The sequence below is a fragment of the Lampetra fluviatilis genome, chromosome 51 (genome assembly GCF_964198595.1).
Source record: "Lampetra fluviatilis chromosome 51, kcLamFluv1.1, whole genome shotgun sequence".
In the NCBI taxonomy this organism is placed as follows: domain Eukaryota; kingdom Metazoa; phylum Chordata; class Hyperoartia; order Petromyzontiformes; family Petromyzontidae; genus Lampetra; species Lampetra fluviatilis.
Window position 1 is genome coordinate 4,626,720 of NC_136325.1, and position 72,089 is coordinate 4,698,808.

The following is a 72,089-nucleotide window of genomic DNA, read 5'->3' on the forward strand; positions in this document are numbered from 1 at the left end:
TAGCCAAAAGCCGCTGTGAGGATGACTTTAGTTCGCATGATGTGTCATGCTCCTTGATGAGATCAGCAAGGTTTTGTGGTTAATCTGTGGCAAGCACTTTATGTGTAATGAGCGCGACCTCATAATGTATTCGTTCGGCAACCGGAGGCCAATGCAGCTCAGAGAGCACTGGAAGGACGTATGTGTAATAATAAACTGCATCGTTTAACATACGCGCAAGCGGAACTGTCTGCTGTCCATCAGAAGGGGGCTGGAGTAGATCCTGCACCACCACATTTCCCTTTGGCGCAGTGTTCTTCATTGCAAGGCCCGCAGGCCAATGGCGACCCACGGTGGCCTTTAGTGCGGCCCTCCCGACAACACACGGCACGTGACAAAACACTCCATCGTGCTGCTGCTGCTGCTGCTGTCAACCCCCCAATGGTTTCAAATGTGTGACGGCCCCCTCACACTGATGATGCCTTATTGGCGAACTTGCGCCCCCCCCCCCCCCTCTGAAAATTAGTGACGAGCATTGCCCTGGCGAATCCAAGTTCACTCTCCTTCGCAGCGTAGCGCTGTTTGTGTTGGCGCCCTCTCCGCACCACCACCACCAGACCCACAGCGCTAATGCCCCATCCCACCGCACACCATCCTAGCAGTGCCCACTATCCCGACACGCCGCAAGACATGCGCGGGGTGGCTGGGGGTGGTTGGCGTGGTTGGTGTGGGGGGTCCTTGACGTTATCTCGTGGCCGGGGTCTAGATGTAGTTGGAGAGTGGAACCCCCTACCCCCCACCCCGGCCTCGTGCCGCCGCCGAGCAATGAAAGCGACCGTAATATAGCGGGATGGGACGTGGCAGAGGGGGCCCGCGGGCTAATGGCATCTGACGACGGTGATTCACGGGCACGGCTCCTGAGTGACCGTAGCAACGTCAGCGCCGAGTCGAGGAGTTAAACGCGGGGAGGGGCGAAGGCTGAGGGGCACCGCGGACAAGCGATAAATCATCATTATCGCTCGCGTGGCAAGTACTGAACCTGCGGGGTTTTTAGCCCAAGGGAGGGGGGGGTCGCCGTGCGGCCTTCTTGGCCCCCCAGGGCAAGGTGCACATAGCCCTGGCAAGCATTGAAGAGGGGGCGGGGGGCGGGGGGGCTGGGGGGACAATCTGGCAATTTAATAATTGCTGCCATGTGGTATTCTGCACATTTGGCCAAAACACTGATATTATTATTAACAGTAATAAGAACAATGTATCACTGTCAGATTGTTAAGCATATCATGTCCCAATGGGATTAATTATCTCTTTTGCAAGGTTGAGGTGGATAACTGGTTGCTCAGGGACACATTTTTGTATACTGTATTTAGGAATTGGGCTGACTTCAGCATGCTATAGTCTAATTATCGTCATTAATAAACATCATAACCCGTATATATTTTAGGCTAGTTCTTAATTGCTATTCGAGGCATCCTGGATCAACTATACCTATTCAAATGTATTTTAGAAATACCTCAATTTAATGATTCTAGTCTATCTTACATTAGACCTAGAGAGAAACACAGCATGGAATCGTACTTACGGATGTAGGGATTCCTTCTGCATTGGGGCATGGTCTTGCTATGGCGAGCAAGATCAGTATGGACTTTAGTGGCTTTACTGGATAGTATCACCCATACAAATTCAGATCCTAGGTGAGGTGTGAGAAGATAAAAAAAGCATGTTCTCCATTCACCAATGTGCACTGATCAACGTGGTGAAGTATGGTCGAAGAACAACGGTCCCCGTGACCGACACACCTAAATCATTGGCACCTTGGCCCAAGCAGCACCCCCCCTCAACCCCCCAGATCCATCGGCCGCGGTGTCAGCTGGGTAAAGTGGAGGTGCAGTGGGGGAGCGACGAGTCACTGGATACTCGTTGGGTCTTTCGGTAAAGTCACGTAGATTAAAAAATAATTTTAAAAAACACGCCGTTTCGATCGCAACACAAGCAATCGTCTTCAGGTGAAACAAATACAGCTTGCTCGTGTTGCGATCGAAACGTCGTGATTTTATTTTATTATTTTTATTTCTATCTACGTGACTTTACCGAAAGACCCAAAGGGTATGAATTCCTGCAGTCACGAAAGCTTTAAGTTAAGATTGACTGGACATCTCCTCTCCCTGCAAGGGATAGAACGTCCGAGTCGCAAGCCAAAAGGGAAGGAGAGGGAGTGCGAGGCCATATGGTGCCCCGTTCATGCAGAATCCCCGGCATGAATAGGTGGGGGGGGAGGGGGGAAACGGGCAGAAGGTCTCGGCTCTTGGATATGACACCGCCCTTCGTGAACACTTGGAAACCGCAGCTCCTGATAGAAAACAAGACTGACATACTTGGACATCGCGCTTATGTTATTTTATTTCTGGTTAGGTTTGGTTAGATTATTCCTTTCCCTACCACCCACCTTCCCACTTTCTGCAATTTTCTTCCCCTCTCTCTTAAGTTCACTGCTCCCCGATCGTTACCCCCTACCGTGGAACGCGCAGCGAGCCCGGACATCATCGTTCGACTGCTGAGTTTGAGAGTGGATTTCGTCGAGGTTGCTACACACGGCATCTGTTATTACCCCCCCCCCCATCCTGTTGGAAATTGACATTGTATTGTGGGTAACTTTTACGACGGTATTGTTTTGTTTGTTTTAAAAAGAAAATCGCTGGATAGAGAGAGAATGCCCTCTGGGTTTCGGCATTGCTACTTGTAACGTATGGGCTCTGTTTGGTCAATGAAGCATTATTGAACTGGAGACAAAACTGGGAGGAATACATTGAGATGCAGTTGAACTCCGTGTGGCGAGGGGGAAGGGAAAGCACTCATCCATAGATTAGCAGCCTTGTCGATCACAGAGGAAGAGTTGACAGTAATTGTGGAGTGAGAGTCATCATCTTTCTTTGAATGCAACACGGAGTTCTAAGAGTGCTGCAGAAAGAGCCGACACGTTAACATCAAGGCTCTCAATGCACAGCAAGGTACGGTAATTCAATACGTAAACAACAATAAATAATAATTTACATCTGTGAAGCGCATTTCATCCAAGGATCCCAATGTTCCGTGTATGGAAAGCAGGGAATGAGACAGAGCCAGCAGTAAAACGATCAAACCCACGGGGAAAATGCCATTTTAAAGGGGTGAGTTTTCAGGAGAGATATGAATAGCTCAAGAGATGCTGATTCTTATTATCAGAGGCAAACGCGTTCCATAGTCTTGGAGCTGCACTGGCAAAAGCCCAATCACCCCAGGATTCGAGCCTTGACGTCGGAATACTAAGAAGAATGAGATCAAAAGATCTTAAGGACCTCATTGGTGGTGTATATAAGTGGATCAGTTCCTGTAAGTAATGTGGGGCTAACCCATCGACAGCCTTGTAAGTCAATAGCAGGAAACTTACAGTCAATTCGATATTTGATTGGTAGCCCAATATAAGCCATGCAGATGTGTACTCGAAGGATCGTATGACGTAGCTATTTAAGGGTGAGACCCTGTGTTTTTTGGGTTACTTCATTGCTGGTGGTAGGGGCCTCCAATCACGGAAGCCGACGGGAGTCACTCTCGAGGAGGTATTTTATATTAATCTACCACGCCGGCCAGGCATCTTAGAAGTGGTGGACGTTCCAAACACCTCACCCTACCACATGCAATCTGCCGATCAACTTACTTCGGTGTACTCGTTGGTGGCGAGATGTTACCTCTCTTGCCTGGTATGCAGGAGGTCGTGGGTTCAATCCCAACCCTGATGCCTGTACATTCGGAGTGTGCATGTTCTCCCAGTGGTCGTCTGGGATTTTCTCTGGGACCGACCTTGTTTTCCTCCACATTTAGAAACATCGTTTTAGAGTTTTTGGCTGCTATAAGTCTCCACGTGATAAGCCCCTTCGTTGAGCTATAATTTGTGGCCAGGTCGCTTGTGAAAACGAGCTGTCTAGCTCAGTGGGACCTTAGCTTTTAAAATAAAAGTTCTTAATTGTATTTTAGTTGACTGCTGGTAGGACAGAGGCAGGGGGTTTAAGACATTTGAATGAAGGAAGTAACCAACTGCTAAATGGCAATCGGTGACGTTGATGCAGATACACAATGAAGAGACGGGAGGGCGCTTGGTAAATTTGCTGGACGAACAAGACCATCAAACGTCGATTGAGTCCGCAGCCAGCAGAGACCACGTGTAGCGACCGATAATAAAGGGGAAACAATAATGCTCAGGGCTGCATGCAGATAAGAGAGAGAGTGGGGGCTGAGAGGAACACATGTCGCAGAGCAGAGAGAATAGAGAACAGCACCAACATAAAAACAGGAGGTGGAAAAAGAAGGTTTGAGAGACCCGCTGCTAACAACGAGAGGGGGAGAGGAGAAAGAGTTAATGAACAGAAGTACCTCCGATTAGCACGGTTGGCTACATACGGTGCGAACTAAGTTCAACATGCGTGCGTGCATATAGGATGAGGAGAGGGCTGGGACAGAGTTGGAGGAAGGACACAAAAAGACAGTAACCGAGGGACAGAATGAGAGGATGTGGGCTTTGCATGTATGTTGAACTTCTTTTGCACCGTACGCAGCCAACCGTACTAATTGGAGGTGCTGGGGAAGAACAACAAATGAAACACAAAAGCAGTCCTATAGAAATGATTTGTGAATCTAGATTTTTAAGTGCACGGCTCCAGTGGCTTCCTAATTTCGGAACGAAGAGCGTTCCAGACGGCCGCACAAGCGTGTCTGCACGAGGGACAGGGAAAGTGTGGTGCGAGTGGTGTGGAGCAGGACGGAGTGGGACAAAGAAACATATGCATAATGTTTGGGCGTTGTGGTTATTTGGTGTCATTATATTCGAGTGTTAAAGTCGAAATAAACGTCAACCCGTTCCACAACGACAAGCACCTGGCATGGTTATTATGCATGCAAGCCAAGAACCATAACACACACTTGAATGTTCAAGCTAGGGACATATCCATTCCGTACATAATGTAATTTATTTGGCGCTGTAAGTTGTTTGATGTATTGTCTTCCACGTGCACCCAAGCCGAGCATTAAAATTAATGAATAACACTCACTAAGCCTGACAATCAGGATTATCATCGCGGCAAACCGTTCTGATGTCCACATTATTCCAGGCAAAATAATACGTCTGTCGCTACTTCTATCAAAGTCATGATGAATTTTTTCGATTTAAAGCTTTCGTGACTGCAGGGATTCATCTTCTTGGTTCCTTCGGTAAAGTCACGTAGAAGGGAAGTAATAAAATAATAAAAATAAAACATAATAAAATGAAATAATTCTCACGACGTTTCGGCTACACCTGAAGACGGCTGCTTGCGTTGTAGCCGAAACGTCGTGAGAATTATTTCATTTTATTATGTTTTATTTTTATTATTTTATTACTTCCCTTCTACGTGACTTTACCGAAAGAACCAAGAAAAAGTCATGATGGTTTGCAGACATCATTAACCACCGCCCTAAACTCTAAGCATATGTCGTCGAGACTAATGGGCCTTTCAAGAGTCATCAAGACGCCGTGACAAGATATGAGGTCTGGGTGGTGGTGGCTTTAAAACTTCTGAACCGCGCAATTTGGCAGAGAACAAAAATAACGGGGACGCATTTAATCGGACAATTACTCGAGCAGATTGGTAATGCATTTTTCAGTGAGACCTATTGACTGGCTAACTGCCTGCAGACAAGAGGCAGCACATGGGCTGAAAAGTAATGCGGCACCAGGGAGAGAGTTGTTTTAGGAGCTGAACGTGCAGCGCCATTTGACAGCTGCATTTTAAAAGGACAAATGAGCGAGGCGCTGGATTGCTTTTTTTTCTTCACACTCTCAGCCCTGGCCCAGCGCTCCCCGCCACGAAAAGAGCCGCCACCGGCCCAGGCTCGGAAGAAGACCGCCAATCACACAGCCACTTACCGGTGTCTACTGGGCTCTCGCATGCGGTTGAGTAGTTTGCTTGCCACGGTGGAGGGGGTTGGGGGAAAGGAGGTGTGCCTCGGCGTTGGTGCCGAGGTCGAGGTAGGTCGAGAGAGAGTGTTCCGCCGCTTTCGTTAAAAAGGCGAAGAAAAAAATGCGGCTGTTAGGCCGTGGGGCTTTCGTTACAATTACGTGCACATATCCTTGATCACTTCTAAGATTACCTGTGTTCGCTCTCGGTTGAATATACAAGGTGTTTGAAAAATTCTAACCCAATTTCAAAGCAGTATATTTCACGATGGCTACATGTTACAATTACACAAAAAGTTACACACGGTGTAATGAGTTATCAAGTTTTACTAACAATTTAATGAAAGCTCTATGAGCCCTCCACCTGATGTACGGACAACATCGAGACGATAGTTGAATTCGTCCCAAACGCCTCTCAAAGTGTATTCTTCCACTGAAGTCACCGCTGCCGTGATTCTGTGTCTGAGGTCATCCAGATTAGTCGCTAATGGTGGCAGGTCTTTGACGTTCCCCCTACAAGAAAAAGTCGCAGGGTGTGATGTCTGGGGATCTTGGGGGCCAAGAGTGTAGCGCCAAGTTTTGGGGTCACGTGCGACCTCTCTAACGTTGAGGCAGTGTGTCTTGCGAATGACTGAGGCTAGGGGCTCTTTGTGCGCTGGGAGAGGCATATAGCGGTAATCATTTGAAACTCTACGCAATTCCCTTTCAAGTGGTAAGAGTTTCATTCATGGGCGGTTCGTGGTTGCAGAGATATCGTAATTTTAAATCGGGTCCATCTTTATCAATAATCCTGTCGAGTGTAAAGTACAGCATTCAGACTTGACAGCATATTAATTACTGTGATTAAAACTCTGTTGGTCTCTAAACATATAAAACACATTCCCCAGACTAATATAAGGCAGAATAGTTACAAAACAAACTTTGTGCTGGTTTTGCTCTTCAGGGGTTTCATCGACAGTCAGGCCTGTAAAACAAACAAACGGAGTCCCCGTGACATGGCCACGTGCCTCATAGGGCATAGAGGTCAGAGCGTTGAGCTGGCACCACCGAGAGAGATCCCGTGCTCCAAACCCAGGCCTGCGATTAAACCCAAGTTCTCAAGTGTAGCGAGCTGATGGTCTCATAGGTGTGTTACCAACCGCTGCACAAAACAGCAACAACAACATCACGTAAAATTGGAATTAAATAAATAAAATCAACAGGACCGGATTTCCTTTACACTTGTGCTGCTTTCACGTTAAACCGTATTCTTTTTCAAGGCACAATTCCACTTTGGACTCACAACATTGGCACCATTTCTATGAACATGCTTTGTGGCCCAATCATCGAAAAATGATCAATTCTACAAATATCTCTGGCTAGACTAAAAAAAAGAGAAGACATTAAATAAAGTAGCAAGCGATATGAGGATCAGTGCTGGGTCCCAGTTTCCCAACTTGTGCAGACCAGTGTAGGTAAGTATGGTCAAATTACCTCCACGACCAGTACGGGGAAACATTTATGCAACATTGCATTGACAAAGGGCTGTACCGTCAATATCAAATGATTAGTTATTGCTACTACAGTGCAGGGTGGTAGTGGTGTATGGTTAGCAGCGCACTAGACTTAATAACTGATTCTCATATGTTTCGATTTAAAGCTTTCGTGACTGCAGGGATTCATCTTCTTGGTTCTTTCGGTAAAGTCACGTAGAAGGGAAGTAATAAAATAATAAAAATAAAACATAATATTTTTATTATTTTATTACTTCCCTTCTACGTGACTTTACCGAAAGAACCAAGAAGATGATTCTCATATGCACAAATGAATGCATTTAGTGAGAAAACAATCCATTTTTCTAAAATCAATCAGCCTCTATTGTACGTGCCAACATTGCCCAGAATAAAGTAGACATCTGGGGCCGTCCATAAATGAGGTCACGCGATTTTGGACGATTTTTTACCCCCTCCCCCCTTCGTCACATGGCGTCACAAAAAGTCAGACCCCCCCTCAAATATAACGACACAAAGCTTTGCCCCCCCCCCCCCAAAAAATATCAAACATGCTTCAAATCGCTTTAAACTATTGTCATTGTAGTGTGTATTTAATGTGCCGCTACACTCTGATGTTGTAGGAGAAAACATTTATTAAAAAAGTCTATTTAGTTAAGTAGAACGTGTTGTCTATATTTATTTAAAGTTGCGCAGTTTGATGTCACGTCACATTTCTCACCCCCCCCCCCCTCGTCACACATCGTCACAAATGTCTGACCCCCCTCCCCTCCCCTAGGTGCGTGACGTCATTTATGGACGGCTCTTAAATGCACATTATAATGGCATGGGAACGGTACCGGTGGTATACAGGTGGTCGTGGATTCCATCCCGACCCTGTCACCTATATATTTTGAGTTTGCATGTTCTCCCTCGGGTCGCGTAGACATTTCTCCGCGTCCTCCACTTTCTCAATTCACATTTAGAAACACGCGTTTCGAAATACAATATTTGGCTGCTATAAATGTCCACGTGATAAGCCACTTCGTTGAGCTATAATTTGTGGCCAGGTCGCTTCTGAAAAAAGCGATATAGCTCAGCAGGTTCGTTTATTTTTTCTTATAGTAAACAGCAACAGGAATGAAAAAAGAAACCCGTCACGCCCTCAGCGACTAACGCCTAGTGAGAAAAGTAAATTACAACCACGCGCAAAATAAAGTGCACCCGTGCGCGACGAATATCATAAGAAAATGTAAGTAGTAAAAAAAAAAAAAATTACTAAGTAAATAAACTATATATTTTTAACAATTTTCAGTTCATACACTGGTGCATGCCTATATAATATTTCCACTAACACATGCCCTAATTACATAAACAAAGGGATGTTCCCCCAGTGGTGTAGCAGTCAGCGCACCAGACTTGCAATCAAGAGGTCGCCGGTTCGATTCCATCTCCTGGCGTGGCAGTTGAAAACATGGTGCTCCCACCAAATGGAAGCCCTTCCAGCCGCAGTGGTACGAGTAAGCAATTGTAGGGCCGCACCTTTACCTTGTGACCATTGGGCAGCAATTTCTCTGATCGGCTACTTACATATCCCGATAGCGCAGTGATTCTTAAACTTGGAATGCACGCACCCCCTGGGCGTGCAAGACATGGCCAGATCGAAACACAAATTAAGCATTGGCACGTAAGTACTACTACAACAACTACTTTCTATAATAGTTTTTATTTTTTACAACTACTTTGTTTCATCCAAACGATATATTTGTTAACATTATACATTTTGTTACGATTGGGAATCAAAGGGGTGCAAGGCTGTCGTAAAGGCTAAGAACGACTGCTGTAGTGCCTGGCAGTCCGCATCAGTAAAAAAAAAACCCACACAAATACAAACACGCGCATGTGCAGGAGCGCTGTCTCTTGATGTTTGTTTGTGAGCACGTACTCACGTGAGCGTGCTGACAATGTGTAAGCAGCCAGGGCACGCTGCAAGTGCATCGCGCTTGTGTGGCACGGTCAATAAGCACCCCATTTTGGAAGCCTTCTTACGTTTGTCCGAGGATTGTGTGTGTGTCTTGCATAAAGCCGACAGCCCCTCAAATGGCTAAATCCAAGCGTGCGGAGCTGAGTGTCGCTGCACTTTGGCCGGGCCGCACTGAAATGCCTACAATTTGCTTCACAGCGTGAAGCATCGCAGCTTTGCAAACGCTCCACGTAAAGCATTCAGCGGGAGGGAGAGAGGGCCTTGGTGCATGTCAACGGGTCGCATCTGTGCGTCAGCAGGCTCCACTGCCACGATGCAAACTTAACCCTTTCCCATTCCGACGACGTATGTCTACGTCATCAGTTTTTTCTTCCGATTTCGTTCCAGTGACATTAGCGTACGTTAGTGGTACGTCATCGAAACGGAATTGAAAGAAAAAATTAAATATAATAAATTTATCGACCTGAAGATGTACCAAAGCTTCCACAAGGCCATGTTGGAGGGCGTATGGCACAGTTTGGCGCCTGCTATCATAGACTGCGGTCGTGTCGCTACTGTTCTCTACGGTTCAGTGGTGAACGGGACTCCCACCCTGCAACTAGCACATGCCTCGGAACGGGGAAAGGGTTAATTAATTAATGCTGCTCAGCTGCTTCCGTCGGCACGCTGTGGGGAAAGCACGAGATTCCACAGGCTGTGTAGCACAACAGGGGGAGGAACTCACAATCTCTGCGCAGCAAGGCACTCGAGTTCGGGAATCAATCTCAGGCCCTTACTGCTGTGAAACACTGCTTGCACCGCCCTACCGCCCAAATAAAGAGGCTAATTCTTCAGATTCAGTTGATCGCCATTTTTTATTTTGGAAATGAAAATGATTGAGGTGCCAATTCACAACTTTTATATGAACGTGCTGGTCCAGATGGAGTAACTGTGAAACCCGTCCAAAAAAGTTGGACCAGCTGTTGGATCGACATTTTTTTTAAAAAGAGACATCTTCACGAAATATGTGCACATAAACGCATGCAATGCAATTACTAGTGTGGAAATGTGCTATAAAAAATATACATTTTAATAATAGAGGTTTCATGGGTCGGATCGCGATATTATAAATGTGCCGTTTAACCCGCCACCACCCGACAAAGCCAATTCGTAAAGGTTTGCCACGTAAACAAAACGGGCCAATTAGTTACTACTTCAGCACACGGGTGTGTTGAAGAGTAAATTCGCTGCATTTACAATGTGAGTACACTTTAAGGTGTGCAGCTTGAGGAATTAAAGCACCGCTAATAATACACGTGGTATATGTCGACACTCGCTCTCTTTTAGGCGTCAGATATTTCAAACTGATATATTGAACAATTTTCACATTTGGACAGGCGTTTTTAATTATTGAGGTTTTTACAGATTGCCTCCAGAATTAAGGATTGGTGCAATATAATTTTTCAGTCGCTCTTAATTTGAAAATCACTGCAACACAGTAGGGAAAAATATACGGTGTGCAGATTTCTGCAATATTATCACCGTTTGTGGAATGCATGGCAATTACTTTTTTAAACACCGCTGGTGGAATGGCCGAGAATGAGCTCTAGAGAAAGCCCGCCCCCCGAGGGCATTTAGCCTACTCTTCCACACTGGTTACAATATCTTTCAAATGGTGAAAATGCCCACACTTTACCCCACCATATGCGACCTGCGATTGACTGTGTTGTACCGTACACAGGCAACATCCACGTCACAACACATTAATATTTTCCTTGCTGGCGTCGAAAGCCATGGACCAGTGTGTATGGGTGTGTGCGTGTGTGTGTGTAGGGAACCGGTCCTGGGCCTCCCCTAGGTCGACTCAGCCTCAAATGAGTACCTGGTGTGATGTATAAACATTGCCACTAGGGAGACAAAGGCGGCCGGGTGTGGTGTTGGCCACCCACCCAATCGTGGGCCGTGCCAACAGTCTGTTAAGGCTATACGGGGGGGGGGGGTCTTTGTCTTTGTGTAGGGAGTGGTCATGTAGCGGTTAGCGTGTTGCACTACTCACATGGCGTGACGTGGACAGGAGGTGATGGAGTTTAGGAGAGTCTTTAGTTGCCTCAACTGGCATGCCGGGAGATCAGAGGGCCAGCGAGGCTGTGTATTAACGTCACAGCGGTATCCTGCAATAATTACATCTACGGAAATTGGTGGCAGTTTCTTAAACGGCTGCGATTGAAGTTGAAATAAAAGTCGATTCAAATGAAAAGAGATCTCTCGGTGCCGTGAAACCGACTACACAAATATTACAACTCTTATCCTCCACGACGTCAGTGCCGTCCGCATTCTTTTGAGAGTCGACTTTTTTGAGTCCCAAAACGTTTGTAAACCGAGGCACTTCTCAGCAGCCGCTGCATTGTGCGGGGATTTTTGGTCTTGTCAAAGAGGACAAAGGGATGCCTCCGTCTCGCTCGCTTTGCAGAGATGTTTCCGTGAAAGGCAATGCCAATCTGTGTCAGCCTCCGTGGACACATTAATAATGCATGGTAATCATCCTTTCAAAATATTAAGCGTGGTTTCCTTCACAGTAAAACTTTATGATGTCAAAAACGATAACCTCCCCAATACTTATATTAATCGTTATACTTTTGATCCCTCGTTTGATGTCCGTGAGCTTGACAAAACATGTGTGCTTGATGGCAGAGGATTGGGATGGGCAGCATGCATTTTACCAGGATGTTTCAGTCGACACTGAGATTGTTGAGATGGTAGAGGTTGTGAATGTGCAGACTGCAGGTAGCCTGATTCATATTGAGTTAATTCTTCCCGTTCGGTGAAGTATGGCGTTCAGGGGAAATTCAGCAAAACGTATTCTGATTCACGGAATGCCACGCAAGCTTGATACCATGTTGCACATGACATTGGACCACTTAACGCTCATATTATTGAACTTTAAAACATGTAATACGGATTTTGAAAAAAACATTACTGGCGATATACAACAACATGAAGTCCAGGTGCATGTGGGGGGCATATTCACCCGTGTACATTCCACAGAAGTCATTGGGAAACAGAAAGAGGAGCTGGACAACTAAGCAAAGGGAGAGGAAGTGGGGGAGGGGGGGTGAAGAAGGAAGAGGAGGCGGTAACAGAGGGGGGGGGGAGAAAATGTGAAAAGAGGTGGGTGTCCTGAAGGAATGGAATGAGTGTCTGGGAGGAAATTAATCGAACAAAGATCACCACCGCATCGCTCGCTTTCAGATGTGCTTCCGCGGCCGTCTGGAATGCTCTTCCTTCCGTTATTAGGAAGCCACTGGAGCTATGCAATGTTTTATCATCTAAAGTGAAAATAATGTATTTAGAACTGCTCTTTGTGTATAGTTTGTTGTCCTTCCCCTGCACGTCCGATAAGCATGGTTGGCTACGTACGATGTGAAAGAAGTTCAACATACATACATACGCAAAGTATTGCAGGGAAAACTTGGGAATAGGGGACTGTGATCGGTGTGGGCAAGATGAAGGAGGGCATGTTACCGAGACAGGCGTTAGAGTTTCACCCACCAGAGGGTTGGTGACTCAAGCGAACAGCTGAAGCCGGCTTGTGCGATGCCATAAAAAGTGTACCTTGGAGAATCTTCGCAGCAAGGCCGTAATTATAATATATATTGGGGGGACACATTCCCACCAATATTCAAATATTCTCATAATGTTCTCCCCAATATATTGCTATAAAATAGATGTTCTGTTTTATGAATCCCTAATCTCTGCCATTACATACAATGAAACAAGAAAAGGTAAAAAGGAAAAAACAGAGCAATGTAATACAATACACTATTAGACATTATTGTAAAAAATAAAATAAGTCCATCCTATGTGTTAGTGATTTTTAAAATATTTTAGACAGGAAATTCGTTTTAAAATTGAGATTTTTTTTCTGGTGGGGGGGACCCCCAGACCCCCTGGAAGATGTGGTCCCCCCCAATGTTGACTCCATGGCTACGGCCTTGCTTCCCAGTAGCGTCTGATGGGCTCCATCAGAAAGAATGAAGCGATGATGAGCTGTCGTGGTATCGATGACGGCAATGATGATGATGTTGTTGACCTTAATTGGAGGATGTCCAGAAATAATCCCTTTGGCTGAGCTCGTCACGTGGTCCGTGGATTGCAAGGCCTCGAGGGGGCTTGGGCAATTGCGCAGTGTGAAGAGAAAAAAAATGGTGGCACGATGAAGCCAAGTGTGCTCGCCATTTGCATGGCTCTGCAGCACAGCTGCGTCTCGAAGGGGGGGGGGGGGGGCGGAGCAATTACCATTGCACCCACACAAGCATGTGCTTGTGCCTCATCTATAAAATCGATGCCATTCTCTACGTATATTCCAATTAATGTAAGACAATTGGACAGATAACGTTAAAGAAGGCTCGGGTGCAATGAGTTTTTATGTCGGTGGCAGAGCGAATGCTGAATTCATAAACTATTTTTAATTTTACCAGGTAAGGCCCACTGTGCTATGTAGCTCTTTTTCAGAAGCGACCAGGCCACAAACGCCCAAGGAAGTGGCTTATCGTGTCGAAATGTATAGCAGCCAAATAGTCTAAACTCATGTTGATTCTAAATGTGGCGGAAAAACTGGAGGACCCGATAAAATCCACACGACCACGAGGAGAGAGACACGCACACTCCAAATACATAGGCATCAGGGTCGGGATCAAACCCACAATTGCCTGTATACTAGGCGAGATAGTTGACTTCTGGTGCTAGATGGCATCACATCCTGTGGACGGGGTCACGTGACAAGTGACTCCAACCGGACACTCACATCTCAACTGACATTCACCATTCACACTCACCATACATTCACACTTGCCAGACACTCGGCACTCATCAATCACCAATCAATTAAATCTTACCTGACGCTGACTACTCACATACACCAAACAAGCCACTCACTACTCACTGGACACACAACTATCAGCGGATACTCAGAAATGACTAATAGACTCATACATCCAACCCTTATGTATAAATGAACCAATAGATACACGCAGGTCGCACAGACTTGCATTAGACCCATAGATTTACATATTTACTTACATTGGACTTACAAAGGCTAAATATATTTAAAATTGACCGATGACCAAATCATCCAGAATGCACCAGATCCTATCAGACCTCGCAGGCGAAGCTGGGAATTATCGCTGGATAATGCAACAAAGCGGGCATTGTGGGCATGAACCTGCGCTTATCCGGATGGTGAAGTGGGTCCAATAACTCCCATGACCCACACGTCATGGGGAAAGCCCTCATCCAGCAGTGGATGGACAATTGAGCTGTATACGCACATGTAGACTAAAATAGGGCCTATAGACTCAAACAGGATCCATATGCTTACTCGCATTCCCCTGAATTGCAAATTACACGTTGACTAACATTGGTGCCGCAGACTAACCACGGAATCAATAGACACGCATTGTCCTAATAGACTTAATACGACCTACGGAGTTGCTCTGGGTCCGATTTAGAAGCCCCAGGACCAATGCCAGTAAACAGACGCCCCGTGCGAGTGTCTATAAACCCCTCGGTATATTGGGCACCAGTCAAAGGCGAGCGCGTGTTAATTAATTAATAAGCGCAAATGAAGAGAGATCTCAAACGACAGAAAAAAAAACGGCGGTCGCCGTCACAGCTGCGCCGTGCGGGAAATCCTCCGTCGTCCACCCTAACTCCTCGTCGTGGTGGCAGCCGGAGGAAGCGGCTTGCTCCTGCAGCACGCCGAGCTCCTGCGGCAAACAGAGGCTGAGCCCAAGACACCCGCGCACAAAGACAAAGAACACACCCCCCCCCTTCTAAACAGACTGTTGGGGCAAGTGTGCTATTAGGGAGTAGCACCTATGAAGGTCGGCACGGCACATGAAAGGAGGATCCGTGGATGTGTGGTCGGCACCACGCGCGGCCGCCTTTGTCTCCCTAGTGGTGATGTTTACACACCGCACTGGGTACTACTTTCAAGCTGGGTCGACCTAGGGGAGGCCCAGGATCGGTTCAGATAATCGTCACTGGTGTTGGCCGTGAGCGGGAATCGAACTCGGGTGGCTGGGTTCGGAGCGGAGCGCGCTAACTGCTACACCAGCGCTCCCCACACGCACCCACGCACACCAGCAAAGAAAATAACCATGCGTTGTGCATGTATGTTGGCTACGTACGGTGCGAAAGAAGTTCAACGTACATATATGCTATTTAAACATCTGCAACGTGCTTTTGTACATCGGAAGTATACAGGGGCGCCGCAGTGGAGATATATTCACTCCCTCGCCTGGTATGCAGAAGATCATGGGTTCGACCCCGATCATATTTGAAGTTTTCATGTTCTCGCCGTGGTCGTGTGGATTTTTCTCCGGGTCCTCCGCTTTTGCCCTCGATATTGAGAATCAAATTGTGTTTAGAGTATGTGGCTGCTAATAATGTCCACGTGATAAGCCATCATTTGTGATAGCCAGATCGTTTCTGAAAAAAGAGCTATACAGCCTGATAAAATAAAAAAAATAACATTTATACTTTAAAATAGCTGAGTATATGAAAATAACGATTACAACTTGTAGCGTGCCGCAGAGTATTCGTTCACTGTCGAAGAGAGGTAACGACTCGGGCTGCAAGGAGGAACCACAGAAGAGTGGGAAGGCAGCTAGCCAGTCGTGAGCCTGCGCCAACCATTGCCCATGCTCTGCGGTCCCCTATGTATCAAGATGGTTTTCGGCCAATTAGTAAGTGTTTATATGTGGGAGGAAGCCGTAGCATCCAAGGATCTATCAACCCTCGCCTCCACCGTGCTGGGTTAGAAGCACGTGCCGTCACGGCCCAGTGTTTAATTCGCGATATTGACACCACCTTTCGTGTTACTCAAAAGAGGATTGTGTCGAGTGGCACGTCATGTGTGATGTTTGATAGATGACGTCACGCATCGCATTGGCTGCGAAGGTTTCTCCATTATCATGAATGTTTTATCGCCAGGTTTTTGGGTGACTCTTTAATCAACTTGCCCGATTTTCTGGAGGATAAATCACGAATGGACACACAGGACGGGCAAACGAAGAGAGCTTTCAACCTGAGTTCAAATGAGCTTTACAAATATATCATGCCGTTCTCACCATTGCCAAGTCTGAGTTAGGATCTGTGGCGAAACACCAACATTACTATATTTGACCCCATGTTATTCCGATTTTGCCATTAGCATCGCATAATGAGAAGAAATGCCCATGCGAAATTCTCACGGAGCTGTGCAACCCGTGTTCAAGAACTGATTCTGATGTCCCTTCGATCATCTCTTTTTATAATAATCTATAATAAAGTTTTTTGGTTAGATCGCGTTATTTATAAATGTGTCATAACCCTCCACCACCCGACATGGCCAATCAGCAAAAAAAGTGTCACGTTGACAAAAGACAAATAGTTCACAACTTTAGCCCACCGGTGTGTTGAAGAGTGAAACCACAACATTTACAATTTTTGAGTACGACGTTTCGCTGGTAATTGCATCCAGCATCATCGGGCAATTCGCCAGACACATTTATAAATAACGCGATCTAACCCAAAAACGTTTATTATGAATAATATTAGTCGCGAAAGAATACGTATTAACCTGATCATCTCTTTATGGATGACAGGGGCTAGCTGCGCTTCAACGTTTTCCTTGCTTCAGAGAGGCTCCAAAGGCAGTCAAACTTCCGTCCGTAATTATCGGAGCTGGATTTTTTTGCTGCTAAAGAAAATATATATGTTGAACTTCTTTCGCACCGTACGTGGCCAACCGCGCAAATCGGAGGTGCGAAAAGTAGCCGCTTTCCCTGAAAGTCGTCGGTGACTGGGATGGAACCCCTGCGTGTAATGGCCACTTATTGACAATTTCGGTTTAATCACCGGTTGCTGAAGCACAGATTTGAATCAAGGACCTCGGTAGTGGCAGCTCAATGCTTTCCACGAGATACCCGAGCACCTCGCTGTAAACAACAGCAAGAACCACCCAACAACATAATTGGGCAAATTGTAGAAAGTGGAGGCTGTCAGGAATCGCTATGGGAGGTGAGCTTGCAGCTGCCGGCGCAATGAAGGGAGTTTAAAAAAAAAAAGCTGTGCTTTTTTTGCCGAATTGAGCTGCACTCGGGAGAGCCAGAAAGCGCGGTTACAATTCACAACTCAGAGCAAAATGATCGCGGCCGTAGCTTCAACAATGTCTCGCCGGCTCGCATAATTGTGAAAAAAAAATATTTTTTGGTGCGCGCCGTGCATTGCTCATGGGGCTGACTTGAGCGAGAACGGGCTCGCACCATTGCACGTGCGATAGAAACTAAGAAGGCTACGATTCGTTGGCCAATTTTTCGTGAGGCTGTTGTTTCTGAAATGCGAGACGCAGCGCTGGTGACGCTCGGTCATAGGCGGCCAATGACGTGCAGCAATAAAAAAAAAACACAACGATTAAACGTTTCACGAATGAGACGCTCAAGATATTAGGACCGACACAATATTAGGCTTGTTTCAGCTCGTAAGAATGGTCTGTGTTACATACCTAATGCATCATTACATTAGGTATGTAATGATGCATAAACTAACGTAATTAACGTCAATTACTTTGCTCATGATACACGCATCGAATCGTGCGAGCAAGAATCAATCATTTCCAATTTGCATCCAGTGCATAATTTGTAATTCGTCCGAATGACCCCTGCTGGCACTTTACATATTAATATTATTACACTTGCAGATCACCACTGAGTCTCAAAACTCATTTGCACGAGGGTCTTGCAAAGTTTTACAGCGTAGCGGGTGTGCAATGTTGCTGAGTGTTATCCCAATTGAGCCATTTGCAGGTAATTTATTTTTTTTAGCATTGGGATACTTTGGCCAATTCCAGTTACATTGTAATGGTTTAAAATTGTTTTGGGCCATTGGAGAAAAGCAGAATACCGGGAGGAAATAGAGTGAGATCTACAATGATAACATGGAAATATTCCGACAAAGCATTGAAATTCAAAAATAGTTTTCAATTCGAACATTATTAGAATTCACGTAAGTCACTCAGTCGTTTGAGAAAGGCTATATTGTGTGTGGATATATATATATTGAAAATTGAATACCTCGACGGGGTCTTTCATGCAACCTCTTTATAGCGTATAGGACCCAGTCAATGATTAAAACTTCAAAAATAATTTAACTGCACCGATCTCCAGGGCAAAAAAAAACGGTTTTGCAGTTCTTCCGCCGCATAAAGGGGCTTCAATCTCCCTACCCTATCCATTTACGCCCACCGAGAACTGACCGCAACAGAAAGGGGCTTTATCACCGACTCCAACAATGCCTGTACAACGGCTGTATTTCTCTCGTTCATCAATACCCGGCACGCCGTACGCCCAGTGAGCAACAAAGCCGCAGGGTCATGCTGTGCGCGCTACACGGCCAAAGCGATTGGTTCGGAGCAATAAGAGACCGCGGGCGCGTTGTCGAGGCCGCACGTGTCAACCGGCAAGGGCGTTACATGGCGCGCGTCTCGACAAGTGCGCTGCAGATGCTCGCTAGGGAGGGCAGGCGGTTCTGTAATAATTCTAGATTTGAAGCTTTCGTGACTGCAAGGATTCATATTCTTAGGTTTTTTCGGTAAAGGCTTGTGTTGCTTCCGAAACGTCGTGAATTTTTGATTTGTTTTATTTTACTTTTATTAATTTAAATGTTTTACCTACGTGACTTTACCGAAAAAACCTAAGAATAAGTTCTGTAATACATATTTTTTTTATAATTCATTTGTTTCCGGGCGCCTCTCAAATCTCGCACATGGGGCACACCCACGCCCGCGAGCATTCGCGGGTCCCAGAGGCCCGCAAACGTCCGAAACTAACGTCCTGCTCGAGCTACGGCAATGGGGCAGAGAGTTGGTGACGACGGAAACGAGAAATGATGCGCCCGAAGTTTCATCCCTTTGGGTTTTTTGTCATCGGGGGGGGGAGAGGTGGGGGAACCTGTTTGTCATGTGTGACAAGCCCTGTCGTCAGTGTGTGTCATGTGATTGCCATGTATAAAGAGCACCATATGAGAGTGTGTACCATGTGGTTGTCATCTATGAAGAGGTCTTCCGTCAATGCGTGCCATTTTATTACTATGCATGACAATCTCTCTCGTGAGTCTGTGCAATGTGATTACCATGTATGACAAGCCCCGTAGTCAGTGTGCGTCATGTGATTGGCATGTATGACAAGCCCCGTAGTCAGTGTGCGTCATGTGCTTGGAATGCATGGTAAGCACCGTCGTTAGTGTGCCTTGTTTTGGGCAATCATCCTTGTTCATGGCACAGAATGCAAGGAGGGTCATTGCCCAAATGTCGACTATGATATTTTTGTCTTTTAAGGCGGTGCTGTTGATGATTGTGTCGAGTTGTTTCTTCGTCTTAATTGTCCTTACGCACCACTGCCAATGCAGCTTCATCAATTAATAGTCATGATTACCTTTGGATGTTGCACTTGATGGTTGGATATGTAAGGTTGGGAAATACGTCCTACGTACACATATACATACGTACCTTCCATTTATATATTTTTAAAAAAGTAAACCGTCACTGCAATAGAAATTTATATTACATAAAAGGGTGTATGCTTCTCAGCAGGATATGTCGGGCAAATATTATTTCATAAATTATCAAATTCTGTTCAACGAGATTCGGTGTGTTTTATTTAAGCGGATGAAAGTCTTATTGAAAAGCACAATTTATCTTCAATAACGAATACATGGGGAGTCATTTTAACAAGGAGCTGTTACTATTTATTTCTTCATACCAATTTCTGTCGTGTTATTTGAGATATTTGGGCTATTGACTATGATGTCGGTAAGGTGTAGAATTTTGACCGTAAATGGCGTTCACACGGACCCCTGCTTCAGCAAAGGGTGTGTCAGGTTCTTCAGCCGGTGATTTTTGCCGAACAGATAGCGTAGGTTCGTAATGCCCTGGGAGCAATAGTGGACAGCTGCAGCGGATAATACCATTCGCTGCATATCTTTTCAGTGATTAGTGCATTACCACGCGAACATCCCTCAAGGCATCCCGCTGCCTGAGGATTAGCTTGTTTTGCAACGCAAAGAACAAACAGATCCTCCATCATTGGCCTGGCACGGCTTGGGATGAACAGATCTGTATAGTGTGACTCAGGGGGAGGGGCGGTGGATAACACGACCGAGCGGGAACACGTTTGCTGTTCGTTCCTACAGAGGTTCACAGTTCTAAGCACAAACGGCTGCCCTGGTTAATACTGCGGCTGTATTGACCATGAAATGCAGCGCCATCTGTTTCGAGGTGGGTGTTAAAGGTCCCGTGATGTTATGCAAAAAGGCTACGAGTGCCCGCGTTGCGATTCGAATTACTTAATTGGATTATACCACAGAGCAACTTCGCTGCCCCCTACTGGCAGACGTTCATTCGACTGTTTTAGGATAGATAGCCTTTTGGGCCCTGAGAATGGTACCGGATGCGAAGGTGTACTAAAGATTTGATTTGCTTCAATGAGCGGTCTCTAAGCATTGCTTTAGAAGTAGCATTTATTTTTGCTGGGCTCTGCCGGCTCGCTAGGACAATTCCTTCCCCCCTCCCCGCCCCACCCTGTGCGTCTGTTTTTATTTTTTGTCATTGTGCATCGTCCGGAGTGGCTCTGCGGCACAAGACAAGCAGACCCTGCTTGGGTGCCGGATCGACCGAGCGTGAATCGCCACGAATTTCACCGCGACTCACGAAAAGCAAGGACCACGCGCGGCGAATCTCCGATCGGCGATTTCGTCGGCGCGTACACTTTTTATGGCGTGAGCTCGCGCAGACGACATGAAGCGCGGACAACCAATTTCGGACGGTGACATTAGTGGGTGGGATTTTTTTGTTGTCTTTTAAATAGGTTTTTTTTTTATCTCACCTCAACACGAGACTGATACAAGCCATCCTCCACCCCCTGTCCCTGGTCACCGGACGAAGGGGGCAACAGAAATTCTGGAAATGGCCAGCCAGGGTTTAACATGTAGGAGGCTTTCGTGACCAATATCATCCATAATAGAGTTTTTTGTTGTTGTTTGGGATTAGATCGCGTAAATAGCTGTCTGTCGACTGATGAAGCTAGTTGTAATTACTGGTGAAACGTCGTACTCAGATTTTGAATATTGTGGCTTTGCTCTCCAACACCACCGGTGTGCTGTACTAGTAACCAATGGGCACGTTCTGTTTACGTGACAAACCTCACTAATTGGCTACGTCGGGTGGTGGCGGGCTTACAGACACATTGATATAGCCAGCCCGAGTTGGGACGCGACACATGTGCCCAACGGTGGTGGTCAGTGGGGCCGGGGGGGGGGGGACTTTGCTCACTGCCACGCCCAGCCACGTGGGGCACCACGTGGGGTGACATGGAGGGTTTATATGGGGAGGGGAAATGGGTTTAAAGGTGACGATAATTAATATCTCGAGGGAAATAAAGGGGGAGGTGGGGAACGGCTGGGTTTTTCTTCTTCGAGAAATTGTTCTTGCGTGTGTTTGTTTATCCCTCACCCGCACCTCCCATTAGCATGGTGGGCTACGTACGGCGCAGACGAAGTTCAACATGCAGACATACATACGTGTACTGCGCGCAGCGTACATTTCCAGAGGGCCAAGCAGACGGCACTCATTTTTCACTTGTCTGCTGTGCCGTTCACTTGAACTTTGAGTCTCAGCGGGGGTAGCTCTGTTCCCTTACACTGCGTGTCGGTCGCTCCCCAGAGCTCGCCAGCCACCTGGCATGTCAATGTGCTGAAGTCAAATGTGATGGGCGAATAAGGCGCACAAGCGGGAGATGGTATCTTTCTGCAACACTGTGTATGTGGCTGCATGCACTGGTGTGTTCATTCTAAACTAAATTAGTTTTTTTTATTTAACCAGGTAAGGCCCACACTGAGATACATATATATATATATTTTCAGAAGAGACCTGGCCACAAATGATAGCACAACGAAGTGGCTTATCACGTGAAAATTTGTAGCAGCTAAATACTCCAAACGAATGTTCATTCTAAATGTGGAGAGCTGGAAAAAACGGAGGACGTGGAGAAAATCCTGTTGACCACGGGGAGAAATGCTAATTCCAAATATACAGGCATCAGGGTCGGCATTAAACCCACGACCTATATACCAGGCGAGGACATTAAGATCTTGCCACCACTGGGGACACGGTGGAGGATAGGTGGCTGAGGAAATGGGGGCATTTTGCTGGCACCGTGGAATTTCTGCATTCGAATAGAGGAAACCGCCTGTTATTTATCCAGTCGATGGTCTCAATCTGATCACCCACACCAATGGCTGAACAAGAAGCACCTGACACATTAAACTTGGGTATTCACTCACTTTGGGGGAGAAAAAAAGCAAGCTATCATAATATAGCTGTGTATTACTTGTTTTGCCACTAACCTCTGTATGGCAGGGTACTTTATAAAGGCCAATATCCCTTATGGGATAAGAGAAAGAAAAGGTCACTCAGAAGTACTTCTCTGATATCAACTTTCATGGAACATTTTCAAAACTTGATGTGATGGCTCTGTGACAATACCAAATAGGCAATTTGGGTCCAATTAATATAGAAATTGCATTCAATCTTTTGCAGAATTCCACTATTTATTATATTACGAAGGATGCCTGTAGTTCATTATATTAAAATCTAGAAAAATAAAGCTAGATTACTGCTCAAAGTACTCAGCCACATACTGCCTATTACTTTGATAATGTTTATAACAATGTACACAGCCATCTGTAACTGCCCTGCTGGGCGAAGGTTCCCCCGTGTAATGTCAGTTGTGGGGTTGTTTGACCATACTTGCCTGCATTGGCAAGTTTGGGTTCGTGAAAAGGGAGGCCCTGGACCAGTTCAAATATGTCTTAGGAACTCTACCTCGACTGCATCGTCATCATCATCATCATCGTAAAGATGTTCATCAGAGCATAAGCAACATGAGTAGCAAGAGTGGAAAGCTGTTAGCATGTATTGGCTATGCCAAAGGCCTGCCGACTTTGGCCGCATGTGGATTTCAAAGCAACGGAATACGTGGCATCGCATGTGAAACATCGCAATCTTGCCAAAAAAGGCAGAATGGTTGGAACTGCGATATAAATCGAGCAGCTTTTGACTTTACAAACGGTGTGTGTGTGATTTATCTCCACGGTCACTTGCGTGGTCACTGCATAGCGCACTTTCAGATGCGCTTCTGTGGCCGTCTGGAATGCTCTTCCTTCCGATATTAGGAAGCCACTTGAGCTATGCACTTTAAAATCTAGATTGAAAACTCCTTTTTTAGAACTGCTTTTTGTGTTTAGTTTGTTGTCCTTCCCCCCTCACCTCCAATTAAACGGTTGGCTACTTACGATGCGAAATAAGTTCAACAGACAAAAATTCTACACCACACAATACAAACTACACGACACTATAGACTACAATACACTGCACACAGCACTATGCGCTACAATACACCACACCTATACACTACACTGCTATGCTAAATAGAAAAATAATTTCTTTAGATCTGCTGTTTTGTGTTAAATGTGTTCACCTTCCCCAGCACCTCCTACACACGGCGTGAAAGAAGTTCAAGAACATACAACATGCGTGCTCTCTGAGAACGCCACCGCGTGTTTCTGTACACATGGGGCACAGTGGCCTGGACACACACCGTGACACAGTGGGAGCGTTTTTTTTATTTAAATAATGGAAATAGACTCCCGTGGAGAGAAGGAATCACCTCATTCAAAACTGCATTTAAAATAAATTTAATTTACATACTCGGTGGGAACCTGCAAAACACGAGTGTCTGCGCCCAGCGGGAGAAGAGACGCTCATCTTTTGATTGAAGAAAAAAAAGTTTCCCATCAAATGGCCAAAAGACGTATGGGTCGCACAGCACTGATCTCTTGCTACGCCGCTTTAATCCAGCTACAAAGACCGCGCCTTGCATTTTTTATTATCAGTTACCGGCTCAATTAGCTTCAATCTCTGTTGAGAAATGAACAAGAAGGACTCGGATGCTGCATGTGGTTAATGGTTAGCAAGCTCGCTGGACTTGCAATCTAGCGGTCGCCAGTTCGGCGTCATCTCTCAGCATGGCGCTTGAAACGGTGGAACAAGTTTCATTATTCACCCACCACCACTGTCCACCCAGAAGTACAATACATAAAAATGCATGTATGTTGAAGTTCTTTCGCACCGTACGTAGCCAACCGTGCTCATCGGAGGTGCAGGGGAAGGACAACAGACTAAACACAAAAATCAGTTATAAAGAAATTCGTTTCCAATCTAGATTGAAAAGTGCAGAGCTCCAGTGGTTTTATAATATTGGAAGGAAGAACATTCCAGACAGCCGCATAATCGCATCTGAAAGCGTGCGATGCAGTGGCCATCGTTGTTCGATGGCTAGCCAAAAGCCATAGTTAGTTGATCGGCAGGTTGCTCGTCGCGGGGTAAAACGTGGGTAGACCTGCCTCTTCTAAGACGTCTGGTCGGTGTGGAATAGTAGACAAATGCGCCCTTGGAGGGGCTCTCTAAAGCTCCCTGAAAGTGGAAGCCCTTCTGCTAGCAGTGGCGTGAGCGGGCAATTGCAGCGCTGCGCTTTAACCCCTTAACAACAATCTGTCTGCTGCAAACACAGTGTACTATTGGTTCTCAGTTGTAAAAAAAAACGCGCGTATAATGCTAAAAAATACATGGGTTTGATGGAGCAAAGCAAGTTGTACTTACGTGCCAGTACTTAATTTGTGTTTCGATTATTTACCTTCTAACAAAAAATTGTCCACGTCTCGCACCCCCAGAAGGGGCATCTCACACCCTCAGGAGGTCCGTGCACCCCAGGTTAAGAACCACTTATCTAACGTGTGAAAATGCACTCATTTCGAGGGCAATTATCTGCACGTGTTATTAATTAGGCAAATTGAAGAAGAAAAAAACACTCTAAATTAAGTGTGACACTGGGATGGACTACTATTGATTTGCAGCTTTCGTGGCTGCAGGAATCCATACTCTTTGGTTCTTTCGGTAAAGTCACGTAGGTAGAAAAATTATAATAGATTACGACGTTTAGATCACCACACAAGCAACCAATCCCACCTGAAGACGGTTGCTTGCGTGGCGATCGAAACGTCGTGATCTATTATTATTTTTCTATCTACGTGACTTTACCGAAATAACCAAAGAGTATGGGATGGACTGTTTATATATATATATTTTAAAAAAATCTGTCTACAGCAATGATAATAATAAGGATTTTATTTTTGAACTAACCCATGTGGGTGATGAATTTGGGGGCGTGGCCCGTACGTTTTCCAGTGAATACCAATGGGGAGGCCGTGAATCTCAACACCATCAAGCTTGTTCGGTGATGCAGCCCTGTGCCATTGGCTCGTGAAACTCAGAGCTGCTGGCGACTTTGGGTCATGGTTTATGTGCAACGGACATGATGAGATTGATATGTGTGTTAATAAACTTCACCACACTGGTCAATGCTGCGGTTGGTGAAGATGTCTCGCGGTCAAAACAAAAACTCATTGCGTTTTTGCCACGTGGCCAAACCTCATTGGTAGTTTTCCTGCAGTGATAATGACAATTACTTAAATAAAAAAACACAACAATAAAATTATACGATGAGCTAGACTGATGACCAATTAATTGTCTAAAAGCTCGACCCCGGCAGAGATGGAGCGATGAGATTAACTCATGCGCAGGGGGTGACCAGGATTGCAGCCTCGCAAAATCCCATGGGTGCTGGTGATGACGTGTGGAGCATCTTCATCCAGTAGTAGAGATAAAATATCTGATTATGATGGAGAAACGGTAATCGGGATTATTTGGGAATCTCAAATATTTATTTTCACTACATGCATTGCAGCTCCAATTGTTGCCCCAATAAAAAGTAAAAAGTTTTAAATTGGCTGCTAGATTTCTCTAAAACACCCAGTAAAAACAGAGCAGGTCAGTGTAGTCATTACCAGTGGGGATTTTTGGAAAAAAGCATTGATCATAGCTGGCAAGTGGAGACACTGAAAATGACGCTTCACACCTGCCAAATTTCTGCGGAGGAGGCTGATAAGTTAGAAGTTCGGGAGATGTCCTACTTGCAAATGGTTCCCAGTCGTTATCACTTAGAATACAGATCTGCAAAGTTCTCCCACACAGAAGCCACCCTCTCCCCCCGCCTGCCCTCCCCCTCCCCACTTTGGAGTTCAATCATAACATAAAATCTAGCTACTGACTCATTCACTGAGCCTACTATTTGTGCACTCCTGTGTTTTGAAAGGTTACTTGGCAGCAGCATAATCGGAATTCATGTCTCCTTGCACACACTAACATGACAGTTACCACCTTAACACATAGAGGACTGCAGAAATATAGGCGATCGTTGGCGCCAGCTCTACGCCAACTCATTGCGTGGACATTGCCTTTCCGCTCGTCTGTGTTTCCTCGTGACTCTGAGTCGTTCGCTCTCTCTCTCTACGCGAGTAAGCGAATATCGTGTGGTGCATTACAAAGTATTATTATTATCCTTGTTGAAGTGGAGCAAAATGTCCGTTAATTTCTCAATCCGCTTGCCACGGCAGCATGCTGAGTAGTGGCGGTCAAGACCTCCCTTTCTCTGGGGACAGACTCCAGCACCACTACACTATAAACTACTATATATTATACACTACTATGCACAGACTCTAGTTCTTCCTGGGGAATTCCCAGGCGTTTCCAGGCCAGCCGAGCGACGTCGTCCCGACAGCTGCGTGTCCTGGGCCGGCCCCGGGGTCTTCGCCCAGTGGGACGTTGCTGCCCAGTAGAGTTCGATCGGGAAGAGCAGCGGCTCGACTCTGAGGGTCTCCCGAATTACCGAGTTCCTCACCCGATCACGGAGAGCGAGCCCGGCAAACCCTGCAGAGAAACCTCATTTGGGCCCCTTTTACACGCGATTTCATCCTTTCGGTCATTACTCAAAGCTCATGACCATAGGTGACCATAGGTGGGAATGTAGATCGACCTGTAAACCGAGAGCTTTGCTCGAGAACTCAGCTCCCGCTTCCCTACCACGGAACGATGCAATGCACGCAACACTGCGGACGCTGCACCGATACGCCGGCAACATGGCGCCGTCCTGTGGGCCCACCATCCACAGGACAAAGGGGGCGGAGCGGGTGAAATGCCAGTATGGCAGGGACAGGGATGGTCTCAGACGGACTGGATGGTGCTGATGGAGCAAAAATGCAAAAATCAAAAACACCCCCTAATTTTTGTCCAAAATGTCGTGCGAGCTGCCTTCAGGCCATTTACGAAAACGTCGGGGAGGCGGCGGGACACGCGGGAACACCCACAGCGGCTGGACATCTGTGAAAAAAGAGCTTGATAGCTCATCGAATACCTTCCAGTATACATACTGTAAATATTCTGATTCTGGCTGCGCCTTTGGCTGTTCACGCTCCACAGTCGGAGCTTCACGTGGCCTTTTTTGCTCGAAGATCCAAGCTCCCACCACCACCAGCTCGAATGTGTTTTGCTCTCTTTCAACCTGGCCGTGATTGTATTGCCGCACGCGCGAACACACACACACACACGGGTGAGCATAGTCTTCCATTCGAGTAATGTACGCTGTTACATCAAAGTCCGGAAGATGGCATCCTCACGTGCTGCCAATGTAAAATAAAGGGTTAAGGTGCAGGCCCTGCAATATCTTGATCGTGCAACTGCTGGTTGGAAGGGTTTCCACTAGAGGGGGGCCTTAAGAGAGGCCCCTTCTAGAGGATTGCTTTTGCTTGCTCTTAGAGGCCGTCCATGAATGAGGTCACGCCCTTTTTGGATTTTTTTTACCCCCCCCCCCCGTTACACGACGTCATAAAAAGTCAGATCCCCCTCAAATATGACGTCACAAAGCTCTGCTCCCCCCCCCCCCCCGAAACCATATTTCCATTTTGAAAATAAAACATGCTTAAAATCGCTTTAAACTATTGTCATTGTAGTGCATATCAAATGTGGCGCTGCACTCTGATGTTGTAGGAGTGTTGCCATAACAATTCTATACTATTATTTTGGGATGTGACGTCACGTTTCTCAACCCCCCCTCCCTCGTCACACATCGTCACAAATGTCTGACCCCCTCCCCCCCCCCATGTGCGTGACGTCATTTATGGACGGCCCCTTAGTCGCTGAACAGATATCTCGGACGAGGTGGGAGTTCCCACACTTTACCCCACCACACGCCACGCGACTGTGCTTTACCCAGCTGGGTGGATGGACACAGGCGGGGGGGAGGGGCGGGGGGGCTTAAGACAAATGCCCATTGTTTCACCTGCCATGCCGGGCGATCGAAGCAGACCCCCTCTTTATTTTCATCGTACTTGCCTCCATCAATCCTCGGCACTTTATTTCCGTGGGCGAGAAACCCTCGCCCAGTGCAAACTCTAATTCAGACGTGTGTATATATATACATCATCGTCGCGCAAAAAGCTTTTCAACAATGACTGCTTAAGCGTAATCACTAACAGTGAGCGACCGTGTTTTGTTGAATGCGCATGAGACTATACGTAAAACATTTCATTTCAATATTTTAATTATCACATTTCAACCACCATTCTAAACACACATTTTGCGCCGTTAAATACAAGTGGCAGTCTTTAATGGCGAGCGTGGAAATTGTCCAAAGTGGGCAATGTCTTTTTGTTAAGCGATAAAAAAAAACCCTGAGTAATTGCCCTTACGTGGGAGCCAAGCAAAATTTTTTTAAAATTTTAGAAGTTAATGGACTGAAGAGAGTTGCTGCTGGCTTGCCAAAGTGGTGTGTCCCCAATTGTTTCGTTGTCCACGTGCACTGCTTTCGAGCTCTTGAGTCACGGTGACAGCGCATAGGAAAGGGAGAGAGTGTTGGGGGTGGGGAGGGGGAGCCCACACGGTCTTCTGTCATCATCAGCAGCGTCATTTTACATCATCATCATCAGCACTGGTCTATACACAGCTGGATTAAGGCCTCCGCCAAACCGCCGCCAGCTCTCACGAACCTGCGATGTATTAAGGGGCCGTCCATAAATGACGTCACCCACCTAGGAGCGGGGTGAGGGGGTCAGACATTTGTGACGATGTGTGACGAGGCGGGGGGGGTTTGAGAAATGTGACGTCACGTCAAAATGCGCAACTTTAAATAAATACAGACAACACGTTCTACTTAATTAAATATACTTTTTAATAAATGTATTCTCCTACAACATCAGAGTGCAGCGACACATTAAATACGCGCTACAATGACAATAGTTTTAAGCGATTTGAAGCGTGTTTTATTTTTTGGGGGGGGGGGGTGGGCAGAGCTTGTGACGTCATATTTTAGGGGGGGGGGGTTTGACTTTTTGTGACGCTGTGTTACGGGGGGGGGGGGGGTCAAAAATCGTCCAAAATAGCGTGACGTCATTTATGGACGGCCCCTAATCTGCCTAAGCACCCGCAATTCCAGCTGGTTTCATTGTTCCGTCTCTTCCATCGACATGCTCTCGGAGCCCGTTCTCTTCTCATGGCTGCCACTCCGTGATTATTCTTAATGTTTTAGGCCCTTATCCCTTCTAAGTGAAGCCTTCTGCCCATACCTACTTACAATTTTATTAACAGTTAAAATGGTGTCGTTTACCTCCAACAATGATCTGACCCACGCGCTCTTCTGTTCATGTATCAGGACGTTGTACACGCTTGAATCTCTCTGTGGTTCTTTGCATACTTTTCGGTTTTTGTACTATGTTTTTCGTGAACATCCGCGGCTTTTTTGAACACGTACGACAGCAAGTCATACATCTCTGACCACATGATTCCCGGTGGCTACCCACGTGGCCTCTAATCCCAGCACTGTGGAGGCGGCAAGGCTTGGAGGATCATACAAATGTCGTCAAACTCCCTTCCCGTGGGCGTTGAGATTGCCATACCCTCGGTATGGCAGTACAGCAAACAAGGTGAACTCTACCCGTTTCACCTGTTTAGGATAGTGACTCCCCCTTTGCGCGCGTGAGTTTTCCCTCGGTCCTCCAGTTTCGATCCACATGCACTCATTTATTGGCCGATAACACCTAAATATATAGAGCTTAGACATTTGTTGTCACGAATGCCTCACTGGATGCTTGGAACACGTGACATGGGACCTGCGATGGGACACGTGGCGGACAAGATGGCGTTTGTATTATTCCGCTGCAGCATCATAGCGAGCAGTGCAATTAGAGTACGATACTTCTTTATAATGCATACCGTACCGTACATGAATCCTGTGGTCAAGCGTAGATGGTAGAGCCACAGGGGAGCGATTGGCGGACGATACCTCGATAAATTTGGCACAAATGGTGAAACCCGCAATGAAAAAACTCACGATGGCCAAAGTTTCAGTGTGTTATTTCGCATTGCATGCACATGGCACGTGGTTAACCCACTTTGTGTCTTCCCCAAATGTGGTCATTAGCAATTGTAAACTTGCATACAGCGGTTTTGGCATTTAATCTAGTCATGAATATTCATGGTGTGTGCTCTCAATTCTCCCTCTATTCCGTCCCTCGATGGCAATGACAAATTATATATTTTAAGCTTTTATATCTAGAAAAAAGTTTTCTCGTGAACTGTCCTCTTCCATTAATCAACTAATTGTAATGCCGCATTGCTCAAATGGAACTTTGTGCAAAGGCTTTGTTTATCATGAACTCATTTTCTTGGTTCCTTTCGGTAAAGTCACGTAGAAGGAAAACAATAAAATTAAAAATATATAAAACAATACAATTATCATGACATTTCGACTGCAACACAAGCAATCGTCATCAGGTGTGAAATCCACAGCAATAAAATTTGAAAAAAAAATAATTTAAAATTGTATTGTTTTATATTTTTATCATTGTATTATTTCCCTTCTACGTGATTTTACCGAAAGAACCAAGAATATGGATCCCTGTAGTCACGAAAGCTTTAAATAAAAAAAATGAACTAATTTGTTAAGATAGTCGAGTGAACCATTTGTAAGGGCCGCAATAAATATAATGAATGTCCTACGCACATGTACAGCCCGTTTCGTAAATCCACTGCTAGATGATACAATCCCAATGTCTTGCCGGTCATGTGTGTTATATGACCGTACTTCATCATGCCCGTCAGTGCGGCCTGGTGAATGTACATATGTATGTTGAACTTCTCTCACACCGGACGTAGCCAACTGTGCTAATCGGAGCTGCGGGGGAAGCACAGCAAACTAAATACAAAAAGCACGTCTAAACAAGTGAGCTGTCAACCTAGAGTATTTAAAAGTGCATAGCTCCAATGGATTCCCAATATCGGAAGGAAGAGCATTCCAGACGGCCGGAGTAGCACATCAAAGGCGCACAATGCCGTGACCATCTCTGTACAATGGTTAGCCACGAGATGTGAGGGGAAGTGAAGAACAACAATGGATACAATAATTGATTTTACCCTTTCTCGCAATACAACAGGTGTTAAGATGTTAAAACACCAAGCTGAAATATTTTTGCAAGGACTCATGTATACATTAAACACATTTACTTGTGATGAACTTGCAAGCAAAACACATGCTCTGGTAGTATATGCATTGTCTTTGAAACTGATTGGTTCACACCAGAGACAGCTTTCTTTCGAGCCTCGTCTCAAACAGTGTTAGACCAGAGGACGCAACAAGGCGAACAGCACAAAGACAATGCCACTATCAAGACATTGAGAGCTCGGAGTGAGCAGCTACATCATGGGACCTTCCTTGCCAATATAAAAATATAAGAAGAGGTTCTACCCTTTCTGGAAAAAAAAATTATGTTAAGTTGTTAACACGCCTTTTGGCGTCTTCTGGTCTAACACTGTTTGAGACTAGGCTCTAAAGAAAGTTGCCTCTGGTGTGGACCAATCAGTTTCAAAGACAATGCATCAAATACTGCCAGAGCACGTTTTTTGCTTGCAAGTTCACTACAAATTTACATGACTAATGCAGACATGATTGCTTGCGAAAGGAATCTGTTTGTTGTTTAAACATCTTAGCACCTGTTTTATTGCCAGAAACGGTAAAACCTATTCTTATATCTTGATACTGGCAATGGAGGTCCCATGATGAAACAACAAGAGATTTCACTCCCCTGCCCTCTACTGCCCACTATACCCACTGCACCTGTTTCTTGCACATGATGGTCACCCATTAACAGTGCTATCCAGGCTCACTTTTGTTGAGATTTTTAGATCTCACGAGATCAGGTGCATCTCGAGTGATTTGGTCAGAGGCTCCATGTATTCCCAGATAAGGTTCACCCAGACTCAGGACTCTATTTTTACAGGGCCCTGCATTCAGACTGTTCGGCCAATTCCTCTTAATGAGTGTGTTATACCTACAGCCTGGAAACATTTGAACAAAAAAAAACCCACGCCTACGATGAGATAGTGATACAAATATCTGCACACTGGATGAATGCAGAGATTCTCAATAACGTTTTCTGGACTGTCATCTCCTAGCCACCTTGCAGCCGAATGAGTTCAGGAGCTTCAACAGCAACAATAAAGTCTCTGTTGATCCACCAAATTCTATCGCCTACAACGCGCTCGATCACAGTTGGGAGAGATATATTTCCAGGTGGCATCACAACCATTCACTCCGTCTCACTCGCATCTCCAATGAGCACGGTTGGCTACGTACGATGCAAAATAAAATTTTGATTTAAAGCTTTCGTGACTGCAGGGATTCATCTTCTTGGTTCTTTCGGTAAAGTCGCCTCGACGGACCTGGTTTTCACCTGAGGACGGCTGCTTGCGTTGTGGCCGAAACGTCGTGAGAATAATTTTATTATGTTTTATTTTTATTATTTTATTACTTCCCTTCTACGTGACTTTACCGAAAGAACCAAGAAGATGCAAAATAAGTTCAACATACATACATACATATATGATGGTGGTGGTGATGATGTTGATGGTGGTAATATTGAGGAGGTACCTGCATGATAATGAAGTGTGGTATGTTGACGTTAATGGTGGTGATGGGGGTAACGTGGCCGTCTGGAACACTCTTTCGATTTAAAGCTTTCGTGACTACAGGGATGTATGGTATTTCGTTTGTAGACCTTCCCCCGAACCTCTGATTAGCACGGTTGTCTGCATACGGTGCGAAAGAAGTTCCACATCCATGTAGATACACACATTCGTGGAATCAAACTATAACCGCTTTCCCAGCCATAGGAAAAAGAAGGCAGGTGTGGTTTTACGCATTGTTCTGCTGCGTGGATGTGCGTTGCTGTACTGCATATATTTCGATTACTAGTGTTGTTTCCAGGGCTGTACCGCGTTTGTGTGGTTTGTCGCGCAATGCCTGACGTTTCGTTCCATGTGCTGAAAATCTCGTTCCCGAAGAAGTTCCCAGACGCACGGAGCATCATGTCAGGCACAATGCACAGTAATACAATTCTAAGGCACACATTGGAGAGCCACACGTATCTTTGTTTTCCACACTGTCAGTGTAATTTTATGAGTCAAGTCGAGTCAATGTTACTTATAATTACTTGGTTGTAGCCTTCATGGCTGAGACCTGCTATCCATGGCAGTGCAGGAGGAATCTGATAAGGCTATGAAGCAATTTTTCACAGATGTCCAGTAGGGGTGGGTCAGCAAGTTACAACAACAACAACAACAGAATACAACAAAGGATACCAGAGTAAGATAGAGAATAGTTAAGCAAGTAAATACAAAATAAATACATATAGATATAGCATGGAAGTTCAAATTTCACTGGTATATACAATTTTCATAGATTTGTCAAAATCAAATGTAGGTCTGGGAAAGGCAGCAAAACAAATATAATAACAATTCAAGGCAATACATTATTTCGTTTATTTTGAAAAAACATAGTTTAATGCCACAAAGTAGGTGGCCATGCCTTAAAAATATTTTGTGCAAAGACGACAAGTGCCTCTTCCGTCCTTATCAAGGTGGGTGCGAACCTCTCCTTTCATACAACACGTTTGTATTATGCATGTTGAACTTCTTTCACACTGTACGTATTCAACCGTGCTCATCAGAAGTGAGGGGGGTGGAGGGTGAAGGACAATTCTAGATTTGAAGCTTTCGTGACTGCAATGAATCATCTTCTTAGGTTTTTTCGGTAAAGTCACGTAGGTCAAAATTAATGAAAATAAAATAAAATAAAAAACAAAAATCACGACGTTTCGGAGGCAACACAAGTCTCCGAAACGTCGTGATTTTTGTTTTTTATTTTATTTTCATTAATTTTGACCTACGTGACTTTACCGAAAAAACCTAAGAAGGTGAAGGACAAAAACATAAACACAAAAGCAGTTCTAAAGAAATGAGTTTTCAACCTAGATGATTTAAAAGTGCATAGCTCCAGTGGCTTCATGGGAATGGAAGAAAGAGCATTCCAGACGGCCACAAAAGCGCATTTGAAAGCGCGCGATGAGGTGACCGTTTTTGTTCGATGGTTATCCACAAGCTCCTGCGAGGAAAATCACAGTTTTCGTGATGGTTTATGCTCCTTTACGAGGTCTGCAAATTATTGTGGTTAATTTGTGGCAACCACTTGTTGTATATCGAGTGCAAAAACAATTAAATGAAATGTAAAATACATTAGTAAAAATGTTTTTGTATCCACCAATTATACACGGCCTTTATGATGCCGTTATTAAAGGTGAAACAGTTACTCTATCAACTCATTGTTTTGGGGTTGTTACGAATGCGAACATGCACCATGAATGCAAAAGCCCCATTGTTGCCCCTTATTTTTTTAAGTGCCTCAAAACGTTTGGTTTGGCCCATCACGACCCACGGTACATCGCATGCAATCATAGGACCTAAAATATAAAGGGGGGGGGGGGTGGTTGGGGTGGTTGAGGGGGGGTTTGAGGAGAGCATCAAAATTGCATTTCAATTGCAGCAGGCAAATTTTGTCCGACGAACACACACCGCTGTTGTTTGAGAAATTAAATTCCCACGGTGATTTCCTCACCGACCAAACCACGTAAGCAGCTATTCCGTTCGGTCATTTCTTCGGCAATACGGCACAAATGCGATGGAGCCAAAACCTTAGCTGTAGTTTATCAAATTACGTGCTCATGTATGCGCTCTTGGTCTGCACAAACCACCTCCCCAACATTTTATATATATTGCTATGTTTATTTGACCCTCTGTGGCCTGAAGCCCAATTTCATGCTGTGAAACTATCTGGCAAATGTTCCCGGGCCTCAAGGCACATTTACGAGCGTTTGGTCTTCGCGGAAAGTGGTAGGTAGCCGGGTTCCTACAGGGTTTGAAGAGAACCCTGCTGTTTTTCATTAGGTTCTTGTTGAGATGTTTTGCTGATCTCTGCCCGTCAGCTACTCTGTAACTTTAGCGCCTTGCTCTCCGAGGGTGTCCAAATCTGTATCTCAAAGCCACGACTATTGTCCAATGTTCACTGGTATGTCAAAACGATTTGCCTGTTTCGGGTGCTTAAATGCGTTGACATTCAAAAGCACCTTGCATCACAGCTCATCTGAAGTGTGCCATTGCCCCGCTGCTATTTAGCCAAGTGGACCCCAGTGGCAACTGCCCCTGTGCAGCACATGGTGTTATCTATAAAAAATATATTAAAGTCACAATCGAGATTCATGTAGCACCACTCATCGCACCCCCCCCCCCCCCCCCACTGCAAAACACTTAGAAGAACTCTTATGAAAATATAAACTCGAGAATCAGTCAGGCTTTCCTCAGTGAAGTAAGTGTAATAATGTAAGGGGTAAATAATATTAATAAAGCAACTGCTGGATCACGACCTCCCTCCAAATCTGCCATCAGCTATTTAAATTTTTAAATAATAAACGATCAACTATTTGTATTTTACTATGAATTTCCACTGAGCTATACAGTTCTTTTATGATATGGGCATTTGTAGCATCAGCCAAATTCTCTAAACGCATGTTTCTAAAATGTGGAGGGGAAAAACCGGAGGACCCGGAGAAAAATCTATGCAACCATTGGGAGAACATGCAAACTACAAATAGACAAGAGGCATCAGGGTCGGGATCGAACCCACGATCTCCTGTATACCAGGCGAGGTAGTTAACATCTCACGACCGTGGCAACCGCGGGTTGGTGAAGATACGCGACAAGGGGAATGCACCTCACACATTTTGGCCATGCAGTCACTTGGGAGGCACACAGCACACAGCCCAATCACGTGGTTTATCGCTAAAAATGATGGTGAGAAAAAATGTGAAATTCATTTTTTAAAAAGTTCGGGAGAATTGCGTTTGGTAAGGTTCCACATGGGTTTTTGGTTTTCTTTTAGTTTGTTCCATGAAGTATCAGACACTCTCCTATAACCGACACGAAGGCAATTCAATTAAAGGTGTGTGGGGCAAGCTTGCGGAACCTTGTAGTGTTAAAAGGACTTATTCACAATCCACTTCATTGAAGCACAGCCCCCATGAGCAGGAATCTTGGCATGGCACTGTGTACGATTGGCGAATGTCGATGCTGAAAGAAAGTTGGATCATATAACTGGAGGGATCGGGTGATTCATTAAATGAAAAGCATGACATTGGCAGCAACGCTTTTGAAAATGTTTCAAGGCCTCATAAAAGTTAGAAATTTAACTTTCTCAGAGGTGTGATCTACACGCCGTGCAAGTGGGCACTGCATTGTGGGTATAAAGCAATGAATGGATTGCATGTTGAATCCTAGCGAGTATTTCTCATCATTAGTGTCAGCTTTATTTTACTGCATCCAGATAAAGGTTTCATCCGCATTGTCCGTCACTATACCTCACGGTCCTGCATTGCCACGATCCATCTCATCTCTCCATCTAGACGGTGATCGTGCAATGCAATTATTTTTTTCCCATATAGAGAAGTGCTTGTAATAATTGCTTCACAACTTTGAAAAGGCCTTGCTTTTTTAGAGCTTGGATGAGCTGCGTCAGTTCCTCCAGTGTAACATTTGCTTTGCATAGTCGATGAAATTTGGGGATGTAAGAGTCACCTCCGATTAGCACGGTTGGCTACGTAGCGTGCGAAAAAAGTTCAACATACGTACAGCCACATCAGTAATTTTTCGAATCGGTCTCGTCTCCGTTGTTTTTTACCCCAAATAATTGAGGCATTATTCCAGAATGAGGGTACTGCATATCATTTATCAATATATATATATTTCTTATAAGAAAAAGTCCCGTCGTTTTAATTCCAAGAGCTGGTCCTGTTTATTTGAAAAATGCTCTTTGCACATAAGTTTTATTTTTCTTCAAAAATTGCTGCGGGTATCTCTTTAAGACACACAGCGTTAACGTACCGAAGTGAAATAAAATAGATGAAATTTAATTCCCTCACAAAAATATATAATAAAGTGTAATGAAGCTGCAAGTCTGGTGTGATAACCATTACACCGCGGGAATATCCAGATTTTGAAAATGATATGGATTTAAAAAGATAAAATAAGATAAATGGATCACACTTAATTCATGCTATTCTTTTAATGTTGTATTGAAACAAAGAAGAGACCAAGGGACGGATGTTGGCAGTGGCAAAAAAAGCACAACAACAACAAAAAACACCCCATGGTCAACCTAGTATCAGAATCAAAATCTGTATTTATAGTGGAGGAATCCGATGAGATATAAAGCTCTTTTTCATAGACGTCCACTAGGGGCGTATAAGAACGTTAAAACAACAAACAGTACATAAACATGATAGTAGTGCAAAGTACAAGAAAGGTAAAGAAATCACGCGAACATATACAAATAAAACGAAAACCATCCCCATCCGAACAGGCAAAGCCCTCTGAAGTATTAAATGCCGCGACTCTAAGCTTAAATGTACGCTCCAAGCCTGGGGTGTTTCATTCAGACGCTGTCTTTCCGACAGACCTGTTATTCACCTGAGGACGGCTGCTTGCATTGTGGCTGAAACGTCGTGAGAATTATTTTATTATGTTTTATTTTTATTATTTTATTATTTCCCTTCTAGTGACTTTACCGAAAGAACCAAGAAGATGAATCCCTGCAGTCACGAAAGCTTTAAATCAAAATATAAGTACTAACTGTTTTTAAGAAGCGACCTGGCCTCAAATGATCGCTCAACAAAGTGGCCCGTCACTTGGACATTAATAGCACCATTAATGATTATCTAAATAATCTCAACGCATGTTTCTAAATATGGAGGGAAACCCCAGAGGACAAAAAAAACCCACGTGACCACTGGGAGAACTTGCAAACTCCAAATATACAGCAGGCGCCAGAGTCGGGATCGATCCTCCGTACTCCTGCATACCAGGCGAGGAAGATGACATCTCACCACCGTGGTGCCCCTTTAATAAATAAAATATGTAAGTTTAAATTGCATCATCAATTCCGAAGCTTCGGAAAGGCAGTAAAACAACAGCAAAAACAGTCCCTGCCTCAAAACAGAAACACACATAATGGCCGAACATTTCGCTAAATTGCCCCTTTTTTATCAGAGCGGAGAGCAGACAGGTGAATAGATCTGTAGTTGGTGATAACACTACGCTGCCATGGTCGTCTTTAAAACGTTCAGGTTGACAAATTAATCGTTTATAATTTGGTGGGGGGCGGAGAAACAACATCTAAGATCGATCAACTAAAAATTGTATTCGTCAATTTAAGACTTTTCAAGGCATCGCCGTATAAGACGCGATGCCCAACAATCTTTTTTTCACAGTTGGGAATTGATTTCATGACCCTGTTGCTGTGAGGCACAAGGTGTTACGCCTGTTATGCCATACAACCCGCCACCCAATACCGGCAGACTTTCAAAAAAGTCGCAGCGTGAAGTGGCCTCTGACATAGAGATGTCTCGTGCGAATTGTCACCTTAAATGAAGGAAACCAATGGCTGACTAGATGTGTGAAAAATATTGCCATGGAGGAAGGTGCGGGCGGGGGGCATGTTAAAGCAGCACTCTCCCCTTGACAAGTTGCTTACCTAACGAAGTTTGTATGCGAGCATATGTGACCATAATCCTGATGCATGCCTTCTTGGCCCCATTCTGCCGTGTCACGGGAGAGACGTTACGTTACATTCGGTGTGTTTGCGCTCCTCCGTGTCAATAATTGCTGTCGTGATTTTATCGTCGGAAACTCCGCTCGATAAAAGAGACTGCCACAAGTTGGTGATGCACGGAAACACCGCAGCTCGTTTGAAAAGTATTCTGCAAGCCATAACGTTGCCGCTGTTGGCACACTTATATGAAGATAAATAATACGTTAATAAAAAAAAATGAATCCGATAACTGAGAGGAGAAAAGAGCTTGTCATTTTGAATGACTGGACTTCTTTTTGGTATATGTTGAAGTAAGCAAGAGAAAACAATATACTCAATATATTATTTTGGAATGGGTCAAGTACAGTTACAAGAAGCTGCGAAAGACAATGATTAAGTACATAAGCAATTTGAGCAATAGGATGCAACTGAGAGCATCTCATGCAAAGTTACGAGGAAAATATAATGGAGAGAGCTAAATGGAAGGGATACCATGACTGATGACATATTTGAGAAAGGACCTGGCACACAGAGAAGAGGTATGTGCTCCAGATTTTTCAGATAATAACAAAAAAACATCTGCAAATCAGGCATAGATATGAAAATGTTTGGATGATTAAAAAATGTGATATCACAGGAAGCGATGTCACTTTCTAGAGCTTTCCACACCTTTCCTGTGAAAAGTCTTGTTACATGACGTGACCTTTGCTTACATTAGTTTGTTGAAATAAACATTATCACATCACAATAACTGTTATACTATTGGGAGATTATGAAATAAAATAGGCTATGGAGTAATATTATTTTTTTAAATGATTACATCTAGTGCATAAAAATGAAAGTTATAAAAAATGTAATACATCTTACTCTGAGAATAAATTGGACCTAAAAATCTTGAAAGTACATTATCTCAAAGAAATTAACTCTATTATATCTGCATGACTAATGTCAAAACCGATACAGGATTTGCTTGTTTTAAACCATTTTTTGTTGATAATATGCCCAAAGAGAGGGTCATTCGGCCGATGGGCGGAGTAAAAAGAACATTTCTTACGTGGAGAGACAAATAAGGGGAGAAGGCCGCATTTATTTAATCAACATTCTCCCCGTCTCTCTCAGTGTCTCTGTCTCAGTGTGGTTCCATCTCACTGTCTGAGTCTCCGTGTCTATCTGTTGCCTGTGTGTGATGTGGGTTCAAAGTTTTGATAATGATGATGATTATCAAACTTGAAACGAATACCTAAATTATGCTAAAATGTAACTGGTTACATAGGTCGGTTAACCAGAATAGAACCGTTTGAGACGGTTCCAAACCAATCACCTTAACTGTTTAACCTGAACAGAACTCGAAAATATATTGGTTCGACACCCTGTTTATGTATATATGTTGACCTTCTGTTGCACCATATGTAGCCAACCATGCCAATCGGAGGTGCAGGGAAAGGACAACACACTTAACACAAAAAGCAGTTTTAAAGAAATTAGTTTGCAATCTAGAGAATTATTTCAAAGTGCGTAGCTCCATCTTCTTGGTTCTTTCGGTAAAGTCACGTAGAAGGGAAGTAATAAAATAATAAAAATAAAACATAATAAAATAAAATAATTCTCACGACGTTTCGGCTACAACGCAAGCAGCCGTCTTCAGGTGAAGAATGAGACACTACCAAGCTAGGAGCTTATATATAAGCTGGGTTGGAGGTGGAAGAGCGCCTTAACAAAAAGAATGTGCATATGAAGAGGAATTTAGCATATTCATGGGAAATGCGTAGGAGGTGGGTGGGGGGGTTTCATAGTCATATTATGCCCATGCATTATGCAGGATCAACAGCACCAAGGGGGGGTGCAGGGAGTAGCATTAACAAAGGAAAGGAATGTTAATAGTATGTAGCTGCAGTTACTAAACAACCACGTAGAAAACTAAACTATAAACTACATAAAAAACTAAAGTATAAACTGCATAGCACCATCAGTGTACTTACTATACTCTACAATAAGCTGAATTACTAACAGCAAGTAATACATTACAATTCTACGTCGTAAAAATTATATAACATGCTTCCATCTAAACTTTATTCTCTTACATCACACGAGCATACACCGTACTATATACTGCCATAGATAAACCCAACATTAAATTATATACTGTATTGCTATAAACCACCTTATACATTGTAATATTGCACTATGTATTATTCTACTCACCCTAATGTGTATCACACTGCTATATGTTTACTATACAATTACGATACTATATATTACTTTGAACATTGTATTAAGCATATAAATGTTATACTATTTGTTATTATACACTGTACCATTGACCGTCGTGTCAATGGGTGAGTCGTGGGGGGAAAACTTGCAGCGGAGCAAAGAATCCATTCCCTGCGGAGAATACAATGCCAGTGAGTGGAACGCGGTCTGAAAGTCATCGTAAACGTGAACACAATCAGTTAAGATCCGAAATGGTTTATTACGTCCTTCCAATGATTGCTAAGCCAGAATCCATCTTCTCGGTTAAAATTGTCTCTGTGTTTGTATATGTGGATCGCCTCATGAACGAATCTCTCATGATAGCCAGATGGCTTGCAGAGAACTTCTGTCTTGGAGAAGTCAATGTCATGTGAGCCCACTGAGTTGTAACAGTGATCTGCCACGGCTGAGGTGTTTGTCCTACCGTGTTTCAGGTCTGCTGTATGTTCACGGATGCGGTCCGAGACATGTCGTTTGGTTTCCCCAATGTAACTGCTACCACAGAGGCAACTTAGTTTGTAGACGCCAGGGTATTGTATGTCTGGAACCACATCTTTTACAGACGGTACCAGATCACGGATTTTATGTACTGTGTTGAATCGGACCTGGATCTTGTGTTTAATCAGGATTTTGGAGATCTTTTTTGTGACCCCAGCAATGTAGGGTAAGGTGATGGTCTTGAAAGGCTCCTCAACAGGATCCTTCTTGATGGTTGGAGTGATGGCTTTGCGGATTGTGTAGTCGGAGTAACCATTAGCCTTAAGAGCTTGGCGTACGTGTTTGAGTTCACTGGCAATGTGTTCCTGGTCGGAGATGCATTGGGCTCTATGATATAGAGTCTTGATGAGGGAATTCTTCTGGGATGGATGGTGGTGGGAATCCGGTTTTAGGTAAGCATCCGTATGGGTGGCTTTCCTGTAGACAGAGTGGCTCATTGAACCATCAGGTCTCCTTTTGATTAGGACATCCAAAAAGGGTAGCTTGCCATCTTTTTCGACTTCCATGGTGAATCTGATGGCTTCCTACTATCGGAAGTGAAAGGATTCCGGGCGGTTGCAGAAGTGCATCTGAAAGCGTTGCCATGTAGTGACTATCTTTATTCGATGGTTAGCCAAAAACCGCTGCAAGGATGATCGTAGTTCGCGTGATGGTCTATGCTCCATGGCGAGCTCAGCAAGGTGTTGTGGGTCATTTGTGGCAAGCACTTTGTGTGCAATTAGTGTGACCGTTTAACGCATTCGTTCGGCAGCCAGAAGCCAATGCAGTGGCATGGCTCGGCTTCTGCAGTTGAAAAACAAACTGTCTCCTCCTGAGCCGTGCTGGGCTAGCTTGGCTAGGCTACACGCCTTGATCTTGCAGTGAAAAAGAAAAAACCTTTCAGTTTAACACGTAGGCTTTCGCGACCAATATTGTTCATAATCAACGATTTTTGGGTTTAACGCGATCTAAACCCAAAAATCGTTGATTATGAAAAAAACCTTTATAATGAATAATATTGGTCGCGAAAGCCTACGTGTTAAACTAAGTGTAAAAGATGCCGAACGAATGCGTTAAACGGTCGCACTAATTGCACACACACAGTGCTTGCCACAAATGACCCACAATACCTTGCTGATCTCGTCAAGGAAAATAACCCATCACGCGAACTCAGATCATCCTCGCAGCGGTTTTTGGCAAACCATCAAATAAAGACAGTCAGTACATGGCAACGCTTTCAGATGTGCTTCTGCGGCCGTCTGGAACGCTCTTCCTCTCGATATTAGGAAGCCACTGGAGCTATGAACTTTTAAATTAAGTTTGAAAACTCATTTATTTAGAACTGCGTTTTGTGTTTAGTTTGTTGTTCTTCCCCCACACATCCAATGAGCGTGATTGACTACGTATGGTGCAAAATAATTTCAACATACATACATACGAAATCTGTATGATATTCTTCTGATAATATTTGTTTAGTTTATTTATATTCATGAATTAAATTGAGATAAAAAAAATAGTTTGTTCCAAAATTTTGATCTTTTTGTCATCTTGGTAAATATGCTAATTGTATTCCATTAATAAGCTTGTAATTTTAAATCGGTTTCTTCTCACACACGAATACGTGTTCTTCTGGTCAGCATAGATCGGTTCCAGGACATTGTTTGGACGTGTCAGTGGGTGCTTAAGTGTGAAAGGTAATGGAACATATTACCTCCAGTGCTACTGAATAGAATCCGTGATTAAATTGTGATGTTGAAGAAAAGGTGCTTGTTTTTTTACGTCAGATTCTCTGCCCAATTCCATTTAAGTCTCGTTATCTGTGAGGCCAATTATTGCATCAGAGTAATTACTTTCGAGTTTTATACCGGAGCTTTTTACAAGGTAATGGTCTTAACATGGAAGATATCTTATGCAGACCCACGCAACCACACATGTCAAATCCCAATAATTAAAATAGCACATTCAGTGTTGAAACCAAACGCGTCAAACACTTATCGTGTTCAAAAAGCACTGGAAAGATGACGTTGGTGAAAGTGCAGTCATGCAAAGAACTCCAAGGAGAGCCTCTAAATGGTATTTTAGCCTCATCTTCCACTCTGATCAAAAGTCTTTAGAAGCGATGTGAGTATTTAGATTTGAAGTTTTCGTGACTGAAGGTATCTTTGGTTCTTTCGGTAAAGTTACGTAGGTAGAGTGAGGGAAAAAAGTATTTGATCCCCTGATGATGTTGTACGTTTACCCACTGACAAAGAAATGATCAGTCTATAATTTTAATGGTAGGTTTATTTGAACAGTGAGAGACAGAATAACAACAACAAAATCCAGAAAAACGCATGTCAAAAATGGTATAAATTGATTTGCATTTTAATGAGGGAAATAAGTATTTGACCCCCTCTCAATCAGAGAGATTTCTGGCTCTCAGGTGTCTATTATACAGGTAACGAGCTGAGATTAGGAGCACACTCTTAAAGGGAGTGCTCCTAATCTCAGCTTGTTACCTGTATAAAAGATACCAGTTCACAGAATAAATCAATCAATCAGATGCCAAACTCTCCACCATGGCCAAGACAAAAGAGCTCTCCAAGGATGTCAGGGACAAGATTGTAGACCTACACAAGGCTGGAATGGGCTACAAGACCATCGCCAAGCAGCTTGGTTAGAAGGTGACAACAGTTGGTGCGATTATTTGCAAATGGAAGAAACACAAAAGAACTGTCAATCTCCCACGGCCTGGGGCTCCATGCAAGATCTCACCTCGTGGAGTTGCAATGAACGGTGAGGAACTACACGGGAGGATCTTGTCAATGATCTCAAGGCAGCTGGGACCATAGTCACCAAGAAAACAGTTGGTAACACACTATGCCGTGAAGGACTGAAATCCTGCAGTGCCCGCAATGTCCCCCTGCTCAAGAAAGCACATATACATGCCTGTCTAAAGTTTGCCAATAAACATCTGAATGATTCAGAGGACAACTGGGTGAAAGTGTTGTGGTCAGTTGAGACCAAAATGGAGCTCTTTGGCATCAACTCAACTCGCCGTGTTAGGAGGATGAGGAATGCTGCCTATAACCTCAAGAACAACACCCCCACCGTCAAACATGGAGGTGGAAACATTATGCTTTGGGGGTGTTTTTCTGCTAAGGGGACAGGACAACTTCACCGCATCAAAGAGACAATGGACGGGGCCATGTACCGTCAAATCTTGGGTGAGAACCTCCTTCCCTCAGCCAGGGCATTGAAAATGGGTCGTGGATTGGTATTCCAGCATGACAATGACCCAAAACACACGGCCAAGGCAACAAAGGAGTGGCTCAAGAAGAAGCACATTAAGGTCCTGGAGTGGCCTAGCCAGGCTCCAGACCTTAATCCCATAGAAAATCTGTGGAGGGAGCTGAAGGTTCGAGTTGCCAAACGTCAGCCTCGAAACCTTAATGACTTGGAAAAGATCTGCAAAGAGGAGTGGGACAAAATCCCTCCTGAGATGTGTGCAAACCTGGTGACCAACTACAAGAAACGTCTGACCTCTGTGATTGCCAACAATGGTTTTGCCACCAAGTACTAAGTCATGTTTTGCAGAGGGGTCAAATACTTATTTCCCTCATTAAAATGCAAATCAATTTATAACATTTTTGACATGCGTTTTTCTGGATTTTGTTGTTGTTATTTTGTCTCTCACTGTTCAAATAAACCTACCATTAAAATTATAGACTGATCATTTCTTTGTCAGTGGGCAAACGTACAAAATCAGCAGGGGATCAAATACTTTTTTCCCTCACTGTATAACATTTAAGACACGTGCCCATCGTTTTAAATGCAACAGTGTAGCATTTATATTTAATTCAGAATACAATTCGAATATGTATACGTTTAAAATGTATATTTATATAAGAATATGTATTAATATTATTATAATTATGAGACCCCTTTTAGCGCCGCATTCTGCCCGGCAAATACTTTTTTCTGGCGAGGGGTTGGGGGAATGGTTGCTGAAAAAGACATGAAAATTAATATTCTTGGTTCTTTCGGTAAAGTCACGTAGATAGAAAAAAAAATATTAAATTAAAATAAAAGCAAAAAACCCACGACATTTTGATTGCAACACAATGATGAAGACTGCTTGTGTTTTGATCGAAACGTCGTGGATTTTTCCTTTGTTTTTATAAAAAAAATTATCCTAATTTTATCATTTTTATTTTCTATCTACTTGACTTTACCGAAGGAACCAAGAATATAAATTTTGATGTCCTTTTCAGCAACCATTTCCCCCCCCCTCCCTCGCCCGAATAAAGTATTTGCCGGGCAGAATGCACCACTAAAAGGAGTCTCATAATTCTAATAATTTAAATAAAAGTTGTAAGTCCACATTATAATTCATAATAATCATTACACTTGAAACAAAGGCTTAGCTACTCACAGCACATGTCGGCCCCAAAAACAAAACATTCATTAATGTTTGCTCCGATGAAATTGTAAAGGGGAAAAAAATATTAATTAAGCTGCAACAGATTGAAGTTGCAATTATAATTGTGCCAATGGTAACGTGGCACCTTCATTTGGCTTGTGGGAAATATATATATATATCTTCTAAATTCATCCAAAGGGATTCATATACTCTTGTACATAGTTATTTTAATTAAATATACATGTGCACGTTAACTCGTATGAAGAGCAAGATAGCGGTTTTCGCATACAGTGTATGAATGCACATTTACACGTTTAATCGTTGTATGCACTCCCTGCGATACATATACGCAGGTCCACGTACGTCATATACTTTATGCATCAGTGCAGCTCTGCTCATTCTGCTGCAGTGCAGAAGTGTTCCTTTTAGAGTGAGCTATAGACAGCCACTCTGGAGGTATTTTGGCCTACTCTTCCATGCTGTCGCCACAGTCGTGAGATGTTAACTCCCTCCCCTGGTATACATGAGGTTGTGGGTCTGATCCAGACCCTGACGCCTGCTGTATATTTGGAGTTTGCGGTGTCTTCCTCCCTGTGGTCGCATGGATTTTTTCTCCGTGTCCTCTGGTTTTTCCCTCCATATTTAGAAACATGTCTTTAGCGTACTTGCCCGCTTTAAATGTCCTCGTGATAAGCCACTTAGTTGAGCTATCATTTGTGGTCAGGTCGCTTCAGTGGGCCTTACCTGGTAAAATTAAACAAATAGCTTAGTGTGAATGCATTTGAAGAGGTGAGATTACTGACACATTACCCTCTGTCATACTTCAGTTTAACACGTAGGCTTTCGTGACCAATAGTATTCATAATAAAGGTTTTTTTGGTTAGATCGTGTCAGTATAAATGTGTCGTAACCCTCCACCACCCGACACAGCCAGTAAGGTTTTTCACATAAACAACGCGCCAATTAGTTACTACTTTAGCCCACTGGTGTGTTGGAGAGTGAATCCACAACATTTACAATTTGAATACGACATTTTGCTGGTAATTACATCCAGCATCATCGGGCGATTTGCCATTGATTTTGTCATTTGGGAGACTCGGGTTACTCTTGCAAATGAGACTATATTGGTCTCCGAGCCTGGTTAAACTAATTAAACTTGGAACGATTAAATACAATTGAAAGATGGTAACTTAAAACGTAGGTAAAGCTCAAAGTAATTTTGAGTTCAATGTCATCGTATGTTGAATTGAATTCGGTCATTAAAAAGTCAGAATTAGATGAATTCATTGGCACGGACAATCTCATCGGGTGGTGGAGGGTTGATGAAAATATTTTTGGTGTAAATCTACCACGTGGTCCAACCCAAAAAAATGTTATGATCATCAAAATAAATTTTTATACATTCTGCTTATACCTCGAGATCCAATCCGCGCGAAGATGCACATTATCTAGGAAGAAGTTCCAAGAATAGTCTACAGAAACCTTATTGAAGTGACACAACATTCAAGCTTTAGCTGTTGCTTGGATTGCCAGGTGTGATTGGATGCATTTGTGTCATGTACTTAAAAAATGGCCATGCGAATTGCTATTGTGTAGCATTGTTGCAGAAGCAGATGTTTTCACGCTCAAACGCAAAACATACAAAACCGAACCTTGGCTTAGATTGTGAAATCACTGAAAGGTACTATTTACCAAAGCCTGGGTAGAAAAACTAGAGAGTAAATTTCGTGGACGAAGCGCTCTTCTTTTGGCTATATCTAAAAGAAAAGGGGTCTTTAAAAAATGATGGGAATTAAAACATCTTAAAATATTTATCAGCATGGTAATTTTCCAAGAGTAAGCTTTTGACGTGTGATCCAGCTATAGGCAAGAGTTTGCATGTGTAGTGGTGGTGTTGACGCGCGCCGACAGTGAGAGATCACAGGGCGGCGCGGGGTTGAAGAGGTAGGGCCCTGAGACCCCTAGTCCCGCTGTCCTTGTAAGGGCCGGGACCCTGTGTGGCTCGGAGGCGAGACTGTGGGACCCGTGGTCTGACGTCCATGTGGGACGAGGCTGTGGGACCCAGAGTCGAGACGGACACCCCAGCCGGGTGGGTTCCGAGAAGCTACGGGGCGTAAGAGCCCGTGTGGGTGTAGCCAGGGGAACCCCGTGGGTTAGGCTGCAGTTAGCCACCCGTGTAATATAAGTTGGTGTTAATAAAGAGTGTGCTACCCGTGAGGTCGTCTCCCGTCAAGTTACTACATTACACATGCATGCACCTTCTTCCTGCCTATACATCTGTGGCACGGAATTGGTTCTTTAATTGAAGGTCATAATTCACGTGGGACATATGAACGTCAGAAACCACTTTACACTGCGACCTCTTTGAGAAATTCTGCCATCGTTGGATGGCAGGATGGCGGTGCAGTGGTTAATACCTGTGCTTTTGCAGCAAGGAAGCCATCGGTGGAATAATATCTCACAAAACCAGGAAGGGGCGGGGGGGCAACTACATGTGAATGCCTTGTCTTGAGTGGTGCATTATCATTACACAAATGAAAAAAAAACTGGATTTGAATTCCCCAGGACAGCAAATACCCCCACTAGAAGATGAACCTCTAGGAAACTAGGACAGGTGGTAACCCAAGTCTCGATGCGTGCACCGATGCACACACACACACTCTGAAGACTGTTATAGTAATCAACACACGACTCAATCGTACATGCACATTCTCTGACGCATAGCTTTTGGCACATTTTTTTTACAACAAATTCATGAATATATATTTCCCATTTGTATTTAATTTAAGAGAGACCCCCGCCGAGGTGCAATGGTTAGCACACTGAGCAATCTGGAGGTCACTGGCTCAATATCCCGGTGTGACATTTGAAACAATGGGACGAGTTTAGAAAATGCCACCCCTTCCCCGGCTTCTGTCCATCCACCAGTATAAATGGGTACACCACAGTCGATTGCCAGGTGCCGTCTGGTGGGGTAAAGCGTGGGCGCTTCCACCCATTTCAAGACGTCTGGCCATTGTGGAACAGTAGCCCAAGCATCCTCCAGAGGGGCTCTGTAGAGCAGTGACGTAACCAAGCCATTACAGGGCTGCATCTTTTCCTTTTATAATTACAGTTGCCTTTTCTGTTGCGATGGCTCGGGGAGATATACACAGTATATACCATATGTATATATATATTCACAACGTGTATATATTAACGATTCATCTTGAACTATCGCAATGATGAACTATGATATCTTCTAACAGGGCTGAAGATTGATTTTAAAATTTCCACGTTCATTTTGATTTCACTCAGTGTGACATTTCCAGCAGAGCCCATAATCCTCCGATGTATATTTGAAATATAATGCACATCATGCTGCACAGACATAGGATGACCCTTGCTTCATATTCATCGCACTCCAGACCTTTTTCGCTCGGCAAGTGGGTCCATGTGTAATTAAAATGATCAAAATTCAGAAGTGGAATTAAAAACAGGGCTTTGCTGCCGAATCCAATGGGGTTACCCATATATTAACCTTTTTGATGAAATATTCCACCCATCAAAGAGATACAAAAAAAATTAAACAATGTTTGCACTTCATTGTAGAATAGTCAGTTTGTGAAATGTAATATCGTATTGTAATTATAACAAACTACGGTGTGCTTCACATCCTATTAAAAACGAAACTATCAAACTATTACAATTTGTATTAAACTTTAAACTATTTTTTATTTTACCAGGTAAGTCCCACTGAGCTCTATAGCTTTTTTCAGAAGCGACCAGGCCACAAATGATAGCTCACCTAAATGAATTTTCAGGTGGAAAAATTTCGCAAACAAATACTCTACATGCATGTTTGTAAATGTATAGAGACAAAATGAATCTGCGTGACCACGGAAAGTAGATCCAAACTCCAAATATACAGGCATCAAGTTTGGGATCAAACCGATGCACTCCTGTATACCAGGCGAGGTAGTTAACATCTCGCCACCGTGGCAACCCAATACATCCAGTGGCGTCCTGTGGGATGTACTCACCACCTGTCAATAGCCCTACACCAGTGGTGTAAGCAGTGCCGGATTAAGATAGTGCAGGGCCTGTACCATATGTTATAAAGGGGCCCTAAATAAAAAGAAAACACACGTAAATATTAAAACTCAATTTTTTTTACCTGCAAAGTAAAGCAATTGCATTTTTTTCATTTGCTATACAGCCAGATAACACTACGTAACACATACTCTTTGGTAGGTATAAAATAAAGGTATAAAATAAAATAAATTAAATCACAACGTTTCGATTGCAACGCAAGCAATCATCATCAGGTCGGAAAACCACAGCAATAAAATTTGTTGCTGAAGTGGGAGAGAGAGTTGCCATGATAAGAGGTTATACAGGCAAAAAAGGGGGAGGAGCAAGGGGGGAGAGGGAGGGGTGAGAGTGTGGGGTAGGGGAAGCGCTGCGTGGACGCCAGGAGAGGGACGCGAGGCTGGGGTGGGGGGGAAGTTGGCGGGGCTGGGAGTGGGAGGCCGAGAGAGCTGGGGATGCAGAGGGGAACAAAATAGAGCTGTAGTACCCGGCAGATATGATAGACGACAACCACTACAAAGCAGTTAAGCTTTTACCTGGTTAATAACAGCCTTCTAATGATTGCTCAATTTGTATCCATCTTCTCGGTTGAAGCTATGTCTATATTTATATATCTAGATGGCTTCATGAACAAACCTTTGATAGTAGCCCGAAGGTTTGCAGAGTACCTTGGTCTCGGAAAAAAAACAATATCATGAGAGCCCACAGCGTTATAACAATGGTCAGCTACGGCAGAGGTATTGGTTTCAGATCGGCCTTGTGTTCGCGAACATGGTCCGAGATATGTCGTTTCGTTTCCCCAATGCAACAGCCACCACAGGTGCAACTTAGTTTGTAGACTCCAGGATATTGCATGTCAGGGATGACATCCTTCACAGATAGGATTATATCACGGATTCTGTGTCCACTTCTGATTGGGACCATGTAGATAACATGACAGTCTCCTCTGCTATGGTCTTCCTAAAATCCATAAAGAAGGTACTCCACTTCGGCCCATCGTTTCCACTATCAGCTCACCTACAAGCTAGCCCGTTTCCTGTCTGATACCTTGCTTCCATCCACTGGCAAGACAACCTCAACAGTACGTAACTCAGCTCACTTGGTCTCTCTAATCAAGGGCATTTCACTGTCACCAGATGATTTTCTCGTCAGCTTTGATGTAGTTTCTCTGTTCACCAAGGTTCCTGTGCCTGATACCTAAACAATAATTGAAGATTTAGTCCAACAGGACTGAATCCTGATGTTCCTACTCTGGTTAGGCACTGCCTTACCAACAAACAAAATAAAGGTACTCCATGGGTTTCCCTTTATCACCAGTGATAGCGAATGTTTTCATGGAGAAATTTTAAACAGATGCTATCCAGACATCCACCATACAGCAGAGGTGTGGACTCGAGTCAGACTCGAGTCATGAATTTGATGACTTGCGACTCGACTTGGACTTGCATAACAATGACTTTGTCCCACCTCTGCCATACAGTACCTACGTGACTTTGCCAAAAGAACCAAAAAGTATGGATCCCTGCAGTCACGAAAACTTCAAATCTACTATGTAACACAATTTATGTTCCTGGGTAGTGAATGTTAGTTCGTAATTGCTTATGCCTAAACAGTATAGAAAATGTTGATGTTAAGCGTTTGTGACTGCAGGGGTTCATCTTCTTGGTTCTTTCGGTAAAGTTACGTAGAAGGGAAGTAATAAAATAATATTACTTCCCTTCTACGGGACTTTACCGAAAGAACCAAGAAGGAGTATAGAAAATGGCTATTATTCCTCAAAAACGTGGCTTTTGTGACCAGGACAATATAATTTAGAAATGTACCTATTTTCAATGAGAAAACGGGCAAATTTGTTCATTTTCGTTCACGTAAAGTCAGAACAAAACCAACATATGAATTAAAATTAACATGTATTTATACTAAAGTAATACAACTCATGAGTAGGCAACTCATATCTTGTTATTTTAAATAACAACCCGCTATCTGATGTCCTCCTGCAAATACATCTGTGTGTGCATATTGTACACATAAGATGCGAATGAGTGCCGTTTAAATAACAAATCTGAACATGTACAGGCTGTTCAGTAGATTCGCGAGAGAAAAAAACTAATTTTCAAACACGCTGAGTGTTAAAATTTAACGTCACAGGAAGAAACTCAGTCGACTATTGAAATAAAATATATCCTTTTTTATGCTTTATTTTGTTTCAGATAATAATAAAAAAATCGAACATCTTGCAAGGGCACAAAGCAACACTAAGCATCAGATCAAATAAGAGATCCTTTAAATAAAGCATGGACTCTATTAAAGAACGCTGTGTAGAAGTGAAACCAGCCCCGTAAGTTCCTCTTAGATTTGGCTGGAATGGGAAATCTGCAGCAGCATTATAACATGTCTTTTCAAAGATTAAACTTCATTTTCTTTCAAAAATCGCGTTTGAGACATTGCACTTTCGTCAAAGAAAGATATGGCATGTTGCTGTCAAAGTGGGTGAGCGCACTTTACTAAGAACCACTTCAGTATGATTTCCGAAAATATCCCACGTGGGTGGCTGGTGATATTTGAACTGGCCCCATTTCAGTCGTCTATTGGCATTTAGTGAGAGTGTGTACCAACAAAATCGGCACTGGGGAGACAAAGGCGGTGATGTGTTCTCGAGATTATTTACTGCCTGGCCTTTGTAATACCTTAAGAGATTGTCCTACATCCATCATGGGGCGGGTCACAGCACAATTATCTCCCAACGCATGCACAAGACCTCTTCCGCCGATTCGATTATTCCTAGATCTCTAGTTAAGAAGGCCACTCCAGTTGACGACTGCTCTTTGCGACCTACCCAAGCAGTCCCTTTAAAGGCACCTGCAAGCATATCTACCCGACTAGCACTGCTTAATGTCTGCACACTTTTTGGTAAAGCGAGTGTTGACATGCCCAGCATTTAACAGTACTGCTTTAATTCTAGATTTGAAGCTTTCGTGACTGCAAGGATTCATATTCTTAGGTTTTTCGGTAAAGTCACGTAGGTAAAACATCAAAATTAATGAAAATAAAATAAAACAAAAATCACGACGTTTCGGAGGCAACACAAGTCTCCGTCATCAGGTGGGACCGTCACAGCCAGATTAGCTGCATCAAGTGAGGCAATGATTCAAGATGTAATCCCTTAAAAGCAAGTTGCAGGGGGAGGAGAGGAGGGGGAGCTCATCAGAATGTGATAGCCAATGAATGGAACGTATCGGGAGGGAGGGGGGCGGGGCTCAAAGACGGCACGGAGTGCCAAGCACAACGCATCGGGAGGGGGAGGGGGGGCAGGGCCAAAAGGATGGACGACGGTTGGACGCGGTTGCTGCTGCACACGCCAACGCATTGGACAGAGAGGGGGAGGGGAGGCCTGATACACATGATAGAAAAAAGAACGAAAATGCCCATGTTTATACCAATGCTGGCTGAACAATGCAGAGAGTACTGTTAAACACTGGGGATGTTAGCACTCGGTAAAGTAAAGTAAAATAGTGCCTGTCAGATAAGATGGTCCAAAAAAGTGTAATTAAGTCTTTTTTGCGTGGTTGATAACATCTTTCCAATGATTACTAAGTTTGTACCCATCATCACGGTTGAAATTATGTCTGTGTTTGTATATTTGTATGGCTTCGTGTACAAACCTTTGATGGTAGCCGGGAGGTTTGCAGAGAACCTTGTTCTCGGAAAAGACAATTTCATGAGAGCCCACCGAGTTGTAGCAATGATCGGCAACGGCAGAAGAATCAGTTCTGCCGTGTTTCAGATCTGACTTGTGCTCGCGGACACGATCAGAAACATGACGTTTCGTTTCTCCAATGTAGCAATCACCACAAATGCAACTCAATTTGTAGACTCCAGGATACTGTAAGTCAGGAACGACATCCTTTACAGATGGAATCAGATCACGGATTTTATGCACTGTACTGAATCAGACTTGGATCTTATGTTTGTTTAGAATTTTGGAGATCTTTTTGGTCACGCCTGCTATGTATGGTAACGTGATAGTTTTGGTCGGAGTTAAGACATGTACATCGGGCCCTCAGGATGAACGGATACTCTGACCGTACTATCCGCCAAGCTGTCTCTCCCACCACACAGAAACAGCCACATGAAACTCCGACCAAAACTATCACGTTACCATACATAGCAGGCGTGACCAAAAAGATCTCCAAAATTCTAAACAAACATAAGATCCAAGTCCGATTCAGTACAGTGCATAAAATCCGTGATCTGATTCCATCTGTGAAGGATGTCGTTCCTGACTTACAGTATCCTGGAGTCTACAAATTGAGTTGCATTTGTGGTGATTGCTACATTGGAGAAACGAAACGTCATGTTTCTGATCGTGTCCGCGAGCACAAGTCAGATCTGAAACACGGCAGAACTGATTCTTCTGCCGTTGCCGATCATTGCTACAACTCGGTGGGCTCTCATGAAATTGTCTTTTCCGAGACCAAGGTTCTCTGCAAACCTCCCGGCTACCATCAAAGGTTTGTACACGAAGCCATACAAATATACAAACACAGACATAATTTCAACCGTGATGATGGGTACAAACTTAGTAATCATTGGAAAGATGTTATCAACCACGCAAAAAAGACTTAATTACACTTTTTTGGACCATCTTATCTGACAGGCACTATTTTACTTTACTTTACCGAGTGCTAACATCCCCAGTGTTTAACAGTACTCTCTGCATTGTTCAGCCAGCATTGGTATAAACATGGGCATTTTCGTTCTTTTTTCTATCATGTGTATCAGGCCTCCCCTCCCCCTCACTGTCCAATGCGTTGGCGTGTGCAGCAGCAACCGCGTCCAACCGTCGTCCATCCTTTTGGCCCCGCCCCCCCTCTCCCTCCCGATGCGTTGTACTTGGCACTCCGTGCTGTCTTTGAGCCCCGCCCCCCTCCCTCCCGATACGTTCCATTCATTGGCTATCACATTCTGATGAGCCCCCCCTCTCCTCCCCCCTCAACTTGCTTTTAAGGGATTACATCTTGAATCATTGCCTCACTTGATGCAGCTAATCCGGCTGTGACGGTCCCACCTGATGACGGAGACTTGTGTTGCCTCCGAAACGTCGTGATTTTTGTTTTATTTTATTTTCATTAATTTTGATGTTTTACCTACGTGACTTTACCGAAAAACCTAAGAATATAGTATTGCTTTATTGTATTTGAATTGTCAGCCAACACCGGTTACAACCCCAGGTCGAAGTGCACCGATTGTTCTCTTTTAGCCCCGCCCCCTCCCCCAACACGTTCCATTCCCTGGCTACCACATTCAGATAAGCCCCCCTCTCCCCCTTAACTTGTATTTAAGAGCTTGTCTCTTGGAATTTTGCCTCACTTAATACAGTAAATTTAGCTGTGACGGTCCCACTTGATGACGGAGACTTGTGTTGCCTCCGAAACGTCGTGATTTATTATTTTATTTCTATTATTATTTATATAATTTGTATTATTTATTCTTACCTACGTGACTTTACCGAAAAAACCTAAGAGAGTGAATGAACTCATTAGCACGGGTTTTTTTCCCAGTGCAGCTCCAAGACCATGGAACGCGTTCGCCTACGATAAAAAGACAATAGGAATAGTTAGTGCTATTTAAATCTGCCCTGAAAACTCACCTCTTTATAATGGTCTTTCCCCCATTGTTTTGGTCGTTTACCGCTGGCTCTGTCTCATTTCCTGCTTTCCATACACGGTGCATTGGGATCCTTGGATAAAATGCGCCTTAAAATGTAAATTACTATCATTGGTCACATCAAGTTCTTACATTAATGAGCAGTACTTGCGGGTACATCCATTGCGGGTGTCGCAGGTGTCGAGACACCCCCAAAGTGTTTAGATATCAGAATCAGAATATTTATTTATACTGGAGGAATTCCGATGAGATATAAGCCTCTTTTGCACAGATCTCCAGGATGAACATGTGGGGTAAGAACGTTACAACAACAAACAATACAAGAACATGATAGTATTGCAAGGTACAAGAAGAGTAAACAAATCACCCAAGAACATTCTAAACAAACTAAACCATCCCCATTCGACGAGGCGAAGCCCACTGAAGTATTAAGTTTCAAGTGTATTTTTGTTCAAACAACACGAGCACTCAATAAATCAGCACAGTCTCATTGGCAACAGTGACCTGGGTCTCCAACATGACAACAAACTCAAGAAACAGAAAAACAAAACAAAGTACTGAACAACATTAAATGTCGATTTAAAGCTTTCGTGACTGCAGGGATTCATCTTCTTGGTTCTTTCGGTAAAGTCACGTAGAAGGGAAATAATAAAATAATGAAAATTAAACATAATAAAATAATTCTCACGACGTTTTGGCCACAACGCAAGCAGCCGTCCTCAGGTGACATGTTCTTCACCTGAGGACGGCTGCTTGCGTTGTAGCCGAAATGTCGTGATAATTATTTTATTATGTTTTATTTTTATTATTTCTCTTCTACGTGACTTTACTGAACAACACTTGCCCCAAAAGTCTATGTAAGGCTACAGGGGGGGGGGGGGGCAGGGGTGGATCTTGGTCTTTATGTGTGCGTGTATGCACAGATTCACGTGTTGCTCAATGCATTATCGTCTCCATACTTGAATTGGTGTGATTACCAGCAATGCAGTTTTGATTCCTGGTCAGGCAACAACATTTCTGTGGCAAACGGTACCTGAACGTGGTTTGGAACTATGTTAGGTCACCCTAGCCTAAAATGAGCATTGTACCTGGCCGTGGAGACATATGCGGTCCTGCGTAATGCTGACCACATGCACTCTCATCGAGCCGCGCTGCCTTCATAGCTGCTCGCCAACAACTTAACAATACTGAAGGGAAGCTCATTGTGCTTTTTGAAATTAGACTTGGTAATTTCTGTGGACGTCTAAATAAAATAAAAAATTACTAACAGTTCAAATGAGGTCCATGGTGATTGCCGTTATTGCGTATATATGTATAGTGTCTGCATTATTCTATATGGCCGATGAAGATGTGGTATTTGGTACGGACGCTCTTGCCAGCACTTCAGAAATGAGAATTGGAGCTGGCCAATTATTTATAACAAGTAGCACTGTTATCTCTCCGCATGCGTGGTCTAAAGTGCACAATTAAATTGACCCATCATGCATCACGACCTACCCTGTTGCCGGACATGTTAACACAGCAAGTTAGCCCAATAATGATTACATGTTTATGGAGATATTGCCATGTTCATTGTGCACAACAAATCCCGAAACCTTAAAGGTAACGAAATACTGTATGTGTAAAATGGCTGCAGCAAAGCATTTGAGAGAAAATAAAAAATGCACATACAATGCAAGTTGCATCGCAAAACACTCAGTAAACAGAACTTGTCAAACTTGCTGATTCAAATCCCTCCTGAAAACTAGATAATCGAGAATTGTCTTCGGCAAAGTAAGCGAATTATGTATTGAAGTACGTATTTAATCTCATTACAAAATTAGACCCTTTGTATTTTTTTTAACATATTTGGTCAGTGGTTCTTGATGAATGGGGGAGGAGTGGGACTGGCTCAATTGCCACTGATGTTCATTGTCGCCAGGAACCGGGAATCTGACTGATCCCTGGGCTCATGTGACAAGGGATTATCACTCGCTTAATTATCCCTTCCACACAACAAATCCAGACAACAAATAGTGCAACGACAACCATTTGTTTCGTTGTAATCACTTGTTCCTTTGATAATTATGAAATACATGTTAATGAATGCAAAGGCTTAAAGGTTATTGAATACATCAAAGAAAAAAATGTTAATCTAACATTATCTTCAGCGTTGCCGTGTGCTATGTATTATTTAGTGTTGTGTCGAATTAGAACCCATATATAAACGAAAGATCTTTGCCTATGCACATTTAGTATTTCGACAGCATTGGTTCAAGCATATTTGACTGCTGATGAGACAATGAATGTGCTAACCGGTCCAGGGATTGATTGTGCTGAACCAACGCTGCTGAAATGATTAGCTGACAGAAGACCGTGGTGGCTGATGGGTAATGTATGAAAACAATCGATTATCAAAAAAGACCATGATATTAAACGAAATTCGAAGCTTTAATGACTGCAGGAATTGCTGTTTGGTTCTGTCGGTGAAGTCACGTAGAAAGAAATTGGCATGCTATTGTTTTCCAAGGAGTTACAAATAAAATTAATAAAATAAAAATAAAGGTCACATTGTTACCAGTACAGATTGGACAAAAGAGCAGTAACCATGGTTTCTGCAACTACAGGACTGGTGGTTGCCAGAGATGGGTTTCTTTTTCTGGCGTATGGCTTTCTACTGAAATGTATAAGTGCACGTTCAGATCAGAGAGGCACAGCGTGTCTTCCTCATGGGAAGCCGAGTTGATGTCTTCACTGCCTCCACTGCATTTCCGAAGTTTTCAGTGGTTCACAATGTGGTCTACGGTCGGGTTCGTATTCTCTACATTGCCATGCCACTGGGTTTTCTCTGATTTTCCCCTTGAATGCGCAGCGGTGGCATCTGACATGGTTGGTTAACCATTTCCCATTCCAAAGACAACTGTGTACTTTATCGGTGCGTCTTCGGATTGGAAGATGTACCGAGGCTCTCACAAGGGGCGTATGGGAGGGCGTGTGGCACAGTTTGGTGCCAGCTATAGTAGCGTGCGGTCGTGTCGCTACAGTTCTCTGCATTGAGAACAATGCTTTTAAAAACAACGGTGCCACTATGCCTCTCCAAATTAAATTAACGCTAACTGCTTGCACGTTCCGAGATTCAGCTGTGAACGAGACCCCCACCCTACAACTTGCAGTCGTCTCAGAGCTGGAAAGGTTTAAGATTAAATCTGTCAAATATCAGCGTGAAAGTATGAGATTGCTGACAGGCTTTCACTATCACCACCAATGCTGAATTGGCATCACCATTAGTTCACCACATTTTTTTTGGGGCGACAAATCTCATTGTCATATTTATGGCAATCAATGTCATTTACCATTTCAATTTATCATCGCCATTGTAACCTATCTCGACTGTCATAATGCGTGCAGCAACACAGCCGAGCGGTAGCACAAAAAAAACACTTGTTCAGAGGCTCATGGGTCAAATCCAGCGGCAGGCCTGAATAAAAACACCTTGAGGTGTATTAACCTTAAAAATTCGCGCCGCCTGCTTCACAGTTGAATTCGAAGATCCGGTGGTGTCATTTGCAAGGGTAGGCAATTGTTGCGCCAGCGTCATAGTGCCAATTTTGATCAAATTTGAACAATGACCCAACAAAATTACTCCACGTAGCAAATTTTCAACGCCCCCCCCCCCCACCAACAAATACCTTGCCCTCCCGAGTCACGTGGCTCAGTGAGTCTTTCCTGAGTAAGTGATCATCATAAAATAATTAGCAGCATCATCATCGTCGTCATCATCGATTACCATCAGCTTTGTTTGGGCCTTGATTCTAGAATTTTTATTTAAGCAAAAATAGCAACTCTCAATATTCTTTAGAAATGCAGAAATACATATTATCTGCGTAAGAATAAGTATACTGTATTCATATTTCTTCACCTTGAATTTGAAGCATGACATATATACAGAGCAGTGAGGAAAGATGCAGTTCAATATTGCAAATAAAAGTGGAATTTTCTTCAAGGTGAGAAATGTAACAACGTTGTAATATGGCCTTCATTTTAGAAGTGTGGGAATTTATTGGCTGCCAAATGCAATTACTCAATGTGTGAGATTAAGATACTGTGCGGTTCTTTCGTAGAGTCACTGGAAGACCCATTATAGAGCACGATAACCGTGAAAAGAACAGCCTCACATCCGTGTGCAAAGAAAGCACATGCCTGGTAACCACATGGCATGGATTATTTCAATGAACCGTGTACTGTGAAGACTTCTGCGTAGTACTCTGGCTCGACAAGGGGTTTACTTGCCTTACGGTGTAATTGGCACGATTGCTTTACCGCGTGATGATTTGTTACGTGAAATGTATTACCATTGAGTTGCTTACACGGAAGTGCTTCTCTGTTAACTTGCTCAGAATTGTCCGGATGTTTAAAAACCGCACGCTTTAAAAAAACGTTATTGGTGGATTGCGTTTTAACGGAAAGAAAAATTATCAACATTTGTCGATGATAATAGGGTTTCCCCTTTTTTGTGGCAAAACAGGTGTTATGATTTCGATTTAAACATTTCCGGACTGCAAGGAATCATCTTCTTAGTTCTTTCGGTAAAGTCACGTAGACGGGAAGTAATATAATAATAAAAATAAAACATAATACAATAATTCTCACGACGTTTCGGCCACAACACAAGCAGCCGCTCTCAGGCGATAACTTTACAGAAGAGGTGTTATGATGTTAAAACACCGAACTGAAACCTTTTACAAGGAATCATCTCTGCATTAACCACAATTCTTGTGGTCAGAGTGCAAACAAAAACATACTCTGATAATATATGCATTGTCCTTGAAACTGATTGGTCCACACCAGAGACAGCTTTCTTTTGAGCCTCGTCTCAAACGGTGTGAGACCAGAGGACGCCAAAAGGCGTACAGCCCAAAGCCAGAGTAATGAGAGCTCGGGGTGAGCATCTACATCATGGGACCTCCTTTGCCACTACCAACATACAGTATGAGAATAGGTTGTTGCCAGAAAAACGGGGAAAACCCTATTATCATGTTTTGGTACTGTCAAAGGAGGTCCAATGATGTAAACATTTGTCAATGTTTTTGGCAACTGCACTTTAACACTTTGTGCCGTCAAAAAACACAAAAATGGTTGAGAAAAAGTGGCTAGGTGGCTAAAAAGGTCAGAGCAATGAGTACACTGCTCTGATTAAGCTGCGTTCTCAAACCTAGCCAATCGGTTCTAGATTTGAAGCTTTCGTGACTGCAAGGATTCATACTCTTAATTCTTTCGGTAAAGTCACGTAGGTAAAAAAATAAATTAATAAAATAAAAATAACAAAAAAACACGACGTTTCGGAGGCATGACGGAGACTTGTGTTGCCTCCGAAACGTCGTGATTTTTATTTTATTTTTATTAATTTTAATTTCATTTTTTACCTACGTGATTTTACCGAAAGAACTAAGAGTATGTAGCCAATCGGTGGTCTCAGTCCTGTCACTAATGACTGTAAACGATTAAATCATGACATTATAATTGGTTCCGTGTGAGTTGCCTAAAATGCCCGCTCAGAACATTTGACTGTTAAGTTTTGTTATGTGAAAAAAATTACCCTAGTACGCATCGCAAGTGGGAAAGTGGTTCTGCTCTTCGAGAGATACAAATGGATTCTACATCTCATGACAAGATGCCGACCGCAGAATGTGGAGAGAGAAAAATATAAAGCTACATGTATTCACGTTAGTATTCACCTGTATGTTTTGTGATTCCAATAGGGATACTATTGGAATTCATATTTGACTGCCTTTACAGGAAATATGACTGGAAACGAGTTAATATGCGCATTAAAATGAAACAGATTGTAATTTAATCTTCTGTAAAACCTCTGTGGCTGGATAAAAAAAACAATTACACTGTAGTATACGTTCATCTTTGGCGAAGAATCATACAGCAGATATATTCTAATTTTGTATTTTGTTTGTGTTCGGGTTTTATCTGCGTGTATGTATTGTCAGGTCTTGTTAAAAGGCCATACACATGGAGATAGAAATATCATTACTCGATTCATTTCAGACTGCAATATAAGACACATTACTATTTCATAAAAAAAGATCAACTTGCAAATGCTGAAGTTGTTTAATGTCAACTTGACACTTCAAATAAAACCACGTAGTTAAATAGTGCAGTGAAATCCGTCAGTGCAGTTACAGAACTCTGTATACCTATAACTGTTCAACAAATGTACCTGTGTGCCCAACAGGACCTGCCACGGTGGTGAGATGGTTACTACCGTCCATGGTATACAGGAGGTCGTGGGGTTAATCCCCACCTTGACACCTGTATATTTAGAGTTTCCACGTCTCTCTCCCCATGGTCGTGTGGAATTTTCTTTGGGCCCTCCGTTTTTTCCCTCCACATTTAGAAACATGCGTTTTGAGTATTTGGCTGCGATAAATGTCCACGTGATAAGCCACTTCGTTTAACTATCATTTGTGGCCAGGTCGCTTCTGAAAAAAGAGCTGTACAGTCCAGCAGGCCTTACCTGTTAAAATAAAACAATATTTTAGTGTAATAGTTTTAGACCTGGGATATTACAGGATTATGGACAGCATCGCCATGGTGCTCCAGCATTGCCTACGAGAACCACCGCACCATTTGCTAAAATCCACGGAACATTTTCTGGTAGCGCCTCGGCACTAGCAGCTGAAAATAAAATCGGCATTCCCTGGACAGAATCGTGGGTGGCTATGGACATGGCAATCAACAAGAACATCGTTGACGAGGCGGCTGTGGATGCTCGGGGCTTCTCTCCCCACGACAACCATGGACCGCGCTACGCCGCGCTCGAACACAGCGTGGGAGACGCGCGTCCGTCCACCTTCCACAAATGGAAGATCAAATAATCATTCAGCTGCGAGTGTGGTGTACATGAAAATAAACTATTGTGCACATCGCTGACGAATGCGGGATCGATGTTACATCTTGGCGGTGTTGCTGCGATCCATGCAACATCTACTGCTGCCTTCTCGGATCAGTTGAAACAAAAAAATAGCGTTCATACATGACTCGTTTCAAAACTGTTGTTTTTCACTCCTGCAATACAAAAGAAGAAGACGGATACTCTTTTGTTCTTTCGGTAAAGTCACGAAGGTAGAACAAATAATAGATCACGACGTTTTGATCGCCACACAAGCAATCGTCCTCAGGTGGGAGAGAGAAGACGGATGTTATTCTCAGGAACCCAATTTGGCAAGTACTTTTAGGATGACATGATGCAATATTTTATATGAAGTGGCAAAATTTGCGACCAGTTACTAGTGTTATAGAGGCTTTGTAGAGTAGTGTGAATTCTACTTATTGCGTAACATCACTTTTTCCAAAACAAAAGTTGTATCCACTTCTGCCCACTCGATGCCTAACTTTGATTGTAAGTAATTGATTGTGAGAAAAAAAGAAAATGCTGCGGCCTCCCCACTCAATCGAGTATGTTGGCTCGTCATATTTGAAGTCCTGAGTATGTGGTTGTATGAGGCTGTCGAGTGATAATGTAGAGTCCAAGGTGATTCCGAGGACTTTCAAATGATTTTGAGAGAACGAAGGGGGAGGCAGCGATGAGTACGTTTCCTGAGAACTTCACTCCTGGGACGTTATTTAAATATGCTGATAATATTCAACGTATGAAAATGTTTACATTGATTGAATAAACAATTAAACGTATACATTTAATCGGGAAAATATTAAATAACGACTGAAATTGGGGAAAGAATACAAAAAAATCCACATATTTTTTGGCTAAAAATATGAAGGCACTGAATTAAACGTTTATTAAATACCTTCAAAGGTTAGCCTGCATAGCCACGCATAATTCCTTAATGATAAAACAAAACCCTAATGGACCACCGAATGCGATTTCTGCACTGAGATTTGGTCAAGTGACAGTTTGCGATATGCATGACAAAAAAATCTGGGGGGGGGGGGTGGGGGGGGAAACAACCTAACGTTGATTGGCAAAGGCGTTGCGTGTAAAATGAAATGAGATTTGGCCCCTTTTATCAGTCTGCATTGCATGATGGTGGGGGGGGGGGGGTAATACACATGTAGAGATTGTATCACGACAAACGACACTCACCTGACGCGGTGGATACCACGTGACATGGATAATCATGAAGTAAAAACAAGCGCTCTGATTGGTACTTTATAACGGGCCTCAAGGGGGATTGATTGGAGGCAGGGAAATTGAAGGATTTTGGAGGAAAAATATAAAATGGAAAGAGCTGGAAACGGAGGATGATTGACAGGAAGGGCGGTTGGGATCCGTTAGAGAAAGTGGAAGGTGATTGGCTGGAGGGAAAGTGGGTCAAGAAACTTTCTGGAAAGGGACTTGAGGGGTATACAAAGGAGAAATGAGAGAGTTCGGGACACTTGGATTGAAGAGAATCATTGAAGACCGTGTCTCGTGCTGTAAGAAATAAAGACTCATATTATTGAGGGCTACTTTTTTGGGTGTCACTTCGCACATATGAAAAGTCCCTCATTAAATGCCATACATATTAATTTTGGCAAGTGGTGCAGCGGAGGATCTCCTCACCATGTTGCGATCCCCATCCTTGATTTCTGCTGGTGGCATTGGCTGGTACAGGTGGCTGGGGCCATGTATTCAGGCATCACCGTCTCGAGCCAGCACAGAATTTTAATGTTTCGATTGCCACGACAGCTGCCTGGCGATTTCCTTGAGGATTTAACCTTAGTGTTGCTGCAATAACATATTTCATGATATATGACGAGGTCACAATATCAGTTATTATGGCAGGGTGATTATTGTGATTAGACTAAAGTGGTAGGACTATTTGAGTAATTGATCTAATGATAAGTAATTACTCTAACTAGTGTTGGGGAAGGACAACAAACTAATCAAACCATAAGCAGATCTAAAGAAATTAGATTTCAATCTATATTTGAAATTGTATAGCTCTAGTGGCTTCCTAATACCGGAAGGGAGAGAGCGTTCCAGATCGCAGGAGAAGCGCATCTAAAAGCGCGCGAAGCGGTGACCGTCTTTGTTCGATGGCTAGCCAAACGCCACTGCAATGATGACCAGAGTCCGCGTGATGGTCTACGCTCCTTGACGAGATCAGCAAGGTATTGTGGTTCATTTGTGGCAAGCACTTTTTGTGTCAATGAGGGCGACCTTGTATTGTTGATGACTATACACAGACTATGTTCAGCGGAGGGTTACGAGAACGACACGTGGCCAACGATGACGTCATTGGATCGCTTGGCAATTGCACATTCGCTAAATGAATATGAAAGGAGTTTTAGGTTATTCAAAAGCTATCCAATGTAAAAACTAATCATCAGAAAAAAATTATCATCAGGCCTCATGGTGTCAAGTGTAGCCTCCAACTAATATTGATGGTGAAATGTTAACTACCTCGCCTGGTATGCAGGAGGTAGTGGGTTTGATCCCAACCCTTACCCTTGCATATTTGGAGTTTGCATTTCTCTCTCCCCGTGGTCGCGTGGATTTTTCTCCGGGTCCTCCGGTGTTTCCTTCCACATTTAGAGGCATGTGTTTAGAGCATTTGCCTGCTATGCATTTCCACATGATGAACCACTTCGTTGAGCTATCTTTTATGGGCAGGTCGCTTCTGAAAAATAACTATACCGCTCACTGGGCCTTACCTGCAATTTTTTTTTATAATTATTATCTACTGTATTGCTCTGGTCTCTCTGTTTATATATATTGTTTCCTTTTTAAGCAGGGTTATTGATTAATGTTTGGAGTTTTTTACGATTTGTTTGTTCACCAACAAGATGTTATTTGGTATAGTTTTCTATGCTGTTCGGACGTCTTTAAAAAGTGTGAGTACCCACCATTGCCTCACTATACACAACCTGTCAATCTACTCGATATGGTGTACCCATTTTGTACTGCTGGAAGCACACAGGTGCAGGATTTAAGAATCTTGCACCATTGTTTCAAAGTGCCACGTCACGAAATTCAACTGCATCGGTGACCTCTGGGTTGCAAGTTCAGTGTGCCAACCATTCACCATGGCATCACCTCTTCAATTGCATGGAAAATTACGTGTTTTGTTATTGATTTGGTTCTCTGATTGTTATCATCAATACGTTGTGTTGTTATAACGACTGGCATCATGACTGGCATCTGCCTCAAATCCCTGTGGGACTATTGTTACTTTTTTCAGCTGTTCAATGATCGCGGCTGCCTGGAGTTTTCACTCATTGTATCAGTCATTAGCGCTACATAATGGCAGTGGGGCTGTCAACCCTTAGTCGCCAGGCTATTATTGAAACAATGAGTTGACCTTTTTCTGAATTTTAACGACAGTGCTTTTCAGTGAAGCTCTCCTTATATATATGCATGTACAGTGCGCGTAACTTTACATTCCTGTCTATACAAGATACAGATTGTTTATCATGACAATTATTCAATTCTTAACAGGTTATGTTTTACATGCTGTCACGAGCAGGGACAATTCGCCAATGAAGTCCATTTATCGATTATATTTTCTGTGACCGATAATAATATTTCAGGCTCCTTAAAATTGGGAGGTGACCTGGTATCACGTGGTACTTGTGTCTCTCTCTCTGATTGGCCAATACAACATTTAACATGACAGTCAGTGGATTTTGCATGAACCTAAGGACCAAAGTATGCAACTGCTTTCTGGCAATCGAAACATTTTGGGAAAAAAATAACGTCCGTCTGGCCATCTTGGAAGATTAAGCCAAACACTTTTGAGAGGCCTGAAAGCAAAGGCCGTTCTGTCAGCATAGGCATTGGCAAACAATTGCAAGGCTGCACTCTTAGCCTTTACCCTTGAATGTCAAAGGTGGAACAATCTGCCGTTTTGCATTCAGCATTGCGTACTTCATATGAGTTTACAGCCACCGGATCTGGAATCGTTCTCCATCATTCGTTTGCTTTCACCAACTTTGCCGTCCCTTTTAAGCACTTACTGCAGACATGGCAATACATCACCTCAGGTGTCTGACTTATAGATACGAAGCAACATTATTTCCCCTGCAACTCAGTGGAAGAAGCACTCTACCCCCAAAACATTGCATTATTCGAGTACTTTCATTTTCTCCCATATGCATTGTATGTGTGTGTGGTGTTTTAACGTAGGGGGAAAAGAAAACTGCTGTTCAATTTCTTTTTTTTATCTACGTGACTTTACCGAAAAAAACAAGAATATGTTGTTAATTGTCTTTGTTTATGCTGCTGCATGATCCATCTCAGTACAGGAAAGTGATAATTCGAGAATTACAAAATAAATTGTGTTTGCAGAGGAAGAGAGATGGGGTGTACCCATTCCATACACCTAATTTTCACTTTGTAACATTACTCATATTGTTACAGTTCCCGTGAACTTCAATCGCATGCGACATGCCAATCGAATATGTTAGGAACTGCCCCATATAGAAATCTACAAATGTCAAAAAACCAGTCTCAAGATGTCTCAGTTAGTGCATTCATGGCTTCTGCTATCATGGCGTTGGTGTATTTTACATTTTTGTTCACATGGCATCACATGAATGTATGTTGAACTTATTTCGCACTGTACGTAGCCAACCGTGCAACAAACACCCTCGACGAAAATAACTTTTTAAAGCGAAAACAAGTTGCATTTTTTGTTGTTTCCTTGCCAGATTCGTACGAAATATTTTCTTGTCAGCTGCACATTATGTGCAATCCAATAGAGCATATTCATGTAGACAGGTTAAAATTAAAGAATTTTTTTTTCAAAAACTACAACGTTTCGATCACAACACAAACGGTCGTCTTCAGGAAAAGGGGGGTTAGCTTCCAAGGCAAACTGTTTATAAGGGTGTGAAATGGGCGTAGCCCAAAAGTCAGCAGCCAATGATAATGTAAGTGGTGGACAGCCAACCCGACGGTGGTTGGTTTTCCACCAATCAAAGGGCTGCTAAGGGAAAGTTAGCATTAGCTAATTTCTCTTAAACATGCTGAAGACGACTGCTTCCTGAAGATGACTGCTTGTGTTGCGATCGAAACGTCTTAGTTTTTTTTTTGTTTTTGTTATTTTCTTTGAAGCTATATATGTGACTTTACCGAAAGACCCAATAATATGAATTCCTGCAGTCACGAAAGCTTTAAGTCAAGATCCAATAGTGCACTCCAAACTATTGAACTCTGCATGCCATACTAACTGGTTTAAACTTAACAAGAGCATTAATCAAGTGTATTAAACAATTTCTCCATGCAGATGAACTGCAATTGACTCTAACTGGTGATGCTGGAAGAAAAACCACGATGGCTGGGAGATATTAACTACCTCGCCTGGTATACAGGAGGTCGTGGGTTTGATCCCGACCCTGACATCTATATATTTCGAGTTTGCTCGACGCGGTCACGTGGATTTTTCTCCAGGTCCTCCGGTTTTTCTCTCCACATTTAGAATCAACATGCATTTAGAGTATTTGTCTGCTATATATGTCCACCCGATGAGCCACTTCGTTGAGCTATCATTTGTATATATTGTAAGATATGTAGTTTTCAATTTAGTGTTTTTTTAAGCTGGAAGTAACACCGTTGTCACATCTGAGGTGGAGCATCTAATTCTTACCTCACTGCACTTGCTGTCTTTGCAACGTGAAACAGCCAAGGTAGATTGATCCTCCAGCACTCACTGATTCACGACAGTAACCTGCTCGCCATCGACCAGTCGGATCCTTATCACTCCTCGACGACCGTGGCTGCTGCTACCATGAGTTGTACTCATTCATTCCTCCTTCTGTCTTGAGAATTTGGTCTACCAGCGACGTGAATTTCCCCCGTCTAATTTATTTGCAAATGTGCATCCGTGCATTCATTTTATATGAGTGCGAGTGCTACTTAACACGGAAAGGCATGTTGTTATTATGGTTAGTTACACCTGTTATTTATCTTTCTACTTCTTCCCTCTCACTGCTCGAATTTGAAATTCGAATTGGAATCTTTAGTTAATGTTTATAAATCATTTTATTATTTCGACTGTTGTGTGTAATCTTCCGTAGTTGTGGTAGGGTGGGCAGTGGAGTGTTAATAGGTGTGCGTTGTGACCCCCACCCTTCCTTGAGGCTTCCCATGGTGGCAGGAGATGTGCAGGATCCCTAAACAGGGAGAGAACCTTCGACACCGGCATTTGGCGAGGACCCTCAGCGTTTCCCTCTTGTCGTAGGCAATTTTCCTGTCAAGGGTACCACCTTACCCCTTAGACCTTTGTCAAGGCAGGGGGGCCGGGAGCTGGTATCCCTAAGAATGGGACCCATCGACACAGGTTTCTACCAGCCGGGTCAGCTGAACCAAGACCCATTGGAGGTAGAGGGCAGCTACTCCTCACTTGACAGCCCAATTAGGGAGGTCACCCAAGACCAATTTGGTCGCCAAGCCATTAAGCGAAGAAAGTCGATACCGTGATGCTACGTGGTGGGTAGCAGGAAGGAAGTGCGGGAAAACCTTTTGTCACATTGAACTTCTAACCCTCCTGCACCGCCTGCTTTTCATAGCCACTGACCCGCGCTGAGCAGCACGGTGAGATTTGACCGAATGACCGCCCGGCACCGCCCACGACGATGTGGGGATCCTCACATCCAGCAGTGCGTTGACAGAATTGCCCTAAGCGTACACGTCGTTGTTCTCCCTGTGCGTGTGACATACCATGTTTCTGAATGGACTCAAAACAGCCGCAATTACAATATGAGTTATTGCTGACCTATGACCTTTAAGACCTAGATGTTATCGTTTTTTTTTACCCAGAATATTGATTTTCACTTTTCTTGGAAGCTTCTGACCTTTGGACCTAAGAAGCTAAAGGTGCTATGCTTTAAGCTTTCTCGGGATGTATACGAATGCTATCTAGCTGGGCTAAATAGAGATGAAGGCAGCAGTAGCAGCATCACCACCAACAGCATCATCATCTTCACTCATGTTACGATACAATGTTTGGAGTGAATTGTCCCAACCAGTGTAGCATGTAAAGATGATGCGGAGCACGTTCACAAGCAACGTGCATCCCACACTTCATCTAACCCGGAGGTTACATTATATATATATTATTTTTTTTGCCCCGGAACGTACTGCGAGCCATTTGGTTCTTGCAATAAAAAGAGCCTGTTTCATTTTTACGGCGTGAATAAACGAAAAGGTCGCTTAGGAAAAAGCAATATGGATGGAGTCTCTTTAGACGCAGAGGGGTAAAATAAATATATATATATATAAAACACACACAAAAAATTTGTCATGAGGGGTTTCCTCTTTTAAAAGGCCATGTTATTGACAGATGGACCTCCACCACCAAGCAAACGTTAGAGTAAATTTGCTTGAAGTGCCATAAATACTGCATGCGGTTCACGTTGGAATTCTATCATTGTCTTGCCAATTGCTGTGGGTTAAATGCCACGTATTTAGCGTGAAATCGGAATGAAATCGGGGCATAATGTGTCTCGAGCACCGTGGCTCATTCTTTTGATCCCACCTATTTTATTCGCTCAAGATGCACGGTGCTAATTCCTCATAGCTTTCGGCCGCCGCTTGCTTGTTTGATCGGCTGCACGTGAGAAATAATACATTTATATATATATAAATTGGCTTTTTATTTAAAGACTGGAGAATATTTTCGAATGGGATTATAAAATAGGATAGTGTTTTTTTTCCTGAGTTTTCTTTTTGTAACGCGCTCACATCAAAATTATCGCTGAAGGGCATGAGGGTTGTTCTTAAACGTGACAGTTTTAACAGATTAAAATTCCTCGAAATAAAAAAAGCAAGATTTACTATTTTTGGGCATTTAGAAACGGAATCAATCAAATTTGAAGTGAATATACGTTTACTTTGAACTCCTATGGCTTTTAATTAACACGGATGAGAGAAACATTGTGTTTTTTCTAGTTGTGCCCTGCAAAAAAATGCTATAATAGCTTGTGAATTATTTTACAGTTACTAAGTGTGGAAATCTCCTTGTTCCATGTGTGCCACAGGTGGGGTATATTGACCAGACGTACGCAGGAAATCCTCATGGTGCCATGTTGCTCAAAGCCTCTGCTCCGCGTGATAAAGAAACTCATCAATTGACCATAGAGCCCCTGCATACTGAAAAGAGCACTCCACTTACCCTGATATCCAATCATCTGCGACTTCTGAAATGGAAAAAAAAACTACGTTTCATTTCACCAGGTAAGGTCCACTGAGCTATATAGCTCTTTTTCAGAATCAAAGTGGACGCAAATGATAGCTCAACGAAGTGAATTATCGCGTGGGAATTTATAGCAGCCAAATGCTCTAAACGCACGTGGATTCTAAGTGTGGAGGGAAAAGTCGGAGGACCCAGAGAAAAATCCACGCGAACGTGCAAACTCCAAAAACACAGGCGTCAGGGTCGGGATAGAACTCACAACCTCCTGCATACCAGGCGAGTTAGTTAACATTTCATCACCGTGCAAATAACCATCAGGTCCGCAATGTCTCCTACTGATAATTCGCCATTTTGCCCTCAGTAAATTGCGGACCTGCTTCCTATTTTATGCAGTTATTTGTGTGGATAAGCGGAATTGAATGAACAATCAATCATATTTTCTGTGATCATCCATACATTATTTTCCCCCCATTAATAAGTAGATTAGTATCCAGGATAATCCCGCAGATCATGGGCTATATAATAATTTCGGACATAATTAAAAAACTGGAGGAATTGTATTGATATTAAATTTAACAATTTTTATTAAACTTAGCGTTTCTTCGATAATGGATAATTCACCTACATCCACTTTGTTGTAGCCTGAATGTACACTATCTTTTGTCAGATCGCGGAAAGCTGTGTCAGGTCCTGTGAACTTGCCCACGTAA

At 43.4% G+C, this 72,089-nt stretch overlaps 1 non-coding gene across 1 annotated transcript; it reads right to left on the reverse strand.

The window, feature by feature from the left end:
- Positions 1-34,239: 34,239 nt before the first annotated feature.
- LOC144948972 (U6atac minor spliceosomal RNA) lies at positions 34,240-34,361 on the reverse strand. Its single transcript, XR_013640228.1, has one exon. It is a non-coding gene; the product is annotated as a U6atac minor spliceosomal RNA (small nuclear RNA).
- Between the last annotated feature and the right edge of the window lie 37,728 nt (positions 34,362-72,089).